This window comes from Ictidomys tridecemlineatus, chromosome 8 (genome assembly GCF_052094955.1).
Source record: "Ictidomys tridecemlineatus isolate mIctTri1 chromosome 8, mIctTri1.hap1, whole genome shotgun sequence".
NCBI classification, from domain to species: Eukaryota; Metazoa; Chordata; class Mammalia; order Rodentia; family Sciuridae; genus Ictidomys; species Ictidomys tridecemlineatus.
The window spans coordinates 128,356,879-128,428,967 of NC_135484.1; the positions used below are offsets into that span (position 1 = coordinate 128,356,879).

At 37.3% G+C, this 72,089-nt stretch overlaps 1 protein-coding gene and 6 non-coding genes across 17 annotated transcripts in view; 5 read left to right on the forward strand and 2 right to left on the reverse strand.

Annotated features, from left to right (window-relative positions):
• Positions 1-8,582: 8,582 nt before the first annotated feature.
• Trnaa-agc (transfer RNA alanine (anticodon AGC)) lies at positions 8,583-8,654 on the forward strand. The gene has a single exon. It is a non-coding gene; the product is annotated as a tRNA-Ala (tRNA).
• Positions 8,655-16,509: 7,855 nt separating this feature from the next.
• On the forward strand, positions 16,510-16,583 carry Trnat-cgu (transfer RNA threonine (anticodon CGU)). Its single transcript has one exon. It is a non-coding gene; the product is annotated as a tRNA-Thr (tRNA).
• A 10,461-nt stretch (positions 16,584-27,044) lies between these two features.
• Positions 27,045-27,116, reverse strand: Trnaa-ugc (transfer RNA alanine (anticodon UGC)). The gene has a single exon. It is a non-coding gene; the product is annotated as a tRNA-Ala (tRNA).
• Positions 27,117-31,596: 4,480 nt separating this feature from the next.
• Positions 31,597-31,668, forward strand: Trnaa-ugc (transfer RNA alanine (anticodon UGC)). The gene has a single exon. It is a non-coding gene; the product is annotated as a tRNA-Ala (tRNA).
• A 4,961-nt stretch (positions 31,669-36,629) lies between these two features.
• On the reverse strand, positions 36,630-36,701 carry Trnaa-agc (transfer RNA alanine (anticodon AGC)). Its single transcript has one exon. It is a non-coding gene; the product is annotated as a tRNA-Ala (tRNA).
• A 14,328-nt stretch (positions 36,702-51,029) lies between these two features.
• Trnas-gcu (transfer RNA serine (anticodon GCU)) lies at positions 51,030-51,111 on the forward strand. Its single transcript has one exon. It is a non-coding gene; the product is annotated as a tRNA-Ser (tRNA).
• Positions 51,112-61,386: 10,275 nt separating this feature from the next.
• Scand3 (SCAN domain containing 3) overlaps positions 61,387-72,089 on the forward strand; it is a 23,651-nt gene continuing 12,948 nt past the window's right edge. The window contains exons 1-3 of one of the 11 annotated variants that reach the window (XM_078020420.1): positions 61,398-61,638; positions 61,774-61,872; positions 61,979-63,160. In XM_078020420.1, coding sequence (XP_077876546.1) covers positions 62,741-63,160 — 420 coding nt within the window. In that variant the 5' untranslated portion in view covers positions 61,398-61,638; positions 61,774-61,872; positions 61,979-62,740. The other 10 variants (XM_078020418.1, XM_078020419.1, XM_040282205.2 and 7 more) reach the window with 10 other exon arrangements.

Sequence of the window (72,089 nt, forward strand, 5' to 3'; positions counted from 1 at the left end):
ACTTATTTTCATTCTTTGATTCAGTTGAGTGCTTTGGAATATTGATAATAAATTACTTTGTTTCTGTTCACATAAAAAAATACACTGAAAATGGAAACAAGTATTTATTTCTCTGCCATTGCTAAGACAAGCAAACTAGACAAGCTGATGCTGATATCCTGCTTCTGTAGCCTGATATATAAAAATCCCTTTTTAGGGACAGGTTAGGAACTGAGGGAGCTGTGGAAAGGATACATGTCATTCATCCAGCCTACCACCACTAGACAAAACACCAGGAGGAGGAACTGCTTGGCAAAGCACTGTGAGGGATGTAAGTGTTGTCATCCTGTTGCCATTAAACTCTTTTTGGAGCAGTTTCTGATCTGATGTAAGCATTACATCAGATCAGAAACTGTATGTAACAATATGTAAACATATTGTTTATTAGGGAATGCAAACTACCTACTGCCCCAGCACAACTGGGCTGTGAATGAGACAGTAATTATGTAATTATGCATTGAAAATTAAAATATTTAGGGCTGGAGATGTGGCTCAGCAGTATCGTGCTCACCTGGCATGCATGCGGCCCAGGTTCAATCCTCAGCACCACATACCAACAAAGATGTTGTGTCCGCCGATAACAAAAAAAAAAAAAATATATTAAAATTTTCTCTCTCTCTCTCTCTCCCTCTCTCTTTAAAAAAAAAGAAAATTAAGATATTTAAATATATAACATACTTATTTCTTTATGTAAATACATGAGAATAACTACTTTAGAAAACTATAATAGTATATAATCAAGTTCATGTATCTTTAAAAGAACCATTATGAATGAAATAAACACAATGAAGACACCAATATGTTTGTGTTGAATGTATAAAGCCAAGAGTCATGCCCATCTTGTCCAGTTGATTTTGCAATGTGGCAAACAAATCTTAGTTAAGTTTTGAAATATAACATTTCTATAATTTACAAAATGGTAATATTCCTGGATTGTTTACTGAATGTGAAAAGCACTAAGGAAAAGTAAACTGTGTTTATACAACAAAGGTTCAAAAAACTAGGACTTAAAATTTTTAAGTTCAACCATACTTACCTTTTAAAATGATTCTTGAATTGACTAAGATAATTCCTACCACAAGGTTTGTTATCTTTTCTGTTCCCTCTCCATGGAATGTTCCATTTCTTTATCTAATTATACAATTGATTCCTTATTATTCAGATTCTACTTTAATCCACTTCTCCTAGTCCCTTTCTCCTTTGCTTTCCAATTCACAGTAGCATTCTTCAGGAGCTGAGAGTATCTTCAAGACATGATGGTGAAAGACCCCCGTCCAATGAAAGACCCCCGTATCCCTGTCCAAGGAGAATCACACGAAATACTGGCTGCAAAAGCAAGAGGTTGGTTTATTGGGACACAGGCGCCTGCGGGTGCCCAGCAGAACCTCAGCCGGAGCTTCGGTGAACTGGCACACCGGACTTGGGGATACAGAGATTTTTATAGGGTTTGGGACAGGTTTTGCGCGTGCGCGCGCGCGCGGGAAGCAACAGGTTTCTTATTGGTTTGTTTAAATCTAGCATATAGGCCACCTAGGGGGTATAGGTCTGCATTCCAAAAACCACAGGTCTGCATTCTATTCTTTCTGTTCCTGCTTATCTGTTCCGGTTTATTCATTCATGCCTCAGGATGCGGGTGCTCTGTTCTTCAACCGGTTGTCCGGAGAGCATGCCTGGTGCCTGGTATCTTGGTTTCATATCTTGGCCTTAGGTAACTGGGCTAACTGGGCTAGGGTCTTTCATTGGCACAACAAGAATCTATTGATGTGGCCCAAACCTTGGTGGCAGCTTTTGGGAAAAACTAAAAATGCCTAGAATATGAAATGATATGAAATGTATCCTCAAAACAGAAACAACAAAAACTGCCCCTCTTACCTCCTAAAACAATTCACATTAAAAGTATTCACAATGTTTTTAAGGTTCTGCTCTTGCTATTCAAGGTAATTGGTTAACCCATACAAATGTTTCAACTCCCTCCATTACCAAAGAATAGTCAATTATTTAGAGACAATGATTTCAATTTACATTCCCACAATCTATGAAGTATGTGAGTTCCTTTTTAAGGAATTTTTAAGGTCTTTCTCTTAAGATTTGTGAGGCAACATACTACATACTACATGGTCAAGAGCATAGATCTCAAGGTAAGTATTCTTAACAGATAAACACACAAATGAGTTGAAAGGAAACTTTGGGAGCTGATGGATATGCTTATTTTTTATTTGTTCTTTTTAGATATACTTGACAATAGAGTGTATTTTGACATACAAACATGGAGTATAACTTCCCATTGTGGTTGTACATTATGTATAGTTACATTGGTCATGGATTCACATATAAACATAGGAAAGTTAAGTCCAATTCATTCTACTGTCCTTCCCATTCCCATCCCCCCTCTCCCCTTCATTTCCTTTTGTCTAATCCATTGAAATTCTACCCACCCCCCCACCCTTATTGTGTGTTAGCATCTGCATGACAGAGAGAACATTTGGCCTTTGGTTTTTTAGGATTGGTATATTTCATTTAGCATGATAGTCTTTAGATTCTTCCATTTACCAGCAAATGCCATAATTTCATTCTTATTTATGGATGAGTAATATTACTGGATATGCTTATTAACTTGATTGTGATGATGATTTGTTACCTAAAGCTTTGTCCTTGTCCCCAGTGCCAATCTAATAATAAGGAGGACACAGTTCCAATCCAATAATGAGGATACAGTTTTGAGAAAAAGGAAAAAGTTTTATTTTTGCTACCAAAGGAGAAACACAGGGGACTCCTGTCCCAGAGCTTGTGATTCTGCCAACATGGGAAAAAGGGGGATTTAAAGAGATTACATTCCAATAGTTCTCTGTTGGAATTGAAATTCACTTGTTAACTTGGGAGCTAGTAATTTCTGAGATCTTCTAGTGCCATCCCCAAAGTCTGAATTACTTCATTCCAGTGGTGGGTGTATGCTCAGGGACAGATAAGTCTAGGATGGGGAAAAAAGGCAACCATTTATCCCCTGAGATTTGGAAAGGGGGAAAAGAAGAGAAAGAAAGGTGTTTGTTTTAAAAATAAGTCTCAGTGACAGAGCATCAAGGGCTATATTCAAAGCATAAAGTAAACCACTGTTAAAATTTCACTGGTATATGTATATGGGCAAATCTATGAAATTAAATATATGTATAGGTTTTTGTATATCAACTTCACCTCAGTAAAGCTGTTTTTTAAAAAAATAGTTAAAAAAAAAGATTTGTTAGATAGGGCAGGTACAATTTCTATGCAAATTTTTCACAAATAAAGCAAGAATTTTCTCAGTACTCAAACTTACGGATCCTTGAATAGTAAGGTTTTACAGTCTAGTTGGGTGAAAACAAACATATTCTTTCCAGCCCTATGTGTTCAGTACTGTTTCCTCTGATTCAGATAGTTCTTTCTCCAGGTTTGAGTAGTTTCCTCACATGCATATTGATTAGAACTCTGCTGAATACTTGGGCAATCCTTTAGATCCGTGGATTTTCTCTGCAACTGTATTGTCTCTGGTAGTTTATTTTATGCCCTAGTCTACCAGAACTTCCATTTTTTTTGTATCCCGAACTTCCAATTTTGTATTCTGAACTATGAGAGTTCACAGAGCTATACCTAGTGATCTATTTGTTGATGTTACTGAAAACTCAATTCTTGCTCCTGATGCTGTAACAGTGGTCCACTTTATGCTTTGAATATAACTCTTGCTGCTCTGTCACTGAGACTTATTTTTAACATGAACATGTTTCTTTTTCTTCCTCTCTCTTTGCTCCTTCCTAATCTCTCCCACTCCCTAATCTCAGAGGAAACCAGATGGCCTTTCTTCCTCATCCTAGATTAGTTTTCTATTCTTGAGAACACAACGATGATTGGAAAGAAGTAATTCAGACTTTGGGGATGGCAACAGAAGATAGTCATTTCTGAGGAAACTACTATCTCCCAAATTAACAAGTGAATTACAACTCTGACAGACATCATGCGTTGAGCCTTTGAACTACCTCTTTAAAAACCTCCTGTTCACCCAGATGGGCAGAATCACAACCTCTAGGACAGAAGTCCTTTGTGTTACTCCTTTGCTAGCAAAGAATAAAATCTTTTTCCTGTTCCTCAAACTGTGGCCTTGTTATTGGATTGGCACTGGGGACAAGGACCAAGTTTTTGGTAAAAATGCCAATCCAATAATGAGAACATGGTTTTGAGAAAAAGGGGAAAAAAGGTTTTATTGTTTTACTACTAGAAATACACAGACCAGAAGCTGTGATTCTGCCAGTCAGGGGGAACAAGAGGCCTTTAAAGAGATGATATTCAAAGGCTACATTCCAGGTGTGCCTTGTCATGGGTGGTAATTCACTTGTAGACTTGGGAGATAGCCCTACTTAGGTCTTCTGGTACCATCCCTGAAGTCTGAATTACTTTATTCCTGTGATATGTGTCTGCTCAAAGACAAATAACTTGGTATAGGATGGGAACAGAGATTCTCCCAAGATTGAGGGAAGTGGGGTGGGGAGAAGAGAAAGGGGTAAAATGTCAGTTTTTAAATAAATCATAATGGGGCTGGGGTTGTGGCTCAGAGGTAGAGTGCTTGCCTAGCATGTATAAGGTACTGAGTTTGATCCTCAGCACCACATAAAAATAAAGATATTGTTTCCACCTATGATTAAAAAAAATTTAAATTTATTTTTTAAAAACCCATAATGACAGAAAAACAAGGATTATGTTCAAAGCATGAGGCAGACTTCTGTTACATTGAGATATTGAGATTTATTTTAAGAAATTGACTCAAGCAGTTACTGTAAAGTGCAAGTTCAGCTCTGGTAGAGTTGCAGGTTAGCAATTCCAGCAAAAGTTGATGTTGCAGTCTAGAGTCTGAAGGCTAACTGGGAGCAGTATTCCTTCCTCCTTTTCCCCCTTTTCTCTTAAGGCCTTTAATGATTGAATGAACTGTACCCACTGCTTTACCCAAACTCTGCTGATATAAATGTTTCCGTTCTTAAAAATAACTCTGGCAGGGCTGGGGTTGTGGTTCAGTGGTAGAGCACTAGCCTAGCATGTCTGAGGCACTGGGTTGGATCCTCAGCACCACAAAATAAATAAATAAATAAATAAAACAATAGCTCATTCCATAGTAGTATATTCAAATATATTCTAATTTCTAATTTTTGTTTGCTAGTTTTTTTTTTTTAATGATTTTGCCTTTATGCTCATTGGTGATGTGATCCTATAATTATTTTTTCTTGTATTATTGCCATTGGGTTTTGGGTTTTGATATTATACTCTGAAATAGCAGTTGTAAATTTTGTGGAATATTTTGTATAAATAGGAGTTATTGTTTTTCATTAAGATATCATAGAACTTGGGGCTGGGGCTGTAGCTCAGTGGTAGAGCGTCCACCTTGCACGTGTGAGGCTCTGGGTTTGATCCTCAGCACCACATGAAAATAAATAAAGATATTTTGTCCAACTACAACTAAAAAAAAAATGTAAAGAAAAAAAAAGATATCATAGAACTTGCCAATAAAATTGTCCCACAATGGAAATTACATTTTATGAAAATTTTGTTTAAATTTCTGATTCTTATTTTTCTTTTTTGATATCAGGGATTGATATCAGAGGTGCTTAACCACTGAGAGCCGTTTTGTTTTGTTTTGTTTTTTGAGACAGGGTCTTACTAAGTTGCTTAGTGACTCACCAAATTGCTGAGGATGACTTTGAACTTGTGATCCTTTTGCCTCAGCATTATCAAGTCACTGGGATTTCAGGCATGTGACACCATGCCCAGCCTGAATTTTTCATTTCTTCTAATGAAATTTAGAAAACTCAAGGCAAATCTCACAATTTCTGACCTTGAGAATCTCCTAAGTGGCCACTGAAAATATTCTCCAGTTTACTCATTTATGTAAGCATCCTTTTTTTTTTTTTGAATGGCTAACCTCCAGTATGGCCCCAATCCTACCCTTGTGTAATTTCCTCCATTTCCACATCCTACATGGGGAGGAACTGAGAACCCTACCCAGATTCTACACACCTAGAAAATCTTCCCAGGACTGAAGCACTGTAGACCATGACTATAAGCTCATGAGACATCAGGGCCCCAGTTATTCAATTAAACCACTCCTGAGTTCCTGACCCACAAAATGTGTAAGATAATAAAATTCTTTTCCCACCAAATAAAATTTAGAGTGTTACTCAGCAATAAATAACATTTATAGCAAGTGTTTTTTTAAAAATTTACATTTTGAAAGAATAATCTGGTGAGATTGTATAATAAAATTGAAGTGAAAGAGGAATCAGAGATGGGTAAGTGAGAAATGAAAGATGGAGATCAGGCCGAGATACATGAGAGTTTAATTGTCAGAGCTGACAAATAAAGAACATCTCTCTATAGGAGAGAGAGGGCCCCAGATGTTCGGGTGTTCAGCTTTTGTAGGGTAGGGGTTTGGAGTAGCAGTTGTGTCACTGTGGGATAGGCTGGGGGTGCTTGGGTCAGAGCTAGGCCGGTGGGGAATAGCATGGAATTGGCTTAGGTTGATGTTACCATGGGGCTTTCCAGAGCAAAGGGGTCCTGTTCTTCTGGGATTGGCTTAGGGTTATGGTACCAGGGGGTAGGTCACTAATAGGGGTTGGAGGAGTTCCTGTGAGAGGAAGTACAGGAAAGCCAAACTTATCTCAAAATGGCCATTAACATTTAAGATGGCTGCTCAAATGTTAAATCAATACCCTATAAAAATACTCTGGCATCTCTGCTTATCAATAATTTTGTGACTTAGAAAAAGCTGTTTATTTTGATCTTCTTGCCTGGGTCTTTCTAGTCGCTGGGATTATAACTATGCACCACCATGCCTGGCAAAGCATGGATTTTAAAGATTGATAAAAATCTGTAAATATAAAGTAAACCATGAGAAGGATATTCATGAGTTCTCAGCAACAGAGATTTCTCTACCATCATTTGCTGACATCTCTGCCCTGACCATCAATGTTTATGTCCTTCCAAATTAATGTGTTTTATTACTCTAAACTCAAAAGAAATAAACAAAGATAACTGAATAAAGGACTCTTCTACTGTAAAAAAAGAAAAAGCTGTTTAATTTCTGTAGCCTGTGTCTCATTATATATATATATATATTTAGTCTATTCCATATATATATTTAGTCTATTCCATATATAGTGCTTGGTATATAGTTAATGTAATTTATCATTGTTTCTTGTTCAAACAACAGCAACTTCATTTACATGTGGCTCTTAGCTAAACAATCATTACTTACACAGAGAAAATTTTAATCTAGTTCTCTCAAGATTCCTGAGTGTTATCACAGATTGCGTTCCTTGAAAAGCAAATAGCAATGCTACAATAAAATGCAAGCCTCTTCACTCACATTTCTTTTTATTCTCGAGGGAAAATGTGAAATCCTATGGGAAATCTGTCCATTACGTCTTATCCACCAGAAGGCCACACCCCGCTTCAAACTGTCACTGGCAAAAACCAAAATGACGACAGCAACAACAACAACAACAACAACAAAACCCACCCATAATTGATTTAGACCACTCATTAGTTAGGCAAACGATCTACTATTAAATTTAGGTCTCCTTAGCAAGGGAAAGGGGGTGAGAAATGCTGGTATCATCTTGTCAAGACAGCTTTTCCAGCCTCATCTTTCCCTTGCTCCTCCTGGTATCCTTAGTGTTGCCACGCCTCCCCTTACACCACCTCCTCACACTACATTCCTCTACCCTGATTTCTACTAGGCATTCCGTGTCCATCCTTCCTGATTGCTCACAGGTCACTGTATCTGAGGTCTTCCTGAACTCTCTAGGCAGAGGTCCGGTAGAATCATCCCCTCAGCAGAAAATCAAACAACACGCAAGTAGAGCTCCTCAATCTCAGAACACGTTTCTGCTTCATTCATGGCTTTTGGTTCCGAAGAATTAGAGCAAGACCGGAGGAGTTTTATGGTCTGGATTTGATTTGTGTTGCGGATCACGAGGCTGCGGGAGGCAATCTAACATCTTTACCCTTTAACCCTCCCAGTTAAGAGAGTGAAACAAGTTTCTATGTATCATCATCATCGTCATCATCATATCATCATTTTAGCGGAAATCTTTCTTCCACTGGCTCCTCTTGTCATAAGAAAAAGTGCAGAGAGATTTCCGGCGTCCGCCCGAGAAAAGGACGCGAAGATGGGGGAAGGAATTGATTGGCTGCAGTTACGTAAAGATAGTCATTGGTAAAACGTTTTCTGTCTTTCCTGGAAGGATCTATTCTTTATCCTGAAGGTCTTTTTTAAAAGAGAAAGTCACTCTGAAAGGGCGGATCAGGGAGAGTGTTTCTTACTGAGATTTCCGATACTGGGCTGTTGGCATTCCTTACAGAACGTCCACAAAATGTGGGGAATCAGGTTTCCTCGGTGGCAAAATTCTATAAAAAAAGGAGATGAAAATTCTAATACTCGCTCACCAAAGAACACATGTAAATATTTAAAGGGAGTAAATGTGTTTTATTTCATGAAAGTGGTTTAAAAAGAAGCAATTTGGCATGTCGGGGATGTAGCTCAGTGGTAGAGCGCATGCTTAGCATGCATGAGGTCCCGGGTTCGATCCCCAGCATCTCCACTTTTTTCTCTCTCGCTATCATTTCTTCTACATTATAATCACAGCCCATCCATGTAGAATTCGAAAATTCTTCTTCTTCTCCCGGTGCTTACATATAGCTCTAGCTATGTGTAGCCTTTTCGACTTTTAAATTTTATTAAATTTCATTATTCTCTGACCTCAGCAGCTTTTACAGGTGGTGATCTACAAGGGAAAACAAGAATAATTTTTGACGGTGTTCCATGGGGGGGAGGGAAGATTGATATTCACTTATATAAATGTTAAATTAGGAAAGTTTGTGAATGAATTAGAGTTTTCACTCGGTTTTGATGCAGGGGTGGGATGGGGGATGGGCGGTTAGGCCGAGCGCTGGTCTCAGGTTTCACATTTCCAGACTCCTGGAGAGATGATGGATTTCACACAACTCGCTGGAAAGAAAATGCTGTATTCCAGGCCTGACTATATGCAGTACTGGGTAAATTGAGCTCAAAAGGCGGCAGTTCTCTCAGAAACCAAACACAAAGAAGTGATATAGAAACTTTTCGACACAGATATTTTTTTTTCTTCTTTCCCAGTTACTGCATTTTGTCAGTAATTTCACATCATTTTGGATGTGACCTCTTTTTTTTTTTTAATTTCTATATTTGCCTCACTGATTCTCAAACTGCTCACTTCAATTCTTCCTCTCAAGAAAAAACAGGTTCAGTTTGTAAAACTGGAGCTTTTACGTTATTCATTGCAAGTATGGCTTTCTCGGGCTAGCTCCTTTGTCTTTTTAGTGGAAGGTCTAGCCCCCTTTGGAAAAGGGGCATATCTTTTTTTTTTTTTTTTTTTTAATCTTGGAGCTTCAACCTCAGCTTCCAGCTAGTGACACCCTGTCGCATTAACAAGTAAAGGACATTGACAGAATTTCCTGTGTTCTCCTTTTTCCCACTTGGCCAAGACTTCAAGCAACTTCAGTTAATAAGCAGTTTCAGCCTGCCTGCAGTGAACTGAAAACGCTTAATGGACATGAGGGTCAGGTATTAAATTCTTAAAAAAGTATTAATAACTACCTACTGTCTTTTTTGTCAGAACTCTAGATGGCTATAGGTGTACCCAGGGCTTGTGCCACCTGCCTCTACAAGGAAAACCAAAATTAAGGTGTAGGCCTTTGACTGGGTGTATGAAACTGTGATGCCCTGAAATTTAGCTTCTATTAGCATCTGTTACCTCCAGATTAAATCACCCTGTGCCGGCAATTATTGAACAATTGCTCTCACCAATAACTATTACAGGCCTATAATTATTACAAGCCTGATGTAGCTTTAAAGACATTAGAACACTCCGAACTAAATAAAAAGTAGCAACCATAGCATCTATCAACAGATGCTATGGCCAATGTGGAAACCAATTACAGAATGTTTCCTTTCTGGTTTCTGGCTTTTTCATTGTGCTATATCACCCACAGCCTAAGCTAGACCTTGTGAAATACCAGTTCCACCTAGTAAACAGTTTCAAATTGTAATTATTCCTTATGCCTTCCTTTTCTTTCTCTCCACCTTTCCTTTTGTTGTCACATCAAGGTCATCGCCAGATTGTGATCAATTGCTCAAAGATTATTTTTTGAAATTTCTGTTTCTGACTACACAGAAAGACTTCTTTTGAAATGTAGCTACAATACAAGAAAAATGTCCAAATTTATTTTGTCCAGTAGGATGTGTGCCCATGTGATGAAAGGACTGGGAGGAGACAGAAATCAATATAGTTTCCCTAGTCTCCAAATTTCATTCAACAAGAGCAGTGATTCTCTAACTTGGCTGTATGTTGGAATCACATGGAGAGTGCTGACTTTTTCTTATACTTGGATCCCTCTTTGAAGGATTCTAGTTTGTCTCTATGTAACCTGGTTATTGGCATTTTTAAAACCCTCTCAAACAGGTGTTTTAAATATGCAGTCAAGGCTGAGAATCACTGGTTTAGAAAGTCTCCCTTAAATTATCTCCAAATATCCAAAAAGGCAGAAGAAAACATTCGAGAGGTATATTTGCAAGTTTATTCCTTCCTCAGGCTGAGTTTATCTAGAGAGACTATTGGCTACTAAAGTAGTCATAGACATACAATGTCCCCAGATAGTTTTTTAAATCAAGGACAGAGGAAGTAATCAAAGGGATGTAAAAATTTCTTCACATTAATCTTGCCTAGTTGAGAGAAGCTTTTATTTATTTATTTATTTTTTAATTCTATCATGATTGTCCTAGGACTATAAACTCAAAATTTCTACTTCCTGAGATCTCTAATTTGCAGAGCTATTCACTGGGAAAAAAAAAATAGTTCATGCAATAATTAAAGGCTTTCTGGCACAGAGGAGATATACCCTAAACCGTGCTTCCCCACATTTAAAATTGAGGCTATCTGTTAATGGGATGATGGTCTTGGTTTAATCATTAAGAAAGAATATAGTAAGTTTCCTGAAATAAATTTATTTCATGGAAGAGTTGACATTCATAACTTGGGACTAAGTCTTCATGTTTTATCACATGACTATGGATCCCTGATAGGAAAATAAAAATACTTTAAACAATATTTCAAGAGGTTATCATTTTAATTAGATAAAGCTTAATCTCATTTTCTGTAGGTTTTTTTCCTGCCCAAAGACTATTAAATAAAAGCAAAAGGTGGGAAAATAGAATGAGACAGACATTATTACACTATATACATGTATGATTAACTACTGATGAGAAGTTGTGCTCCATTGTGTAGAGTGTGTCAAAATACATTCTACTGTCATGTATAACTAATTAAAACAAAATTTTTTAAAAAAGAGAAAATAAGTAAACAAATAGAAGACCAATAGAGTAGAGGAAGGGGAACAGGGGGAGGGAGGAGGGGAAGGAAAGTGGAAGTACTGGGACAAAAATGGAGCAAATTGTATTCCACGGATGTATGATTATGTCAAAATGAACATTATATGTAACTATAAGGCACTAATAAAAACTTTTTTAAAAAAAATTTAAATGCACTTTTTAGTTGTAGATATACACTATACCCTTATTTTATTTATTTATGTGGTGCTGAGGTTCAAACCCAGTGCCTCATACATGTTAGGCAAGCACTCTACCACTGAGCCACAACCCCAACCCCACTAATGAAGACATTTTTTAAAGGGGGAAAAAAATAAAGGTAGGAAGAGCCTGTTTCATAATAACATAGAAATGAACAGAGCTGAAAATCCTTCTAATTGCTGATATTTATTTCTTAGCATTTAAAAGAAAGGCTACAAAGACTCCTATTTACTAGCAATGAAACTCCTGTGAGCCTACCCTGAATTTGACTCCATTTAGTAGTTTTTTAAAATCATTGTGACTAGAGAAAATTAGCTCTGAATTAAGGTCATTTAGTGAAGAATACAATGTATCCTTTCATTACAAGGAGAAATGAGATACAGCAGATCTATATTGTACTGTATGGAAATCGTTGCACTGTTCATTCTTAGGTTGTGGCCAATGAGCTCTCAATAATTTGAAAATAAAATATATATGATATAGTTGTTTTTTTTTTTTAAACTAACCTCTCTTGTTACTTGACTACATTGGACCTCCTTCAAAAGGAGAACTACCCAGGTCTCAGGAAAGAAGCCAATGAGAGCATTTCTCCACACAAGACATTTGTAACCAGAGTGCATTCCAGGAAACCTAACATCAGGAAAATGTGTCAAATACAGAAGAGTTTAAACATCAGCAAAGGAAATCTGGCAGTGCTTGGCAAGAATCTCTGAAATATGAAATAAGTTACCACCTGTGGTCACCTGGAATGAATGTTCCACTGGAAGGAAGACTGGAGACAGAGTGGCCCTGCCCTGTAATAATGTAAAGGGCATAAGAAAGGATTTGGTGGGTGGAAACATTATATGTTATGCATTGAAAATGTTAAAGAAAAAAATCCTAAATACCTCAATTATTTACTCAAGGCATCAGTGGAAGTCTCAGACTGTGACCATTAAAAAAGAAAAAAATCAACAAGGTTGGCAAAACACTAATAAACTAAATAGACAATTCACAAAATAATACAAATGGCCAGCAAGTCTGTGACAAGATATTTAATATCTATAGCAAGGAAGGAAATTAATATCAAACTACACTAAGATTTCATCTCACTCCACTTAGAATGGCAGCCTTCTGCTGAAGTCCAGCTGCAGCAAAATAACTGGGGGGGGGGGGAGGTGACAAACAACTTAAGTACCTTGATACAGCAGGAGTAGGAGTCCTTTATTGTAGGACAGGAGAGGTATTTATACATTCCACACAGCTTATCTTAACATAAACTAGATACAGCAGTCAGCCAATCAGGAATCTCCACACTTAATGGCTTGCTGGCATTACTTCACAAACCACTCCTTCTGGCATTTTGCCAGGCGCCATCCAGACTTGTTTACAGACCTTAACATTAACCACTCCCTCTGGCAAAATGCCAGGCGCCATCCAGACTTGTTTACAGACTCTAACAGCCTTCCAGAAAACGAATAATGAGAAAAGCCAGAAAGGGTATGGGGGAAAATGAACTGTTGATGGGATGGTAACTTAGTACAACCACTATGGAAACCAGTATGGAGTTTCCTCAAAAGACTAGGAATGGAACCATTATCTGGAGCCACTATAGACCCAGCTAACTAGGATAAATATTCCTTGATATTTATTTTAAAGAATTGGAGTAAGAAACTATAGTGATTTATGCCTAACAATATTTGAACCAGCTTTACTGTCTGTCAGTGGATGAAAGGATAAATAAAATGTCATATACCTACACAATGGAGTTTTGTTCAGCCATAAAGAAGAATGCAGTTATGCCATTTGTATGAAGATGAATGGAACTTGAGAGCATTATGCTAAGAGAAATAAGCCAAACTTTTTTGGAGAGTAAAGAGATCCAGGAGAGGGAGGTAAGGAGAATATAATTTAAATGGTATCTTCTCTTGGTTCTCCTTCACTACGCTTGAGGCAAGAATCCAAAATGGTTGGTCTTCTCCATATTCTTTGAAGGCCTTGCCACTGCACAACTTTTTGATACAGGAAATTTGTTCTAGCTTGCATTCTTTCAAACACCTTTCCTCTCCATTCTTATCACAGACAGTTCATCTTATAGCTCTTTCTCCCATTATCCTGTGTTTAGCCATCTTTGGAAAAAAAATAGATATCTTAAGTTAACACATTCTCTTGTGTTCTTATTGCCCACAGAATACTCAGCCTTGTGCCACCTGTAAGAAATAAAAAGCTGTAGGGCTGGGGTTGTGGCTCAGTGGCAGAGCGCTTGCCTAGCATGTGTGAACCACTGGTTGGATTCTCAGCACCATGTATCAATAAATAAAATAAAGGTTGATTGACAACTAAAAAAAGAAAGAAAGAAAGAAAGCTGTAAAGAAATCAAAAGACAGAAGCAAGGTGCAGGAGCAGAATGGCAGAATGGAAGAAGGCTTCTGGCCCAAGCTGCCAGCTTTATTTATCAATAGGTTACATTAGGTCATTGACATTAGTAGTCCATTATTGTTCATTTGTTATTAGGCAGATTACAGAGTTAGCAACATTATGCAGCTTATTCCTCAGGTTCTGCAGTTGCAATATGCAAAGTTAGGAGCTTTGTGTAGCTCTCCAAAAAGTCCATTTTCTGAAGTTACCCTTAGTGGGGCAGCCCAGGAGCATCCAACTTAGTGAAACATTGTAGTTATCTGGTAAGCAAGTTCCTTTACTCCCAGGAGCTATGTGCCTGAGATCAAGATTGAGGCTGATAAGACTCTAGCACAGAGCCTCCTCATGCAGGGCATTGCCACAGCAGCTAGGCATTTCACTAGTAATTATCTTACTAGTTCCTGGGGGAAACTGCAGAATATTCCAAATGTGGAAAACAGGGTGCCTGTTACCCTCCAGGAGTTTGCTCACTAGAGGAATGCTGTCCTGTACATTTTCACAGCCAGAATCCTTACAGCCACCAAACATTGAAATTGTAAACTGATTCTCTATCTCCTCTTTATCCTGCCTTCTCAATAAATTTTATGTTTCCCTCTCCTGGTTCTAATAGATGCAAGAAGACATTAGTCTGGGGAATGAGACACCAGTTTCTTTCATCCATATATTCTCAATCCTCCAAGTGCTTTTCTAGGCTCGCCTTACTTGGCTTGCAGAAAACTGAACAGGGCTAGCATTTTTGCATGGAATTGGTCTGGTGTCTCCTGTGATTTATTTACTCTTTCGGTTTACTCACACATTTATTTTTTTGAGCATAAATCTATTTCTAGGAGGACTCCATTGGGTTAGTTTTCACTGATTTTGCCTTTTTATATTCTCATGATAATTTATTTCAAATGCCTTGCTGAACTTTCTACTTTTGGGGTTTGGTCAGATTTATTTTACTACACCTCAACAGATATTCTTTATGTTGGGTAAATACTTGGGATAAACATAAAAACACTCTAGATATATTCAAGTACTACCTATAAAACATATATACATATATATTTATTTATTAAGCCTGTTTTCAGTAACATTTAAATAAAGTGACATTTAAAAAATTAGTTGAGGGGCTGGGATGGTGGCTCAGCGGTAGAGTGTTCCCCTAGCATGAGTGGGACCCGGGTTCCATTCTCAGCACCACATTAAAAAAATAAAGGACATTGTGTTGTGTCCATCTACCCTGAAAGTAAATATTTAAAAAATAAATTAAATAAATAAATTTGAAAAAAATTAGTTGCAACTGGGCAATGTTAGATTACCTAAAAAGAAGTACCATTATTATGTACTGAACTAGATTACCAGCCGGATAAGTGCTCATCTATGACCTCGCTCTTCTTCTATTATGATATTTATATAATTTATTAACATTTCTTGTTTGATTTTTCTATCCTCTGTGATTATCTTGAACCTGATTGTAGCCACAGAACTAATTTCAATGCCCAATAGAAATTGAAAGACTTTGGAAATCAAAAACCTTATCAGGCCCAGGGTCCTTTGAAATCTTTACTTGAGTAAACAAAATAATTTTTGAATCGTCCTTATTGTATTTTTAAGTGGAAGCTGGATAGGTGTTCAGTGGCATTTGATCGCTTGGTGCACTCCCTCACTCTCTGCCCCGGTTTCTGTTCTAATTAAAGGGGAAAAATTGGGGTTGGGGCCATAGTTCAGTGGTACAGCATTTGCATGGTGTGCTGGAGACCCTGTTTTTGGTCCTCAGCCCTCCATTTAAGAAATAAAGGCAGGGAAGTAGGACAGTTTAAGAATAGTAGCTATAACTTGGAAATGTTTTTCAATTAGTTAATCCTCCTGCAGGGAAGGCTCTTAGGGTTTGAATCCTAAAACGGTTCAGTGAGCTCTGAGCAAGCTGCCTTCTTGCTGCCTCCTACTTTCTCAAGGGGAGTAAGATCTGACAGCTGTTTGGGGAACCAGCGTTTCAGGAATTTTTGCTTTTCAACGCACAAGTGTGCTATCTTCTAACACCCGTGAATATTACTAATTTGAGAAAAGTCCTAATCGATCTATCTTGCTAGAAAAGCCTTTCATTCCACTTTTAGAATATCCAATCACTGGACGGTTCTGAATTACCTTAACCCGGTGGAAGGTAGAAATTCTTCAGGCCTCACAGATGCCTCCATCCTCTGCTGTGAACGCTAGTGTGGGTCTCCACTTTTTCCCATTCCTTGGCTTTATCTGCCCGCAGGGACGTGCTTAGTACATTTTCTATGTAATTGCACGAGCGTGGTTATATGTTTTGTTGAGTTTGAAAGAAATGATTACATCTTTATTATAAAATCAATATATTTGAAAAGCCCTTGCATAATAACCCCTATTGGCAAACAGCTTTTCACCTAATGAAGTACAATTCTCTCAGGAAAGGGGGCTGCCAGCCGCGTGGCTCTGTGGCTTAGTTGGCTAAAGCGCCTGTCTCGTAAACAGGAGATCCTGGGTTCGAATCCCAGCAGGGCCTTGTTAGTAATACTTTTTCTTAAAAAATTGGGCAGATGAGTGAGCACCTTGAAATCTTAATCTGAAATCATTGTCTTTTTTTTTTTTTTTATCACAACATTAAACTTACTGTTTAGAACTTTAACCTCTCAGACTTCTCATTTAGACTACACACTTAAGTACTATAAGTTTCTATGATGATCTATCTCATGATTACTTTGAGATTTAACTGTATTTGGGGGCTCAAGATCAACCACGGGTAGGGAATTTCTACAATACAACTGGAAATTTTAAAATTCAAACCATTTAAAATATATTCTGATGATTTCTCAAACTACAATCTTAAATCATGCATAAATGAAAAATGACCGCAACTCACAGAGTACTTACTCTGGCATTTGTGTCTTTTCTCAAATACTTTTAATGTATAAAAATACTCATTTTACATGCACATTTTACAGAAATTAGGAATGAGAGTGAAGTAACTTACCAAATTATCACTGCCAATAATGAGGCGAGGATGTAACCCCAAATTTCTTATGATCTTAAACATCAAGAAATCTTCCACTGGAAAACAACCCTTGATAAACGAAGAGCTATCACTAGGGATGGAGATGTAGTTCAAAGGTAGACTATGTTCTTTGTATATATAAGGCTCTAGGTTCTATTCTTAGTCCTGTTGTATAAGGCTAAATGATGGATCTTAAGCAAATAGAGGCTATTTTAGAAAAACATTTTATTTTCTGACATTGATTCTTATCAGAATCCCTGTACTATATTGATTTTTTATTTTTTATTTTTTTTAAGCGTTGGGGATGAAACCCAGGGCATTGTACATACTTGGTAAGCACTCTACCATTGAGCTACACCCCCAGTATTCACTTGATTTAAATCAGGCCATTAGAGGCAGACAACTAGTTAAAGGTGTCATGACTCGACCAGCATGCTAATTCCCCAAAGTTATTCTGGATGTGAGATCGCGGAAATATGTTTGGGAAGAAACTCTATGTGGTGCACAAACCCTTCTTAAAGCTGGTCTCAAAAGAGTAGAAAGTAAACCATCTATTTTAGTTGATATAATTATAAAGCTCTACTCATTTCATTATTTGTCCCCCAAATTATTGTGTCTACTCATAAACAAGGTAAAGAAAGGTGAGCTGATACTTTCTACTCCAACGGATAGCTTACCGGGGAGGGGAGAGACAAATTACTTACATAATAACATACATAATAACTTATGTAATAACAGACATAAATACAACATCGAGGCTGCGGTGAAATAATGACTAACATTAAGAGAGATTTGGTTTAATCCGGGAGAACAAAGAAGGACAGGCTTCACTTGCCAAGTAAGAGAACAGTACAGAAAAGACAGGTGGAGCCTAGGCAGAGGGAGTCAGCAAAATGCATGGGACAGGAAGAAAGGAACAAGGGCATGATGAGGATATGAGTCATAAGACTACAGGAGGACAGGACCAAACCACGTGATTTTTTTATTATATATTTTTTTCATTTCTAGATAGACACAATTCCTTTATTTTATTTATTTATTTTTATGTGGTGCAGAGGATTGAACCCAGTGCCTCACACATGCTAGCAAATGCTCTACCAGTGAGCCACAACCTCAAGCCCCCAACGTGGGGCTTTTATAGGCCATGTTAGGAGCTTTAATTTTATATCAAGAGCAACCAAAATCATGTGGAAATGGGCATGAACACATACTTTTTTCAAAAATTGACTAGCCAAGAAAAAAATTGCAATATTTGATATTTATTCTTCTAAAATATTTTTGCTTTCTTTTTGGAAAATAGATTTGAAATTAAGCAAAAAGAGCAGATTTCAAGCAATATAAGCAGAGATGCAGAGAGTTTAAATGCATGGAATACTCAAAAGGATTTGGTATTGAGTTTTAGAAGAAAAAACTCCGCAATATTGAGTCTATTTCTGTAACCTCAAGGGGGACATTTCTCACATGTGACTACTTTTCAAGCCATTGTAAGTGAAAAATTTGGGCAGAAAAATAAGTAGATGCATTCATTATGTTTGCTTAATTATACAACAATAAGAAATAATCCTATCCTGTCTCTCTTTACCTATGTTGATGAATTTGCTGATGTTTTAATGAGTATTTAGTTTTGCTAATTGAGAATTCTGGAATTTTTAGCTTGTTATTCTGTTTATTACCAGAAGTTCCTAGCTGCCAAAATAAGGTAGTCAGAGGATAAGTTGTCTAAAATCTTTTGAAGCCCAAGGCAGTTATCTAAGGAGCTTAAAAGACCTTGGTAGTATCTGCAAACTCAGCAAAGAGCGTCTCCCCACTATGTAAACTAAGCAAAGAATTCCTACAGGTTGTAAAGTGAAGGAGCTCTCAATTTAATCCAAAGTTGTTTTCTCCCTTTGGAAAAAGCAAAACTCAATGGCTCTCATTGTGTCCCGACGATTTCGTCGTGCCCCACCCCCCATCTCTCTCTCTCTCTCTCTCTCTCTCTCTCTCTCTCTCTCTCTCTCTCTCTCTCTCTCACACACACACACACACACACACACACCTGTGTAAATATAAATGCAGAGAAGGCAATAAAGTAACTGACAATGCACAGGAGGGAAAGGAACTCAAAGCTAACTTTTTCCCATGCTGGGTGGGGATGGAACCTAGTGCCTTGTACATGATAGGCAAGTGCTCAATCACCTAGCTACATCTTTAGCCCAAAACATTTTAAAAATCTTTTTATTTACATAATCTCAGGCATAATAGACAAGATTTCAACCACCAGACTAAATCCCTAGCTTCTTAGCATGTTGTTTTTTGAATAATAAAGTCTGTATACATGTTCTGGACCCACCATTAACCAAAAGGGAACCTTTGTTAAATGAAGGCTTGACTATCCTAATGTTTTTCACTCTTTTTCTTTTAACTCCTACTTTTTTCTTTCTTTCTTTCTTTCTTTTTCTTTTTTAATATCGGGGATAGAACTAGGGACACTTTTCCACTGAGCTACAGCCCCAGTCCTGACTCCTACCTACTCTTACCTTTAAAATAATCTTATTTTTACAGAAAAGTATCAAGAATAAGACAAAAATTCCTATGTATCCTTTACCCAATCTTCTCAAATAGAATATTCTCTCTCTAGACACACACACACACACACACACACACACACACACACAGATTTTGAACCATTTGAGAATAACTTGTACACCATGACCCTTCACTCCTAAGTATTTCAGTGTGTTTCCTAGTAAGAAGAGCATTCTCTTGTATAACCAAAATACAATGATCAAAATCAGAAATTAACATTGGTACACTACTGTTATCTAATATACAGGCTTGAGCCACATCCCCAGCCCCTTCTTTTCTTTTTTTGACATTTTTAGAGTCCAGGCTAATTATTTTATGGCTTTTTTTTTTTTTTTTTTTGTACGGGCAATTGAACTCAAGGGCACAGAGCCACATTCCCTGCCTTACTTTGTATTTTCTTTAGAGGCAGGATCTCACTGAATTGCTAAGTGCCTCACCTTTGCTGAGACTGACTTTGAACTTTGATCCTCCTGCCTCAGGCCCCCAAGCCGCTGGAATTACAGGTGTGCACCACCACGCCAGACTGTTTTCTGGAATATTTTTGAATGTGGGTTAATCTACTATTCCCTCATGATTAGATGCACATCATGTATCACCGGCAGGAATACCAGAGAACTGATACTGTTTGCATCTTAACAGGAGACCCATCAGTCATCCCACTACCAGTGGTGTTTCCCTGATTGTTTGGTTATGATGGTATCTGCCAAGTTTCTCATACTGTAAAGGTAAAATTTCCAAGCTGATTCTAAGCCGCAGAGCCTGAGTTAAAGTGTAAAAGACCAGGCATCCTAAAGTTTCCAAAGTGCAGGGATTGGGTTAAAAAGTAAAAGACTAGTATTGTTAGAGTCCCTCTGCTACCCCCAAAACCTGTAATCCCTGTAGCTGTTAGGACAATACTGGAACTGCCCAGTAAATATTTCCACTGACTTTCTGGTTGTTTAATAGCTAAGGGTTCCAAGTTGCTTGGCACGTAGGCATTGCAGGACCTAAACCAATCAGTTTGAATGTGTACCCCACCTAGGAGCACCAATCACTCCTGCCTGATTGTTCCCGCCAATGTATGCACTAATCCTGACTCAGGGTTGTTGTTCAATTTTCCCGCGCCTCATGATGATTTGTTCTGATGTATGCAAAGCCCCCCACTCTCTCCAAAAAGTGTACTTAAGCTCCACTTGAACTCTGCTCTGGGCTCTGGGCTGCTCTCCCTCCTTGAGTGAGCACAGAGTCCCAGCGCACTGGAATGGATCCCCAATAAATATCCCCTTTTGCCAATTGCATGGAGTCAGTCTCTTGGGTGGTCTCTCCCTCCGACGTTTCGCCAGACCCTTACAATACCTTTTCCTTTGCAATAAATATCTTGTGAGGAGATACTTTGAGACTATGTATGTGAATATATTATTATCATTCAACTTTTACCCACTTAATTTGGTACCCATTGAGGATTCTTGCCTGAATCACTTATTGCCAACTGGTGATTTTGTAAATCTGCTATTCATTCAATAATTATGTGTTGATTTCCTACTACAAGAAGAGCATTTTCTTTCCCTCCATTTACTTGTTTATTTGTGGGGAATTGTGGGTTCTTATAACCCATTGCTATTGTTTATTTTGATATTTCTTAATCTGCAAAATAATTCAGGTTTCAGTGTAGGAAATAGGGAGCTTCTAAGAATTTTAAGCAGGAAGGAGATAAGTTCAGGAAATTGGATTAATATAAAATCATCAGAAGAGATGGAGAAGCAACAGATGAGGATGGACCTTTGAGTCTAAAAAAAAATCTACTAAACTAATCTACAAGGGAAGCTATCAATGAAATTATTGAGAACACACCATTGTAGCTGCAATACAGGAAACACAAAGTTAAGATTAGCAGACTACTTCCTCTATAACTGCATCCCAAACTCATGAGGTAGATGACTAGGCTTGGGAACATGGACTGTGGTCACTGCTTCTGCAGTTACTGTCTCTCAAATCTAAAAACCAGAGACCAGACTAAATCAGAAAAAGTATCCAAAAACTTGCTTGCTATTAAATAAAAAATCCAAAATCATCAGGATGATATTCTGCCTTCTACATCTCAGAGGAGTACATCTAATAATTGGTTCAATCTCAAGATCCCAGGCTGCCCAGGTGTCCAGAAATATACTTTTAAGGTTGTCAGATCTTCCTGTATAGACCGTCAACCAAAAGAAAGTGGGAATGGATGCTGAATGCCAAAATATATCCAACAAAGCTAAACTCTTCTATTGTTAGAAAGACAATAGGAAACAAAATTAATGACTTTTTTTTTTGGTAGCAGCAAAAATGTGTGTGTGTGTTTCACTCTAGAAGGAGGCTTTTATTGGCTTGTAGCAAGCAGAGGATAAGAATAGTATGAACATCCTGATAGATGGAAAAGGTGATATATACAATCCAAAATTCATTCATGATATTCATCCATTCTCAGATATTTTAAATATTCATTATTGATGAAAATTAGGATAAGAGGGGGATTTCATAATCTGATAAAGGTTATTCATAAATATATACACAACATTTTACTTACATGTGAAAAAATCTTTCTTGTGTGGTGGAAGAGAAGGATTTCCACTTAGTTCTCTGCTCCTCAACATGATACTGAAAGCAACCACAGTGTAGTATGCCAGGAAAAAGAATTAAAAGATGTGGAAATTGGCAAGGAAGAAATGATACTTCTTATATTTCAAATGTTATGTAGAAAATCTAAAATAATATACAGATTCATGTTCAGAGTGGGTAAGAGAGAAGAGTGTGTTTGCTGAATATGAAACCAACATGCAAATCAGTTGTATTTCTCTATAAACATTGAACAAAATGTGTGTTATTTTAAAAAATGTTTCCTGGATAAGCATTTATGATTATATTACTTTTCCAGGGCTGTCATAACAAAGTAACACAGACTGAGTGGCTTAAACAACAGAAATTTTTTGTCTCACAATTCTGGAGTCTAGAAGTCTGAACTCAGGTAAAAGCAGAGTTGCCTTCTTATTCTTTTTCACACTTTTTTGTTAGTGCATAATAATTGTGCATAATGTTAGGATTTGCTGTTACATATTTGTACATGCACACAATATAACAATATAATTTGGTAATATCACTCCCCAACACTTCCCCTCTCCATTGCTGCTCTCATTCCTTGGTCCCTTTCCTCTACTATTCTCCCTTTGATTTTCATAAGGTTTGTACCAAGCTGGGATTGTGGCTCAGTGGTGGAGTGCTCCTCTAGCATGGGCATGATCCAGGTTTGATACTCAGCACCACATAAAAGAAAAAAAAAAAAGATATCACATTTCCTTGCCACAGCCCGGCTGGCTGGGCAAAATAACCGGGGGGTGACAAACAACTTGTGTACTTGATACAGCAAGAGTGGAAGCCCTTTATTGTAGGACAGGAGTGGTATTTATACATTCCACACAGCTTATCTTAATTAGCATAAACTAGATACAGCAGTCAACCAATAAGGAATCTCCACACTGAATAGCTCACTCAAGTTACTTCACAAACCACAGACTCTAACATTTGCCAGGCGCCATCCTGACTTGTTTACAGACTCTAACATTCTCTCTCTCTAAAAAAAAAAAAAAAAAAAAAAAGATCTGCCCCACTGTTCTTTTCCTTTTTCCTCTTTACCTTCTGAGTTTGACTTACTTCATGTAACATAATAATCTCTAGTTCCATCCATTTTCTTGCAAATAACATAATTTCATTTTTCACATAATTTCATTTTTCTTTAAGACTGAATAAAACTCCACTGTGAATATATACACCATATATATTCATCTGTTGATGGACACCTAGGCAGCTCCATAGTTTGGTTATTTTGAATTGTGCTACTATAAACATGGGGATCACTATAGTATGATAACTTTAATTCTTCAGGATAAATACCAAGGAGTGACATAATTGGGTCATATGATGGTTCCTGCCTAGTGTTTTAAGGAACCTCCATACTGATTTCTATATCCACCCTCAGTGTATTGTGCTTCTTTTTCTTCACAGGATTCCTCTCCAGCATTTATAACAGTCTACCACTGTCCCAACCCCTACTATTTTTTATTTTGTTTTTAGTTGTAGGTGAACATAATACCTTTATTTATTTCATGTGGTGCTGAGGATTGAACCCTGTACCTCACATATGCTAGGCAAGCACTCTACCACTGAGCTACAGCCCCAGACCCCTAGACCCTATTTTTATTCTTGATGACTGTCATTCTGACTGGTATGAGATTAAATCTCAGTGTTGTTTTGATTAGCATTTTTCTAATTGCTAATGATGTTGAACATTTTTTTTTATATTTTTGTTGGCCATTTGCATTTGTTCTTTTGAGAAGTGTCTGTTTAGCTTATTGGAGAAGAGTTTAATTGGGTTATTTGACTTTTGGGTATAGTTTTTTTTGAGTTCTTTATATATTCCAAATATTAGTCCTCTGTCAGAAGCAAAGATTTTCTCCTATTCTCTAGGTTCTCTCTTTATATTCCTAATTGTTTCCTTTGCTGTGCAGAAGCTTTTGAATTTGATACCATCTTATTTATTAAGAGTTGGCTTCTTCTAAGGTCTTTCTCCTTGAATTGTGAATGGCTATCTGCTGGTGTCTTCATAAAATGCTTTCCTTTGTGTGTCTGTCCTAACACACACTTCTCTCAAAGGCTTTAGTCATATTGGGTCAGGACCACCTGAATGACCTTATTTTAACTAAATTCCTCTCTAAAAATTCTATCTCCAAATAGAGTCATATGCTGAGGTGCTGAAGTTAGGATTTCAACATACGAATTTTATGTATGCTTCTGACCCTAACAAAGCTTAAGCACACATGGAATTTTCTTAGAACAAAAGTGATAATTTGTTCATTTACTCAGTATTTTATTTATTTGTTTTCTCTTCCTTTCTGCTTCCCTGTCTCTCCCTTCCTTCTTTCTTTTCTTCATCCTTATTTCTCATTCTCTCCTTCCTTTCTTTTTTCCTTCCTCCCTTCTTTCCTTTTACTTTAAGTATAAATATATAAGTGACAGTATAATTTATCTGATCGAATTCAAAACAAGTGCTACTTGTCAACGGAACAGTTTCAGACAAAATATATTAACTTCTCGTGTTCCCTATTTTAAGTCAAATAAATGTCACTTGCAGCTCATTTAAGATTGAATACTTCCTGCTGCACACACAATTATATACTTCCCTATGGGTTGATGTATTCAACAGATAGCCTTATACAAGTTCCACTTTCATCAAAATTGTTTGCTACATTTTAAAAACACACTTCTTTACTTAATTTCTAATTGTTTTTCTTTTGGAATTGATCTGCAGAAACTTATTTATTTTTAATAATATTTTTATCTTTATATATGCTAGAAAAATCTTTATAGTTTATCCTTGATTTTTTTCAATTTGTCAAAATGATTATATTAAATTTGGTCTATGCAAATAAATCAACATTTTTTTTGTATAGTATTTTTATTTTTTAATTTAATTTTTTTTTATACCAGAGATTGAACCCAGGGGGCTTAAACACTGAGCCACATCACTAGCCCTTTTTATATTTTATTTAAAGACAGGGTCTCACTAAGTTGCTGAGACTGGCTTTGAACTTGCCAGGTTCCTTCTGCTTCAGCCTCCTGAGCTGCTGGGATTACAGGCATGTACCACTGTGCTTGGCTGCTTTTTTTTTTTTTTTTTTTTTTTTTTAATATTTAGAAGGCTTTCCCTGTACTAAGTTCAATGACTGAATTTATTTTAACCAAAAGGCCAGTTTCTATTTCTTAATCTTTCACTTCACAACATCCATTTTTAGCTTCTGTATGCAAAATATTTTTAAAAGCCTCAACTGTTCAGTCTTAATATATAAAAGATTAATTCAGTCTTTGCTCAGGCAAAGCATAAATGCAAAAAGAAATGCAGGTTTTCATACACACATACACACATACACACGCAAAGCAGCAAGAGACAGAGTTATTATAGAATTTAGGAGGGAGAAGAGTTTAATTTGAAAGAAGTTTTTTGACAGAATCAAAGCAAAGCAAGGTTGAGTAAAGTAATTAGCATCAGGCCTTACCTGAGAAGTAGAGTCAGACCCTGTTTTATTGAAGCTACAAAGTGGAGATAAATATTAAATACATGGTGTTTTTGTGTATTTTTGCAGTCATGTTGGGATGAACCCAACAGGGACTGTACATGCTAAGCAAGCCTCCTTCCATTGAGCTACATTAACATCCCATAATAATAAATATTAAGAGACACTTTCACTGAAACCCTGGACTTTTTTGGTAATCAAGTCTGAGTTGTTTTTGTTTTGTTTTGGTGCTGGAAATTGAATCCAGCTCCTTGAAGGGCAAGTACAGTCTCTACACTGAACTACATTGTTGGTCTCAGTTTCTAAAACCTAGGTAAAGTCATCTGAGTCTCATGACTCAGATACTCTAGACAATAGTGAAATGTCCTATTACTGATACAATTTCCAAGAATGAATTTTCTGAGTTACTGCTTTAGAGAACACCATTTCTTGGCCTATGTTAATTGCTCTTCTGGAAAAATGCAAATAGCAGGGTTTTTTTTTTTTTCTGGTTTAAAAAAGTACTAATGGGCAGCTAATAAAAACCATTTTCTTCCCCATCTTTACAAACATTTTTATCAACTCTCTTCCTAGTCAAAGGCTGTTCTTTGCCTAAAACTTCTCTTAGTTATTTTCTTAGGTCCAGGCAGCCAACTAAGTAGAAATTATAGTAATCATATTTTTGACCAATTATATAACCAGTGTATTTTAATTAATTTTTTAAGAGAGAGAGGGAAGATAGAGAGAATTTTTTAATATTTATTTTTCAGGGTTTTTTTTTTTTTTTTTTTTGGTGGACACAACATCTTTATTTTATTTTTATGTGGTGCTGAGGATTGAACCCAGCACCCTGCGCATGCTGGGCGAGCACGTTACCACTTGAGCCACATCCCCAGCCCAACCAGTAGTATTTTATATACAAAAATTAAATATGATTTTTCTAAAGTAGAAGGAATGAGATATAAAATAGTTATTTATTTGGAAACTTAGGAACCTTTGTGACAAAGGTAAAAGTATTATTGAAAAAAAACAAAGAACAGGGGTAGAAAAATATCGATACATTGGTTTGACCTAATCCCCTCTTTTATCTCTCCCAATTTTCTGCCTCTTCCAAAAAAGTTATATAGCACCAGAGTTTGAGTGACCTTGGCAGAGATAGAAAGCTAAATTTTTTTCTGTAGCATTTTTTTCTTTCAAAATAGGATGCAGGAAGATGAAATCTGATTTAATATTTAAAGTTTAAATTGATAGAAATATTAAGAGTGCTAAAATCCAAGTACCTGTTTATTAAGATTTAGCCTTGAAAAATGGTTGTGGGTGGAGACTTTATTAAAGAGTAAGAAAGTGGAGATGCTGGGGATTGAACCCAGGACCTCATGCATGCAAAGCATGTGCTCTACCACTGAGCTACATCCCCAACTTCATGTCATTTGCATAGCACAAAAATACTGTTCTTTGTATACATTTGACCAAACTTTCTCTAAAATATGTTTTGTGTAGTCTGTTATGCATGAATTGTGTGTATACAGGTCTTGAATATCAGAAAGAGGATTTATGCAAATTGTGCCCCTAAAGGCTTTAGATTCATCTGAAACAAAAACTCTGTTCAGAAAGAGTGGTTACAAAATTGACTTTTATTTGTACAGGAGTATCAACAGCCATTTGGAAAAACTAGCATCAGGAAAAGTAAATGGTAACAGCAAACTTCTAGGAAATCTAATGTATAACACAAAGTCTAACAATTAACAGGGGCCAATCAAGCTAGGTAAAGAACTGGGATAGATCATCGTATTGTAGCATGGGGGCATGGGTCTGGGTTCTTTGTCTCATGAATTTGAAGAATAAAATCCATGGACACAAGGGTGAAAGCAAAGTAACAGGATTTGTTAGAATAATAGAAAGAAAGCTGCGCTCCCAAAGAGGGAGGGGTCCCAGGAGAGGGATACCAAAAGATGGCTATTGTCTAGGGGTTTATATAGATCTATGAATTTAAGGAAGTCAACCCTGTGCCCAATCCTGGGTAAGGCATTCAATATCCATGAGATGTTCACGCAGCCTGTCCAATCAAAATATCAATCAGACATTTTCCCTTCTTTGGAGAAGCATGGAATCATGTACGTCATGATTTTAAAATAGCCTTTTTAGAAGTTTTTCAGCAAATATCTGTACTATTTGTGTTCCACTGTGGAAGTTACTTAAGAACCCATCTACCTATTGCCCAGCCTTATTTCTTCTTCCTAACATCATTATGAGGTCACCCAATCTCATTTTATGGGCCTAGTCAATGTATGTTTAACTGTGGAGAGCAGGTGGTGCCGTGCTGTGAGTTATTCCTGAAGTGAAGAGTAGTAGTTCTCAGACTATGCCTAAACTTGTGTTACTCCATATTATAAAGTAATAGTTTGTCTTAAGCTACTCCATTTTGAGTTTAAGTACTGAGGTGGAAGACTCTATACTTTCTTTGTTCAAGTAAACAATTATCATCTGCCTAGCACAACCATAGGTACAAACTGCTAAATAAATTAATCGTGCTAATAAAAATGACCACCTATGAACTTACCAAATTAAGCAGAAGCACATGGATGCATGAATATATCAAACTCATATTGGAAAAAACAGATTCATGAGTTTATTGAACACACCACTGAATGAAGCAACTCTCTCACTCAAGACCCATAAAAGAAGGAACACCCCAAGTCCAGAAACAAAAGCACTCTGACCTTGTCACCTGGTCATTCATCTCAAGCCTAGCCCAGGAAAATCTCCATAACAATGAACTCCCTAATTTCATTCCTTCATCTGGTTTCTCCAAGCTGACATCTCAAGTTGATATTCCAAGCTGACACATGAAAACTGCTATTAGACCTTGAACTAGAATAAGAAACTGGGCTTTGAAAGTTCTGCACTCCGAACAAGTTCATAATCTTATCTGACCACTTACAGTGTGACTCTTTGCCTTCATTCATATCTGCTGTCTGCCTTTGCTCTTAGTTTAGATGCCTGAACCTGGTGGTTGCCTTAAACATTTACTAGGCTTTCCATAACATACACACATGCATATGCACCACACATATTTGTTAAGTATGATGTGTGAATTCAGTGTTATAAATATTTGAAATTAAGGTTGGAATAAAAGAACTTGCTTTTGCCCAGCTTATGACTATCAGGTGACTCACAAGTATTTGGTGAACCGCCACCAATGAAAGTGGTGTAGGGAGTGAACTTGTTATTCAGTAAATTCTGATAATGTGGAAAGACACAAACATGTTTGTTCTATGTTAATAACATAGTTCACTAATGACACTAACTCTTAACCTGGTCTAAGAAGAAAACAGACTAAGTAGAGCAAGTAAACCTGTATCCTATGGAATAAAAAGTATAATCAAGATGCTGAAGATTCAAATATAAATCCAGATAATACAATTTGAAACGGTCTTAGCATAATAGTATGAACAATAGCATCACATCAGCATCATCTAGATTCTTGCTAAAAATATAGTCTCTGGACCTCTCCAGATCTATGACAGGAATTCTGAGGGTAAGCTCCAATAATTTGTTTTAATAAGCCCTGGCGGTGATTACGATAAGCGCTAAAGTTTGAGAATCCCTGGTGTAAGGTACTGATGAATATGACAGCGTACCATTTTCTAACAATAATCCAGCACTAAGGTGTTTCCAGCGTGCAAAAAGAAAACGATTTGATATAGTTAGTCTGCATTTTTATAGCTCTATATTAAAATAAATATTTAAATGTGTGCCGGGACTTCACAAGCACACATGGGTACGCGGCTGCCTGGAAACGACATCCAGAGAGCTTGCTGACCACGAATCGGTTACCAGAGCGTCCTGCGGCAATGCTAGGGGTCCACACGTGCCAGTCGCGCTCGGCACCGAAGCCTTGCAGCCACGAGAATTGCTGGTTAGTAGGCAAGGTCTGGGATGGAAAGACGCAAGGAAAGAACTAGAGTGCCAAGTCGCTTTGCGGTAGGGAGAGAGGGAAGGGCCACCCTGCGTAGTAGGTGTGTGGTGGCTGGAGTTTTGCATCGCTTTAGGCTCTGTCCATGCTCTCGATGAGTAGTAGCCTTTCAGTACACAACGTTCATACTCGCGAAGGGTCTTGTGCCTTGCTAAGGGATACAACCACTCACTTTATTGATTTATTTTCCGGAACTGGCATTGAATTCAAAGGCTTTATTCCACTGAGCTACATCCCCGCCTCCCTTTCAAACAGCAGGCTGGCTAATTTGCCGAGACTGGCCTCAATCTTGCAATCCTCTTGTCTCAGCCTCCGTAGTAGCTGGAATGAGAGGCGCGTATCACCACGCCCAGCTTTCAGTCGCTTTATTTCTTGAGATGTATATTTTTAATCTTTTCAATCGATTTCAAACGTTTCTCCTTAGATTTGCCTCTAGCTTCCATTGTTTTTCTCCTCTCCTTCTCCTCTCCACAACCGCAGATGGTTTGGGGAAGAGGCAGGACACCCATGGCAACTCCTGGACATTTCCTGGTAAATTTCAAGTACTGCGGAGTGCCTTGGAACATTCAGACTGGTGACCGCGCAAGACTTGTTCCAAGCATAAAGAGGTGGTCTCCCGAGGGACTGAAACCCCATGAGGCCAAGGAAGAAAGGGCAGGATAGAAGGCAAGGAATTCTATTCCTGTCTTCCACGTTTGCCAGGGCAGGAAGGAGAGGAGGAATGGGAGGCAGTGCGGGTCACACGCTGGGAATATGCAGCTGCCCCAAATGCTAGAAGCTGCACGGGAGAGTCAACTGATACTCAAGCTGAATCCTAAGGCAGAGACCAGGCTTGGCCTACGAGGAAAGTTAGACTGCCCAAACCATCGTCTACAGGCTGAAAGTATAACGCCCAAGAGCGGGGAGCTAAACCACGTTTTGTAGTAGGACAGATGTAGATAGTTGGGACTGAACTGTTGAAAATAACAGTCGCAGTGATAGTTCGCACGCGGGAGAGGCCCTTCTGGAGCTTCCGTGTCAGTGTCTGCAGCCACCAGAATTATCAGAGGAACCACGCCAGCCTCATGTCCATTTCACAGTGTCACCGGGAGACCAGAGCAGTCCCACCAGCAGCGAAGTGGATCACATTTTTCTGTAGATCTCTGCCAAGTGTAAATTCTGAAAAAAAATCAACTAACATACTTCAAGCCCACTGCTTCAGTCTTACGTCTACCTACTAATCAGCCTGAACAATTTGCTGCCGGGTACTTACCCTGGGAGGTGATGCTCCCCTGGTGCCAGAATTTGTATGAAATTCAAGAAGCTCAACCTCAATTTGGTTCTCGTGCACAACTCTGAATTTCTATTTATTTGGCCAAGTTTCATCTTTCAAGACTCGTCATCAATTTCTGATCAATAATGTGGTATAGTTTCTGTCTACTATTGTAGGTACATATTTTTATCTTTGCCAGAGCACATATACTGTACTAAAGTTATATATATATATATATATATATATATATATATATATATATATATATACCCATACAGTTAATTGCAAGACACTGTACTCTTATATCTTGAATAGAGTACACTTGTAATTTATTTCTCTCTGCTCTTCCAATGGTTGCTGTGTGCCAGGCCCTATGCTGTGGTCTTAGGATATAATGACGGGAAAACCTAGTCACAGCCTCTGACGTCCTGAAGGTATCTTTAATTAGAGAAGGAAGCAACCTTAAATAACAACAAAAATCTATATAAACTGTGCAAATGATATTAATGAAAAATGCAAATGATGAATGCTATTATTTAGCAAAGAATGTATTAAACCTACCTATGTTTCTATAAATTTAACTCTAAAAAGTCACAAAACTATGTACTACACTAGTTACAGAAAACTGGTAACCATCAATTAAAAGAAAGAAGAAGTTTTCACATGTATGGGGATGTAGCTCAGTGGTAGAGCGCATGCTTTGCATGCATGAGGCCCCGGGTTCGATCCCCGGCATCTCCACTTTATAAAGAAAGCAACAACCGCTTTCTTCTGTTTGAAAGAGGTTGAATTTGTTTACTTACCCCAAAGATTGACGGGTTTTAAGATTAGATTGAACGCCCTACTGGTCACATTTAAATGTTCAAAAACTGGTCTAATTTGTTATAAAGGAAAATGGCAGTTTCTAACCACAGATAGAATTCTTTACTAAAGTCCGCTTTGGAGAGAACTCTGTCCTGATTTCTTGTCCCTTGGTCTCCTCCCATCCTAAGGGTTAGACTTTGTTTTGTATTAGGGACTGCTCGAGATATTTACTATAAGATACCTTCTCTTTTCACCAATGTGCTACATTTTTTCACAGTAGTACATGCAACCTATTGTAAGCTTACGTGCACGCAAGCGTGTTCAAGCGCGCGCGCACTCACACACACACACACACACACACACACACACACACACACACACACTAGCTAGACCTTATTCTGTTGAATAAGGTCTAGCTAGTCTGGCTCAACTGAATCTGAGGTTACTTGGGGATCCAAAGAGTAGCTTTTGCTTCTAATCAGTACCTGATTTATTGAGATAATCTTGAAAAGGAGCTACATAAATTGCATTACATTTTTGAAAGATATAATAGATGTAATAGATATAATTTGCATGGATTGTGGTCCTTATTCTATTTTTAGCATCTCCACTGTATGTCTTCACCAAGAGGAATTATGATGAGATGAATTTGGTGATATATAAATATTTGTTTGCACTTATTTTCTTCCATTCTGTAGGTTGCCTTTTTATTCTGTTGATTGTTTCCTTTGCTGTGACATTACTCAGATTTCTAACTTTTGCTTGTTTCAGTATGTAACTTGAAATTTCATCATTATTTAATTTTATAATTCTATGATTGCTAACGACTTTGAGCATCACTTCACGTCTTTGTTAGCTCCCCTACACCTCCTTTTGTAAATTCCTGTTTATATCATTTCCCCATTTCATTATTTGACTTTTTATCTTTGTTTTTTGGTTTGAGCTGCTGGATAAAACTCTGGAGCATAAATCATTCTGCAGAGAAATGTGCCAGGACTTATGCAGTTATGTAAAAACTATATCAGTTCCATCTTTTTCTTTTTTCCCATGCCATTTATTTTTTGAGGTTCAGTTTGTCCAAGAGAATTTTCCATATTCTGGATTTGGCTGATTGTATCCTGATGGTGTTATTATCCATGACCAACTGCAGTGAACAAAAAGTGCCCACTCAGATTCACCTTCAAGGAAGGACTTGTTGCCTCAGCAACCTGCAGCTGTCAGGGCCTTCAGGGGTTGCCTTAGCTTTCAAGGCAACCCACATCAAATGACTGAAGGAGCAGTGAGAAGGCCCCAAAGAGACTCAGATGGGTGGTTTTAGCTTCAGAAATCCCCAAGGTGTTTGTTGAGGCTGCCAGGCTTGCACCCTAGCTTGACATCTCTTCCTCTTCTCAGTTTGTGTCTGCTCCCTGCTTTCCATAGATGTGGATCCTGAAGTTACTTCTTGATAAACAACCTGCACATTCAAGTCCACCTCCAGGTCTGCTTTCCAGAGAATCTAATCTGTGACACCAAGCCACTATCCTCCTATGAATATGGGAATTCTAAGAAAATTCTTACACATATCTGATTTTTTTGCAACTTTCATCATATTTAAAGGGAATTGGAGGCACTCTAGTGCCTATCCCTGAAGGTACAATGTGATTGAGATGTAGGGAAAAAGTAACTTCTTTCTCTAACCGTCAATACAACACAGAAGGCTACACCTTTCGTAGCCTAGATGTGTGTGGGTTTTCCCTACTGATGAGAACACTGATCACTTCTCCAGCTGGGTGTCCTATATTTCTATCCAATTCTGACATTATTTGCCTGGAGTTAACTACATTCATATGTTCCTTTTTTTAATCCCACTTTCCCTTTCTTGTCTCAGACTCCTACCACCATATGCAATAATTTGAATGTTTTTAATACATCATTTTATGTATATGTTTTCTTGTGACATATTACTTTGTGAATATATTTTAATTTTATATACTTCCAGCCACTTATATGAATCAATGTATTTCTTTCCCTTTAAACATGGTGTTTTGCCATGTGTATATCTTATTCATTGTTTCTAATGAATGCATGGTATGTTAAGGATCTACCACTATGATATTGTGATATAATAAAATACAATAGCAAAATAAGATATATATCCCCAGTAGAGCTGATGAAACCTCTGTAGATGGGTTGCTAGGAGAATCTTTCTCAGGATGGAGGCTGGTTGCCAAGGGAACCAATCATCTGATTAGAATCTTGGAAATTTCAGGCTCACTTCCTAGCTTCTGGGGAGTTCAGCAAGGGTCTGAATGTTGAATTGATCATAAATAGCTAATGATTTAATCAATGATGCCTACAAAATAAAGCCTTAAAAATCCAAAAGGACAGAATTCAGAGGCTTCTGGATTATTGAACATGTGGAGATGCAGAGGGTGAATAGCAGGAGAGGGCATGGAAATTCTGTGCCCCTTCCCATCCCTAGCTCTATCCATTTCTTATTCTGACTATTCATCTCTATCCCTTATAACATCCTTTCTATAATAAATAGATAAATGTAAGGAAAGTATTTCCCTGTGCTCTGTGACCCACTCTAGCAAATTAATCCAACCTGAGCAGTGGGTCATGGGAACACACAATTTATAGCTGATTGGCCAGAAGCACCCGTCACAACTTGAGACTGGAAAATGACATCTGAAGTGGGAAGCAGTCTTATGGGACCAGGCCTTATCCTGTGGCTACTCGAACCCACTCTTAAGTTAATATAAATTTCATCCATAAATTAATGTTAACTTATAATCATAAACATTTTTAATACTATCACATTAATATCATAACACATGAACAAAACTTCCTCAATCTAATGCTCAGTTCCTGTTCAATTGTTCCTTTCCCTATTTTATTTAAATCAAGACTTAATCATGGGCTAGGGAAATAACTTGCTCCACATTTATAAGGCCCTGGGTTCAATCCTCAGCACCACAAAAAAAAAAAAAAAAAATCAACCATGTCATATTTGTCTGTCATTCTCCTTATATGTCACTTAAACTATATCAGTTCCACCTTTTTCTTTTTTCCCATGCCATTTAGTTTTTGAGGTTCAGCTTGTCCAAGAGAATTTTCCATGGATTTGGCTGATTGCATCCTGATGCTGTTAATAAATATATTCCTGTATTTCCAACATATGTCATAAACAAATGGTTTCATGTTTTTTATTATGTAAGTTTCTCTCTCTCTCTCTCTCTCTCTCTCTCTCTCTCTCTCTCTCTCTCTCATTTTTATGTGGTGCTGAGGATCAAACCTAGAGCCTCTCATGTGCTAGGCAAGCACTCTACTGCTGAGCCACAACCCCAGCCCTAAAGTTACTCTTTTAACACAAATATTTCATTGGTGATCCTGGATTTGTTCTATTTTACTTCATCAAGGAACACATGATATGTGGCTGCCTCGCTTTTTAACCATGTGAAATTTTACCTAAAGGAAATGGTCTTTTTCATGTTTAAATGCTTTGGCTAAAACCTCCAATACAACACAAAGAAGTAGTGAAGATAACAGATATCCTTATCTTGTTATGAAAATTATTTTAATCTATTTGGCCATAAAATACCTTAAGGAGACTTAAATAGGTAGAGCACACAATAAAAATCTATGAACAGCCAGATGCAGTAGCACATACTATAATCCCAGCTTAGTTCTACCCAGGAAGCTGAAGTGGGTTCCAGGTTCCAGACCATCCTGGGCAATTTAGTAATATGTAGTTTCAAAATAAAAATTTTAAAAAGGACTGGGAATATACAGCTTAGTGGTAGAGTGATTTTGTTTACCAGGCTCTGGGCTGGAACCCTAGTACCACAAAGTAGAAACAACCTCTGAGCAATATATATTACAAAGAATTTATTTTAAAAAAACCATAAAACTCACAAAAACTCTGGTACAGTAGTACGACACCTGTAATCCCCGCTCAGATACTGGGGAGGCCAGAACAGAATGATCACAAGTTCAAGGACAGCATTTAGCAAGATCTCTAGCAACTTAAGATATATCCTGTCTCAAAATAAAAAGTATGAAGAAAAAAAATTTAAAAAGGGGACTGGGGACATAGCTCCATGGGCTCAATTCCCAGTACCAAAATTTTACAATAATTTAGATTAGCTCTGTCCTAGAGAAATCAGCTTTGATTTTTGGATTGGTTAACACATAAAAATGTTGTGGGATACTTGTTTGTTTGGGGGAGCAGTAGTACTTAGTCAAGTTATTTCTAAAATGAGCCCCAAATAAATGTCATTTATTTTGATTGAAATGTTCTTGAATGAGAAATTTAAAAATAAAAAAAGAAAGCTATTCAGATGCTTTGGTCTATCACACTTCCACTGTTATTTCAGCAAAGTGACTATGGTTCTGAATTCATTCACCCAGTCTTATCTGTATCATTCATTTTAGGCTTGGCACGCACTGCTTGTTATGACTGGCAACACTGTATTGTCTTTCTTATGTTTTCTACTCCATAGTAATAACAGGACCATTGCTTACACATCCATCCATTTGAGAAAATGTAACCTATGAAGTGGTCAAGAGCTCAAAAGAAATAAATAGTAAGGTTTTAGTTTTTGTTCATTTTTTCTTGTACACTTACAAGGTGTTCTTTGCTCCAAGAATGCTTCAGAATAAAATTAAAAAGTAAATGACACTATGGATCTGTTATTTTATCTTTTTCCCTTTCTACTGTCCAGCGTTATCTCTAGTATGGAAACCAAAGAAACCAGGCCAATTAACTAATTTTCAAAAGTATGTGACATAGGGTCCAGGACATTACTGAATACCACCAAAAAGAACATAGGCAGTTATGAAAGAACGCGAGATACTGTTTAACAGAAGTGAAGTGGTAAGCGCTCTGACCAGAAACCTAAGCGCTTTAAAGATAGTGGAGGTGCTGGGGATTGAACCCAGGACCTCGTGCATGCTAAGCACGCGCTCTACCACTGAGCTACACCCCCAGCCGGCAAGACTCTTTTAGTCCTTTTATTATTTATAATCATCATATCTTTACCTCTAAAAGATTTTGATAAATTGCGAGGGAAACGTGAAAAAAACTATCCCATTTATGAAAAGTGGAGCTGGTTTCTATACAGCAGCAACTGAAGAAAACAACAAAATGAGATTCCAAAGGAAGGAGTCTGAAAAGAAACAATGTTGTTACTTCCTCGGGTCCAACTTTAAGGCCCCTAGAGGCCAAAACAGGTAGCTGTGCTGGGGTGACTGCGAAGGAGTCCTAGTTTACCACGCTCCAATCCTGGCACCGAGCACTGTCCATCTCGGAACAAAGACCTTCAAATCGTCGCAGTATTCAGAAGCCACCATGTATACTGAACGTTCCATGGTGACAGCAGGGGATGTCCCTATAAACTCAAGATGTCCCGAATCAATCATTGGACCAACTGGAAACTTGCAGCCCAGTGAGGGACATTACGTCCGGAGCTGCCTTTACTTCCTGCAAAAACCTGGTTGGTTGGTTGCTAAACTGAGCTAGCGTGGGCGGGTTGGGAAGCGGATGTTAAAAGTGAGCATTTGATGATCAGATTAGGGCAGGGTTGACCTCTATTTCCAGGCAACTAGTCCTTAGAAAACCCGGGAGCTATGAAGAATTACTGGCTCCTTAGATTTTCTGTGGAAAACGTTTTCTGTATTTTGAAGAGCAGGCTTGGCCCGCCTAAATTCACAGCCGTTGGCTTTTGGGGCACTTGGAGCAAAATTTCTCATTCTCTCTCTTTGAAACAATTTCAGATTTACTAAAAAGTTTTTAAAAAATAGCATAAATGTATGAATATGCTTTTTACTCATATTTAGCTATTGTTGGTATTTTACCCCATTTGCTTTATCATTTAGTTGCTCTCTGTCCCCACGCAATACTATTATGAAGTTTTGTAAATGTAACTTTGGTACAATAACTGTATTTAATCTGTAGTCAGCATTCCAAGTTCACCAATTAACTTGATTTCCCCCTCAAGTGCTGGATCTAGTGTAGGACTTCGTATCGCAATTAATTGTCCAGTCTTTTTAGTTGTCCTTAATCTAGAACATATCTTTGTCTTTAATGACATTGAGATGTCATTGGAAAATATTATTTTTATTTCCTGTTTTTAATATATTATCTTTCATTTTAAGTTTGATATATTTTTTTTTAAATTAGGCTCAGGTTATGCATCCCCCACTGGAATACTCTGTAAATAATTTTGTGTACTTTTTGCAGTATAATAGCTGAAAGCAGGGGAAATCTGTCTGTCCCTCATAGGTGGAGTTAATTTTGATCACTGCTATATGAGGAGACAATTTAAGATTGCAAATATCCTACTCCCCATCAAAATTTTTCCTTAGATTTAATATCACTGTTCAAACCAATGATGGTTCATCTTCCAATTCCACCTCTCTTGCTAGGTTGGTTTGTTGTTCTAAGCATGAGTTCCAGTTTCTTTTTCATATATTTCTTCATTTATCAATTTATCATTTGTATGGATTCCTATTTTTGTTTATTTATTTTTTTTAAATATTTATTTTTTAGTTTTCGGTGGACACAACATCTTTATTTTGTATGTGATGCTGAGGATCGAACCCAGCGCCCAGCTCATGCCAGGCGAGTGCGCTACCGCTTGAGCCACATCCCCGGCCCTAGATTCCTATTTTTAATAGTTTATGATTGATTTCTATACACAAATATTTTGGTGCTTAAGTAGTCTTATATTTGACTAATGTCCCTTCAAAGCAGTTTTGGTATTTGAAATGCCCCCATTATTTCTTGTGTACTTTTTAACTTTACTTTCTCCTAGGCTGTGTCTGTTGTCATGTCCAGTAAGTACACAACTAACATGGGGCCTCCTACAAGCACATATAGATGAGAGTAATCACGGTGAGAATTTGGGCTGGGAATTATTTTTCTCCAACTGATTTTTTTCCCCCTGGCCTGGTACATCCTTTTCAAAACAAGTAGGAGTAAGGGCAAGTCCTTTTTCCTCCACAAACATAAATATAGCCAGCTTTCCATATCCATGGGTTCTGTATCCAAGGACTCAACAGTGTATTGAATATATATTAGAGGAAAATTGTGTCTGTATATGGGAGAAAAAAAAATATGGGAGGATGTGCATCTTGGGCTTTATGCAAAAAGTTTTTTAATAAAAGGACTTGGATATCAATGGATTTTACTCTTGATAGTGCTCCTGGAGCTAATATCCCTCAGAGACCAAGGAACAGATGTATGTCTAAAGAAGTTAGTACTTTCAAATAGTAGAAAATTGTGATCTGAACTCATTGTAGTGCTTTTACATTAGTGCATATTTTTCTTTTCTCCCTTTCTTTTCTTTCTGTTCTGCCCTTCAGGAAAAGACAAAGTAATGAAGAATGATATCTGGTTCCTTTTTATTTTAATTGCCTCCTCCTAAAATGCTCTCAAAACCCAATGCTAGGGCTAGGGTTGTAGCTCAGTGGTAGAGTTCTTGCCTAACATGTGTGAAGCACTGGGTTCAATCCTCAGCACCAAATAAAAATAAATAAATAAAATAAAGGTATTTTGTCCATCTACAACTAAAAGAAGAAGAAAAAAATGCTACCTTCTCATCTTGAAGATGCTCAATACCACCATCAGAACCACTATTGATAGGCCTAATTTCTATTCCACACTCTGCACTGAGTAATATTCTATAGATATGCTTATTCCCCTTTGCAATTTCTACTCATTTTAAATTCTGTACTCAGTAAGTTTTTAAGGACACACAAAAGAGAACTCAGGAGCAAAAGGGATCTCTTTTTCCTGCCTAAAGCTGTGCTGAGCAATTTTACTTTATGGTAAAGAAACTTTATGGTAAAACCCAGTGTTAAATATTTCTTTGGGGCAAACACCATTTGGGTTTTGGAATAGAGAACATTAGTCTAGGACAAAAGGGAGGCAATGTTTTAAACTTGTTTATACATACTGAAGTTTGCCACATTTGGGGTTATAATGGCCTTGGAGACTTCTTAGCTTTCTAGATTGGACAAATTATTTAATTTCTTAAAATCTCAATGTCTTCACATTGAACTGTAAACAATAATACCTATTTTCAGGATTGTTGTGAGGTTTATAGAAGAAATGTACACAAGTTGCTTTGCTTGGGGCCTGATATGAAGTGTCTTTATTATTCAGTGGCTATTTTTACTTTTATTGTTTGTATTAAATTGGGGCTTCTTAACTTGGAAGAAGCCATAAATATCCTTTTGATTGGCACGTCTTTTCCAGCTCAGAAACTGAAATATCTGCCCACAGGGATCTCTGACAATGGAAGGAGAACCATATGGAAATAAATGGTCCCTTTTTAAAATGAGTTCTCTCACAGAAAAAAAAAATGTTCTCTAAACACTTTTCCTTTACAAGTGCTATTAGGGCAACAAGCTCACTGCTCTTGAATAACTAAGATATGATAAATTCCTTGTGAAAAAAAATAAACAAAAGCATCTTTTAGCCTATAAAAGCAGGTAAAACTTGCTCTTTACTGATAAGCAAAAGTAGGAAGGAAAAAGATACGAGAATGGAAAAACAATGCTCAGAAAGGATTGAAAATCAAAATTAGTGGTAATGCTTAGCCTAGATATTCTGGGATTTTGTTTTTGTTTTTCAATACAAATGAGTAATATTTAAAATAGAAAGAGATAAGAGAAAAAGAAGAAGGCTTCTAGAATAGTTTGGATCTTGATTGTACTCCAAAGGCTCATGTGCTAAATGCTTGATCTTCAGTTTGTGGTGATACTGGGAGATAGTGGAACCTTTGAAAAGTGAGTGGCAGTAGGAGCTCCTTAGGAAATTGGCATGTGTCCTTGAAGGGGATTATGGAACAGTAGGCTCTTCCTCTTCTTCTTTTTATTTCCTGGCTATTAGTTGAGCAGTTCTATGTGTCTTGTGCTCCAGTCTTGCGCTCTTGCCTTGCTACAGACCTGAAACAATGTCAATTGATTATGGACTGGACCTCCCAAACATTGAGCCAAAATAAATCTTAACTCTTTATAAGTTGATCATCTCAGGTATTGTGTTCTAATGACAGAAAATTGACTGATAATAAGGCTAAGGACCAGATTTAAGACTTTAAAAATATACATTGTGCCTTTTTACAGTAAGCATCAAAGTAAAGTTTCCCCTAAAAATCTGAGGGAGAATTTCAATGAGAGGTATACCTAGGACTTATATTACTGGGTCCAAAAATTTACATACTTTGATAAGTGAAATAATGGCCCCCAAAGATATCCAGGTGCTAATCCCTGGAACATGTGGTAAAAGAAAGCATAGATGTGATTAAGTCAATGATTTTGAGATAGGAAAATTATACTGACTAGATGTGCCTTAAACATATTCACACATGTCTTCATAAGAGAGAAGTAGAGCAAAAGGCGACCTGTGGTGTTGGGTGTGTGGGAGACTTCCTCTTCTCAGGAGAACATCATGAAATCCCTTACCCCTCCCTCTCCTCTCCAAAGGGCTCCAAGCCAAGAGCGCCAAATTCAAAGGTTTCCTCCCAATCCCCACAGGACACAGTGTCTGCTCCCTGTTTCTGAGTCACTCAGCCAATCAGCACCCGCCACATCCCCTATGCAACCCTTCTTAAATCAAGCTTGTAAGCACACACTCTCTTCTATCTCTCTGCCCTCTTCCTCTTCTTTCTCTCCTCTCTCTCCTCTCTCTACCCTTTCTCTCTCTCTCTCTCTCTCTGCCCCCTCCTCTCTCTGCTTTCTGCCTCTCCTTTGGGCAGACCCCCAATAAAATCTCTTGGTTGAATCTCTGTCTCTGGTGAGTCACTTGCCTTTCATGTGGACTGAAGCAAGATGCTGCACTGCTGACTTTGAAGATGGAGAAAACAACCACTAACCAGGGATGCAATCAACACAGCTCTCAGAACTGGAAAAGCAAAAGAAGCAGATTCTTCACTATACTTCTGGAGGGAGTGTGGCCCCAGCAAAACCTAGATTTTTGCTTTCATGAGATTGTTTTTGGATTTCTGACCTTTAAAACTGTAAAAGAATAAATATGCATAGTTTTAAGTATCCAAGCTTATGTTAATTTGTTACAGCAATCATATGAAACTAGTATACATACTTCATTGCACAAAGTATGGCAACATTAATTGTTGTACAGCCACAATAATTTCTCTATTGCCAGCAGTGCAGCCAAGTTAAATTTCCCAACATCTTTAATTTTCTTTTTTCTTACTTCTAGTGAGATTCAACATGCCTTCATATTGAAACTATTTAGGCATACCTTTTATGAGTTTTCCTTGGCTCATTTTCTTTTGTGTTTCTTTATTTTTCTGATGGTATTTTTAGATTATTGTTTGCTATTTTTTTTGTAAGAGGTCTTTTTATGTAGCATTTATTAATTTCTTGTAAGTTTTAGTTGTTACAAAAATCTTCTCTAAGCCTATTATTGTTCTAATTTCATTTCTGATACTTTTTGTTTAGTGAAAACTATTAAGATTGAAATGTGTCCTTCCCAAAGTTCCTGTGTTGGAAACTTAATCCTCTAATTCATATGTTAATGGAATTTGAATGTGGGGCTTTTGACAGGTAATTAGTACTAAAGGAAGGCATGAGAGTGGGACTTCCATGATACATTAATGATTTTATGCCAAGGTCTCGGCTTAGCACAGAATCACGAGCCACCACACACCTCGTAGATTCAAACAGCAATCCTTTATTCCCGAACTCACACCGGCCTCTACACAAACAGGTTCTGCTGAAATCCAAAATCTGCCCGCACAATTCAGGTCCTAAATACTTTTTCTCCACGAGAACTCAGCGGGAACTCAGGCAGCAGGCACGCCCTACTCCCAGCAGCAATAATCTTCAACCTCCAACTTCCCTAAAACTCCTATTGTCTTAAACCAGGAACGCCCTAAACCCAAGGACCGGGATACTTCCTCAAACCTGCAGGATACACCCTAATCCTGGATCCACCCTGGTCATTGAGCAGGGTCACCTTTCTCAAACACACATGCAAGGTCACAGCAAATTTCTAAGGCAAGTCCATTTAACATGGGGTACACTGGCAAGGATTTCGATGCGTCATTCCTACTTGGCAATGGCCCTCAGCAATTTTATAAGAGAAAGAGAGATCTGAGCTAGCTCGCTCAGTTTCTTCTTGTGATATCCTCTACCATATTATAATATAGCCAGAAGGCCCTCATTAGATACCAAACAGATGGCACCAAGAAGCCCTTTGATTTCCTGGTCTCCAGATCTATGGGTCAAATAAATTTATTTTCTTTATAAATTATCCAGTCTAAGGTATTAGAAATGAACTAAGACAAAATCCATCACTTTTCATGACAAGAGTATGCATTTTCAGTCATTTGTTCTTTTGGCTCTTGTTTTTAAAAATTTTTTTTTACCAGTTATGACTGTCTAGAAAATCTAGTGGACCTTCCTACTCCCCAGCAATTAGTTTCTATATAGAACACATTTCTAGTCTCATAAGGGGTAAGAGAATTCTTTAGATGTCACTGAAATCAAAACAATGTCCAGGCCTCTATAGTGATTTAGGAGATCCTGAAGCTAAGGTCAGAGTGATCAAGAGTCAAAATTATCGATGTGGCAACACTGCTGAAAATTCCTTGGAACTGGAGCAATTGGGAGCAAGAAATGCAGGAGGTCAACTTTGGCTAGCAGAGGAGCAGACCCTGAATCCAGATGCTAACAGAAATGCCACAATGAGCACAAACATTTAATATCATACTAGCAGATGAGGCCTAGGAGCTGAGCCTGACACTCTTATATAGCCCCACACCTGTAGTGAGACAGAAATGGTTCATGGTCAACTTTGTCCTAGAGTTTTCAGCAGGGGCTAAAATAAATCCTGTTTGGAAAAAAAAAAAAATACCACTTCCCCAAGTTAGGCCTGCAAGATTCCCTCATATTAAGATCACAAATAAAGTCCAATAAAGACCAATTCGGACACAAGAAAATAAACTACTACATTTGAGAAATAGCAGATACACAAAAAAGTCATGCTTAGACCTACAGATATTTAAGATTCAAAATATAAGGTTGAGTTTGTGGCTCAGTGGTAGAGAGTTTACCTAGCTAGTATGAGGCACTGGGTTCAATCCCTGCCACCACATAAAAATAAACAAAATATGGATACAAAATATAGAAGAGCTAAGTAGGAAATATGTCAGTAAATTAAGGATATGATTACAAAGTACACAAAAAGAGTGAGTAGAATTATGTAAAAATTTAGTCTCAAGAAATAAACCTCAAAAGTAAAGATAAAAATCATTAATTTAAAAAATTCTTAATATTAGCTACATATTAGCTATTAGCTACAGCTGAAAAAAATTACTAAACTGAAAGCTGAAACTAAAACATTAATCTAGAATACAACAAACATTTTTAATAAATTTAGATGAATATGACTATAAATTATTTGTATATCCTCCCATATGGATTGTTCTGCTAATCCTGGAATTTGAACTGCCCTTGCAACCTGTTTTGACCAATGGGAGGGAAGTGATATTGTGCTACTTCCAAGCACAGATCTCAAGTGGCTTCAACTCTTGCCTTCTTGGTACAGCATCACTATGTAAGAAAGTCAGCAATTCTGCTGGGGATATCACATGGAGGAAAAAGTCATGAACCTTAGGAAATAGTCTCTATCGACTGTGAGATATATGACTGAGGCCCAGGAGTAGTCAGTCCCAGCCAACCTCCAACTCACTACAAATCAATCAGTAAACCCAGTTAACTTCACAAAGAGAAGAGGATGATATATTTCAGCTGATCTCTTCCCACGTTGCCAATCCCATAGACTTCTGAGCAAATAAATGATTGTTGCTTTAATCTACTGAATTTTAAGATACTTTGTTACACAGCCACAAAAAACTGATAAAAAAAATAATAGAAATAGAGGATCAGTTGAGAAATTCTGACGTATATGTAATTAGAACCCAGGAATAAAAGAAGAGTAAAAAATGTCAGTGAGGAAATACTTTAAGACATAATAGCTAGGAATTTATCAGAAATTGATAAAAAATTTCATCCATAGATTCAAAAAGTAGTGAAATTCACTAGCAAGTGAAAAAACAACTATAAGCCTGGTGTTGTGGTACATGCCTGTAATCCTAGTGGATTGGGATTCTTAGGCAGTATGATTTTGAGTTCAAAGCCAGCCTCTGCAATTTAGCAAGGCCCTAGGCAACTCAGTGAGACCCTGCCTCTAAATAAAATATAAAAAAGAGCTGGGGATGTGGTTCAGTGGTCAAGTGTCCCTAGGTTCAATCCCAGGTACCAAACAAGCAAACAAAAAAACTATAATTACATACTTCACCCAGAAACTGTTACAGCAAACATAAGAGGACTAAAATCAGCCACAGATATGTCTTCAAAAAAAGAGCAATTAGAATGTTAGCCACCATATTAATTAACATTAATTTCATGATAAAATCCAGGAAAGAATAAAATATATTTTTGATGTATTGGAAGAAAACAATCAATTTTTGTTTACAATATTATTTAATAGGTTTTATTTTTTAGAGCAGTTTTAGGTTCACAGCAATATTGTACAGAAAGTAAAGGGAGCTCCCCTGTACGCCCTGCCTGCCCACATGCACAACATTCAACATTATAATGTCCCACCAAATTATACATTGGAAGAATCAATGAACTTACATTGACATATGATTGTTATTTACAGTTTACATTATGGTTTGTTCTGAGAGTAGTGCATTACATGGGTATTTATTGACAAATGAAATGTACACACCATTATAGCAACAAAAAGACTAATTTATCCATTCCCCAAATCCTTTTTGCTCTGTCCATTGCCAACTCTGGCAAGTACTGATATTTTCAGCTTCTACAGTTTTGCCTTTTCTAGGCTCATCTATTTGGAATCACACAATAACATTTTCACACTGGCATATTTCTCTACATAATTTATGTTTAGGTTTCCTTCATGACTTTTCATGGCTTGATAGGTCATTTCTTTATAGCACTGAATAATATTCTGCATCTAGTTGTTTGACAATTGATTTAATCTATTCACCTACCAAAGAACATCTTTTTTGCTTCCATTTTTTTTGCTGTTATGAATAAAGTTGCCATAAATATACATGTGCAGGTTTTTGTGTAAACATATTTTCAACTCATTTGGGTAAATGCCAAGGATTGAAATTGTCAAATTGTTTGGTGAAAATGTTTAATGTTATTTTTTTTAAAACTGCCAAACTATCTTGAAAAATAGCTGCACCATTTTTCTTTCTGAGCAGAAAAAAAAAGTTCATTTTGTCACTGTATTGAATTTTGGTTATTCTAATAGGTGTGTAGTGGTAGCATATTATTGTTTTAATTTTCATTTCCCTAGTGTTATATGATGCTTAGCATCTTTTTCAAAGTTTAGTTGCCATCTGTACATCATTGGGGAAGGGTCCAAATCTTTTGCTTAGATTGTCATGTCATTAGGTTGTTCATTTCTTATTGTTGAAGTTTTAACAATTCTTTATATATTTGGGATAACATTCTTTTATCAGAAAAGTATTTTGAAAATATTTCCTTCTGGAATGTGTTTTTTCTTTCTATTCCTTTAACACATTCCCTGCTACTTTCCCTTGCTTTGAAATTGTAAAGGTAAATTTCCAAGCTGATTCTAAGGCGCAGAGCCTGAGTTAAAGTGTAAAAGACCAGGCATCCTAAAGTTTCCAAAGTGCAGAGATTGGGTTAAAAAATAAAAGACTAGGTATTGTTAGAGTCCCTCTGCTACCCCCAAAACCTGTAATCCCTGTAGCTGTTAGGACAATACTGGAACTGCCCAGTAAATATTTCCACTGACTTTCTGGTTGTTTAATAGCTAAGGGTTCCAAGTTGCTTGGCACGTAGGCATTGCAGGACCTAAACCAATCAGTTTGAATGTGTACCCCACCTAGGAGCACCAATCACTCCTGCCTGATTGTTCCCGCCAATGTATGCACTAATCCTGACTCAGGGTTGTTGTTCAATTTTCCCGCGCCTCATGATGATTTGTTCTGATGTATGCAAAGCCCCCCACCCTCTCCAAAAAGTGTACTTAAGCTCCACTTGAACTCTGCTCTGGGCTCTGGGCTGCTCTCCCTCCTTGAGTGAGCACAGAGTCCCAGCGCACTGGAATGGATCCCCAATAAATATCCCCTTTTGCCAATTGCATGGAGTCAGTCTCTTGGGTGGTCTCTCCCTCCGACGTTTCTCCAGACCTTTACAAAATTTGCTTTGTCTAAAATTAATATAGCAATTCAAAATTTCTTTGGATTGGCATTATCATGATTAATCTTTTTCATTCCTTACTGTTTATCTATTTGTCTATATATTTAATGTGATTTTCGTATAGACAACATATAAACAAGTCTTTTAAATCACTTTGACAATCTTGTGTTAATTACTTGGTATATTTAGACTGTCCTCACTTAAAGTGATAATTAGTAGAATCAAATTAAAATCACACGTATTTGTAACTGTTTTCTGTTTGCTGAACTTGGTTCTTTGTTGCTTTTATCTTCATCTCTTTTTCTGGCTTTCACTGAGCATTTTATGTGATTGCATTTTTTTTTTTTTTTAGTTGTGTAGATAGACACAATACCCTTATTTTATTTGTTTATTTTTATGTGGTGTCAGGAATCGAACTCAGTGCTTCATGCATACTGGGCAAGCACTCTACCACTGAACCACAATCCCAGCCCCAATTGCAAAAAAAAAAGTGTTGTTCTGTTTTAATATATTAAAAACTTTTAGTGGCTTCGATAGTGTTTGGAAGGTACACTTAAAATTCTGATTGAATTTCATTTTCAGATAGTACAAGAATGTTATAACAAAGTATTCCCAATTTCTTGTTCCCATCCCTTATAACTTTGCTGTCATTCACTTCTATCCATAAGCAATAATCACCAAGTACACTCTTGTTACTGCTGTTATAACTTTGAACAAAGTATTATTTGTGAGATTAATTGAGATTAAGAAAAATATAAGATTTTATTTTACTTTCATTTATTCCTTTTTTATTTTCTTGAAATTGGTAATTGAACCCAGAGCCTCATAAACTGAGTTACTTCCCCAGCTCTTTTTATTTTCTGAGACCTCTAGGGTCTCATTTAGTTGCTCAGGCTGGTCTCAGACTTGTAGTCTTCTTGCCTTTGTCTCCTAAGTAGCAAGATTGCAGGCATGAGTCACTGTGCCCAGTTTATTTATTCCTTTTCTAAATCTTTTCATGTCTTTATGTAGATCTGTTTCTGAACTATGTAATTTTCCTCCTCTCTGAAGAATTTCTATTTAACATTTTTTTGCAAAGTAGGCCTACTAGTGAAAAATTCTCTCAATGTTTGCCTGAGAAAGTATGCATTTCTTGTCAGTTCTGAAGAAAAATTTTATTAGACACATTTTTTCTCTCACTAGTTTAAATATTTCACTCCACTGTTATTCCTTGCATGATTTCTGAAGAGAAGTAAGTCCAATGTGATTCTTATCCTAATTATTCTGCAAGTAAGATATTTTTATTCTCATGTTTCTTTCAAGATTTTTGTCTTTTATTTTCTGCAGTTTGAACATGCTGTGTTGGTGTCAATATGTTTGTTGGTATTGATCTTGCTGATTCTTGTGTTTCTTTATTCTCCTTCTTGTATTCCATTATATGTATGTTTGTTGTGATTGATCCAGTTTTTATTACAGTCATGTTACGTGCTTAGGGATGGAGATACATTCCAAGAAATGTGTAATTAGGTAATTTCATTGTTGTGTGAACATCATAGAGTCTGCTTATACAAATGTAGATGGTATAGCCCAGTACACATATAGGCTGTATGATATACATACTTCTCCTAGGCTACTGCTATGGTTTGGAAATGACTTGTTCTTCAAGGGTTCATGTGTTGGAGCCTTGGTCCTCAGTGTTGTGGTGTTGAGGTGGTGTAACATTTCAGAGGTGGAATGTGAAAACATGGGATAATTTTTCTCTAATGGACACAATGAGAATTTGGTAGAGCTCTTAAGACATAAAACTCAGGAATAAATGGAATTTTTAACTCTCAAGCTACTCGTTGCTGAGTCTCCTGCAACTAGATAATTACAGCTTAACTTTCCTCCCCCAGGTATTCATTGTCTACTTCTGCAGACTGTCAGATTAGGTTCCTTAGTCTCTCCCCAACTCCACTGATTGTCTTTTCTTATGGATGATGAAGATAACTCGAAAGACATAAGTAGTGACTGAAAAGTGCCAGGCATTTATGTATTTATGTATTTATTTATTTTTGGTGGTGCTAGGGTTTGAACTCCAGGGCCTTGTGCATGTCAGGCAAGCACTCTATCACCTCAGCTATATCTCCACCCTATGTCAGGAGTCTTAAAAGTACTTTACACATTCACTTAACTCAATCAATAACCTAATAAATATTACTAGTTCAAGAAATTTAACGGTTGAAAATAGTCTTTCTGAGTACATTTTTTGGTGGTTCTTTTATTTAAAAAATCTAGACTTTTATTCAGTATTTATGCTTTTATTCAACAATAGTTGTATACCTATTATGTGCTGATGTACTGGGTGTACTACAATGAGTAAAGAAATATCACCATTGCCCTCTAATTGGAGAATAAGTTGTTTAAATAAAATCTTGTTTAGCAAGTCTATCAAGTTTGTATTGAGAAATAATTCAGATGTCATTGGTATAAAATTATGATTCTTTGAAATCCTGAAAGAGGGACAAAAGAAATGAAGCATTAAGTGATTTAAATAGCAGATTGGTAGTACTAATTCAAGCGTTGAGGAAAATCGTAACAATTGACCTCATTCAAAGGAAAATATGATTGTTTACTTGCTAAGTGAGCAAATCCTTAGTCCTCTATCCTAGGGATTGAAGGTGGGTTTCCCATGCTGGATAATTGTATGCTGACAAGGAGTATTTGACATTCAATAGAGGAAGTTGAAGGGGAGAGAAGATAAGCTGTCCTTGTCAAAGCTGAGAACAAAATAGGAAGGACAAAGCAACCCCATGTTGGCAAGATTCTCTCCAAAGATTTCACCAAATACAGAAAATCAAACAGTGAGTGGAAAGGGTTTCTCAGTTCTCAAGCTAAATTGTCAAGTTTAAGCTTCCTCCTGGAAAGACAAAAAGTGTGGAGCAGAAGTGCCTGGGGATGGAGTTTGTGAAGTGACCTGCCCTAGGACACACGGCGAATGGGACAGTCACAATTATGACTCCCGCCCTTCTCAGTGTTGGTGGTTGTCAGATCAGGCTAGGCGGGCAGCGACCAAAGGAGGCAGATTTAAAAGGGTCGCTGAAGGAAGCTTCATTGAGATACCACTCCCGGCTGATACTAGATCAGACCCACAGAGGGGTCAGGGGAAGGGTCTGAGGAGAAACCGGGAGGAAGCTCCGCCGGACTGGACTTTTATGGGGCTTACAGCAGGAAAGGAAGGGCTTGGGACAGGAAAAAGTGTTTTTAGGGTCCCTTGTCCCTTTGGAGTTGGTCAGGGGAGTTGGCTGAACTCCAGGATTGGCTAGGGGGTCCTGCTGATTGACAGGTGTTAGTCAGGAGATCTGGCAGATTGACAGGCGTTTCCGCCGGCACCTGATTGATGTTCCTTTCCTGCACGGGCTCCTTTTCTAAGTCGCCACCACCGACCTAACAGTGGTAGCCCACACTAAATCATTTTACGCCCTAAGATTCCAACCTACTTTAGAACTAAAAGGGCGCCATCAGGGCTCTGCGTTTTTCTTTTTTTCCCAATCACGATTTCACCCTATTGATGTACGCGCGCGTGGCAGACGGATCCATCCCAAGACAAGAAACAAGAGAGACAAGAAGGCGTCTCCTAACTGGGTCAGCAAATTTCAGAAGCAATTTAGAAAGATCACAGAACCGGGTTTTTGTTGTCGTCGTTATTCCCAGCCGGCTACCCAGAAAACAAGAATCGTAGGAGGCAGGGAAACTTGTCCCCCCCGCAGAGTGCCGCAACCGAGGGAGTCCTGGCTCTGGGAGACTTCTGGGCGGCTGGCTGAAGTGGGGTCAGCAAACCGGGACGGAAATCCTGCGTTCCTTCATTCGTGTATTCAACAAGGATCTAGGTTTGAACATCGAGTTAGGCAGACCTGTTTTACCTGTTCGTTTGATGTGTGCCGAGTAAGTGAACCGCTCTAAGTGTCATTCATCCGTCTTGTGCGTGCGGTGAAGGATGCCTCGATTCTGGGTGTGGTGTGAGGCTCGAGTCAGAATTAAACCCGAGAAAGAGTGACTGAAGGTATTTCTACAGAACGAGCTGTGAGGAGGAATAAAATGATGCTGGCAGCAAGACATGTGACGAGGTGGCCGAGTGGTTAAGGCGATGGACTGCTAATCCATTGTGCTCTGCACGCGTGGGTTCGAATCCCATCCTCGTCGGCAGATAAGGATTTTCTTTAATCTTTGGAGTAATTCTACTCAGTGTAGCCTTTATATTTGGTAGATTCAGCCCGCATTCACCACCAAACCGTTGTATCTTCGCTGACCTATGCCTTAGTTCAGATCTCAGTACTGAGTCTTTCAACATCTTAAGAATCCTGTTCTTCCTCCGAAACGCTCTCAACTAGTCATAACTGAAACTGTTCCTTTCATTCTCCCCAGCAAGGTATTTGGGTCACTTCAGGATCTCTACTAATCTAGTAGGTAATAAGTGGCATTGGTGTTTACTTTTTATTTTCCTTATTACAACAGAATATTTGTAATATTGATAAAAAATAGAATCAGTTTTTCTTTTAGTCATTTTAACTTAAATTCTTTTTTAAGCTGAAAGCAATATTTAAAGCACGGTCTCTGGGCAGGTTCATCAGAAATGACCCAAGTATTTGTAACGGATGAAGAGTCCTGGGCTTCAATCTTAACCTATTGCATCATAAAGGATAAGATGTATCTTATATGTAAGATGTATTTAGTTACAATAATGGAAAATGGACTAAACACCATACATCTAGTAAGGAGTTAATAACCAAAACTTACACTTACCCTTTTTTTAAAAAAAATATATTTTTCAGTTGTAGACGAACACAATATCTTTACTTATTTATTCATTTTTATGTGGTGCTGAGGATTGAACCCAGGGCCTTGCACATGAGAGGCAAGCACTTTACCACTGAGCCACAACTCCAGTGCTCTAAATGTGACATCTAATAGTACAGAATCCTATTTCTATAAATATCCATCATGGGAAAATCCCCTGCCTTCAATCTTCCCAGACATACCTCTGATGTCTTAGATTTCATTTTATCAATATTTTTATTGGTGTATTACAATTATACAGAATAGTGGATTTCATTGGTACATTTGTATATGCATACAACATGATTTGATCAGTTTTGCTCCCCAGTACTTCCCTTCTCTTTCTTCTACCCTAGTGGCTTGCTTCCCTTCTACTTTCATGACTTCCTTTTTTTTTTTTTCTTTTCCTTCTAGCTTTCACATATGGGAGAAGACCTTGTACACTTACGTTTCTGAATTTGGCTTATTTATTTTCCTATAAATGACACAAATTTATTCCTCTTTATGACTAAATACAACTCTATTGTTATACATAAATACCACATTTTCTTTATCTGTTTCTCTGTTGATGGACACTTAAGTTGATTCCCAGATTTTTTTTATCATTTCATTTCATTTTCTATTATTGACTACAGTCACCTTGATGGGTAGTATATCTCAAAACTTATTTCCTCTATCTGAAACTTGTATTATTTGACTATTCTCTATTCCCTCCCCCAACTCCCACCTTCTGGTAACCATTATGTCTCTGAATTTTAACTTTTTAAAAGTTTCCATATAATGGAGATCACGTGGTACTTGATTTTCTGTGCCTGGTTAATATTGCTCATCAAAATCTCTTCCATGTTCATCTCTGCTGTTTCAAATAACCGAATTCCCTTCATTTTTATAGCTGAAGAGTATTTCATTGTTTATATACACACCAAATTTTCTCTTTCTATTTATCCCTTGATGGACATTCAGTTGATTCTTTATCTTGGCTATTATGAACAATGCTGAAATAAGCACGGAAGTACAAATATCCCTATAACAGATTAATTTCAATGCCTTTGTATATGTACTCGGAAGTGTGAGTGCTGGTTCATATGACAGTTCTATTTTCAGTTCTTTGAGGAACCACCTTATCATTTTCCATTATAGCTGTAGTATTTTACATTTCTACTAGTAACTCACAGGAGTTTCTTTTTATCCATATCTGGCTAGCCCTCATCCCTTTTATCTTTTTGATAAAAGTCATTCTAATAAGTGTCAGGTGATATTTTATTGGGGTTTTAATTTGTGTTTTCTGATGATTAGTGATGCTGAGCATTTTTTTTCCTGTATCTGTTGGCCATTTTTATGACATCTTTTGAGAAATGTCTCTTCAGGTCTTGACTATCAGGTTATTTGTTTTCTTGCTACTGAGTTATATAAACTTCTTATATATTTTGGTTTTTAACTCTTTTCTAGATGTATGGTGTTTTGTCTATTTTCCATTACTGTAACTAAATACCTGAGACTTGGTAATTTATAAAGAAAAGAGGTTTATTTAGTTCACTATTTTGGAGGCTACAAGTTCAAAGAGCATGGCACAGGTTGTAATGAGTTCCCCTCTGGTTATGTCACTTCATGGTAGATGGCATCATGGTGAAAATGTGTGCAAGAGGAAGAACAAACATGGTCAGATACGAAGCCAAAGAGACAGATGTGGGACTAACTGGGGTCCCATTAGAACTATATTAATCTATTCTGAGGGCATGCCACCTATGACTTAAGAACCTCCCTCTAGGCTCCATCTCTTAAAAATCACTTCCTATGCTGCCACACTGGGGCTCACACTTCACACACATAAACCCTGGGGGAACAAACTACATAGCAGATAGTTTGAAAATACTTCCCTCATTTTGTGGATTGACTCTTTACTTTCTTAGTTGTTTCATTGCTGTGCAGAAGCTTTCTATTTAATCATATGTATCTATTTCTGGTTTTATTGCCTGTGCTTTGAAATCATATTCAAAAAATCATTGCCTAAACCAAATGTCATGAAAAATTTCCTCTAGTTTAATAGTTTTGGGTCTTAAACTTTTAATTCATTTTGAGTCAAGTTTTGTAAATGATGTGAGAAAATAATTCAATTTTATTCTTCTGAAAGTAGATTAAACCAGTTTTCCTATTACTGTTTATTGAAGAGACTGCCCTACCCCTACTGTGTGTTCTTGGTAATTTTATTGAAAAATCAATGGACCATATATGTAGGAGTTTATTTCTGAGCATTTTATCCTGTTTCACTGGTCAATATGTCTATCTTTATCATATTCACTTTATAACATATTTTGAAATCAGATAATGTGATGCCTCTACCTTTGTTTTTTGTTTGTTGTTGGTTTTTTTTTTTCTTAAGATTTCTTTCGCTATTTGGGGTCTTTGTGGTTCCAAACAAATTTGAGATTTATTCCATTTCTGGGGAAAATGGCTTTGGAAGTTTGATAAGGATTGCATTGAATTTATAGATCACTTTGGGTCATATGAACATTTTAACAATGTTAGTTTTTCCATTTATTTGTGTTTTATTAAATTTTTCATCAGTGTTTACTAGTTTTCAATGTATAGGTCTTACACTTCTTAGCTTAAATTTATGCTAAAAATCTTTTTTTCGGTTGTTTAAAAAAAAAAATTGTGTGGTCAGCAGAAATGCCAGCTCTGGAAACAAACCAAAACACACAAACAAACAAACAAACAAAAAACCCCACCATCAACAAAACAAAACGAATTGTTTTTTAAATTATATTTTCAGAGACACATTATTATTACATGGAAATATCAGTGATTTTAAAAATATTGATTCCTGAATTCATCAGTTCTAATAGTTTTGATTACACGATTTTATATCTAGAAATTTTATTGTCTTTTAAATAAAGACAATTTACTATTTTGTAGTGCTGTCAGGGTCCCCCATAAAAAACAGGATCCTTCAGGATTAATGGAAGAAAACCTTCAGGGAAACTAAGACAGCCAAGCTGTCTCTCAGCCTTATGAGGTTAACAGCTATACCAGATATAGCAGTTAAATTGCAGTTTTCAAGGCTATGGGAGTGAGATAGCAGGCTGAGAGATGGGAGACTGGAAGAGTCAGCTCAGCCTTCTGAGATTCTGTAGTCAGCAGAAATGCCAGCTCTGAAAATAAAAATATCAAAGACTTTTCCAAATCATAAGGGCAACTCCAGGTGATGAAGGACAAATGTGTACTAGAATAATCACCAGAGTAATTCACAATTACTTTTACTTATTTAAATAGTAAAACACATACCTTAACTTTTGGGAAGGAAGATTACCAGAATCTCATTGGGGGTTCTTCTGCCAAGAGGAGTTCAAGCCACCCTAAATCTTAATATCTCAAATAACTAACAAATAACAAATAAATAAATAAATACTCAGAACTATATTTACATGATAGATCTAGTCCATGTCGATTCTTGAACTAGACTAAAAGAAAATGGCTCTGGTGGTTTATTTAAGGGGATACATCAAAGGCAGGGATAAGGTTTCAAGGGCGGAGTCTTGCTTCTGGATATCTTGCAGTCAGCAGGTTGATTGACATCTGGGCAAGTCACACCCATCTCAGGTGCTGTGTGGGATCTTAGGCAGAACTTGAAGGGGAAGTTAACTGGTAGCAGGGAGTCAATCCTTGTGGGGGATGTCCCAAGGAGTTCCCAGTGCCAGACTTATCCCCTCAGGAGGCTACTATGTATAACATACCCCACAGACGACTTGTGACACCTACCAACACTTAAGATGATACTTAGATGGTGTGGTATGTGTTTAAGATACTTAAGATGGTAATGGGACATGCAACACATTAATAAGCATGAGGAAGAGCATAGGTGCTGCTGTCATCCTATCTCTACATGTAATGAAATTAAAAGACCAAGGACCAGCCTACCCTGTAGACATCATAAAAAGCTACTCCTTTTGTTCTTTGCTTGAATCTTCACCTCCCATTCCCACCATGTGCTATCTCCTTTCTGGCTCCAGCAGAAGTCTATAATAAAGCTTTGACAATTTAAATTCTTCCTAAGTCTATTGTTTGGGTCTTCAACTCTGGATCCAAGCACCCAAGGTTGGTAACAAGTGTTAGGAATCTAAGAGATGATTTCTTTTCCTGTTAGGATGCTTTTTACTTCTTCTCTTGCCAATTGCTATTATCTAGGGCTACTTTCATGTTGAAAATAAATGGTAAGAGTGGACATGTTTGTCTTGTCCCTGATCTTAGAGGAAAAGCTTTAATTTTCACCTCTGAGTAGGATGTTAGCTAAGGGTTTATTATATATGCCTTTCATTATGCTGAAGTATACTCCCACTACATCTGATCTGTTGAGAGTTTTTATCATGAAAGGGTGTTGAATTTTGTCTGATGCTTTTTCTCTATCTGTTAAGATTATTGTAGTTTTTATCCTTAATTTTATTGATGTGATATATTTATTGACAGATATTAAAATCTGTTTTCATTTCCTCAGGAAACTGGTTTCATTAATTTTCTTAGTCCTCTACTCTAGATACATCTTCAGGCAGCTGGTCATATCCTCACTCCTGAGTTGGATATCTTCTTTGAAGGAGCTATCAAAAAAAATTGTATTGAATAGAGTTAAACAGGCAAGAAGACTTTAATCAAGACTATTGCAGGGGCCAGGATTGTGGCTCAGTGGTAGAGCGCTTGCCTAGCATGGTTGGGACCAGGGTTTGATCCTCAGCACCACATAAAAATAAAGGCATTGTGTTGTGTCCATCTACATCTAAAAATATAATAAATGTTTTTTTAAAAAGACTATTGCAGGGCTGGGGATGTGGCTCAAGCGGTAGCGCGCTCGCCTGGCATGCGTGCGGCCCAGGTTCGGTCCTCAACACCACATACCAACAAAGATGTTGTGTCCGCCAAGAACTAAAAAATAAATATTAAGAATTCTCTCTCTCTCTCTCTCTCTCTCTCTCTCTCCTCTCTCTTTAAAAAAAAAAAAAAAAAAAAAGCACTCCTGGGTTTAATTCCTGGTTAAAAAAAATTAAAAAAAAAAAAAAAAGACTATTGCAATAGGAGAGAGATTTATCTCACATTCAAATCCCACAGGAGCACCTGGTAATTTTAGACAATGGGTAAAAAAGTCATTGAATAGAAAATTACTAAGAGGAAGTAAATTTTGTATCAAAGGTAGAGAAAGAAAAAGTTGATTGAACAACCAAGAGTGAAGGATTCAGAGTGACCTGACTTAGGAGGATTCTTGCTAAAATTAAACTGGATGGGCTATATACAAGAATTAGTCCAGAAGATAGCTCAGAGAAGCTCAAAGTTTGGTTGAAGATGAAGTCCTTATAACCCTCCCCAGAGACTCTCTCAGCTTCCTAAGGAAACAGGAACATATAAGTCACAAACATATAAGTCACCAGGGAACACATCTGCATGTATTCCCGGACTCTCCCAGGAGAGAGTCTGATTCTTTCTCTCTGTTGCAGCTTCCTCTTGGCTTCTCTCCAGTCCTAAGTCACTTGGGTTCAGGATCCATATACAGTTAGGTCTTTTCTATTACCTTAATTTAGAGACTTTGGGATAAAGTCTGAATTACTGGATTTGAGCTAGGACACATAGATGCCTAATAATAAATGTGATCGTAATCACTACATCATTATCTTTCAATTTTTGAGAACTGGTCCTTGCTGGAGCCCTCTCAACTCTCAGATGCAACCATTAATTCAGGGAAAGATACCAGACGGGGGATGAAGAAAAGACAGACACACGTAGAGAGACAAAGGTGGGGCCAGGTGGGCAAACTCTGATGGAGTTTGACTGACCCAGAGCTAGCTCAGCACTTTTATTATATAGGTTTCATCAAAAGATTATCTGTGGGAAAGTTTTAGTAAAGCAGACAATCTGAAGGATGCAGGACTGGCGAGACATTAGGATTACCTTTTTATATTCAGAATTCTCTATTCCTGGGAGTTGGTGACTGAGCTTAAGATTCTGACTAATACAGCTGTGTGTCTTCCCAAGTAGCTTTCTCTGGCTGGCATCACCATAGAAACTGAGCCATCTTGACCTGCACCTCGGCACAGGCAGTTCCCAGAGCACAAACACAGCTATGAGGAAGTCAGGCCACGATTTAAATCATCACTCTGCACAAGAACTCTCTCTTGTTACTATTATTTTATACAGTTCCAGGAGGGTGTTTGGGACTCAGGTCTTTTTGAAGAGTTGACTGTTTGGAGTAAGAAGATAGTGCTGGGGACCCCTGAGAAAAATGCATACTGAATATGGTGGTTGGAGAACGGCTGGAGTTATAAGAATCCCACACAGTAAGGGAGGATGTTGGGCCATTCAGAAAAGGGACAATAACTTGTATGACACTTCATCACAGTGGCATCAACAAAATGAAAAGAAGGCAGGATCACTTCTACTAAGACAACAGCACATTTTAAAAAATGTTATTTACCTTTGCAATTAAATTAGTACCATCAGAAACCACATTTATGAACAGTGCTCATAATGGGAACCAAAGGAACTGTTTTCATAAGCTTAGTAAACTTAATTTGTTACAGAATCTTTATGTAACCAACAGTGATTCATAATATGAGCTAATGAAATGTTTATGATTTAATGGGCTACTTACCTGGAGAAAGTAGGACTCAGCTTGCTTTTGGTTATGTATGTGAAAATTAAAATATTGAAATGAGAAGAAAATCTGAATATGGGTCACTAGATTTTTTTTTTTAATATTTAGTTTTTAGTTTTGTTTGTATGTGGTGCTGAGGATCGAAACCGAGCCGCACGCATGCCAGGCGAGATGCCAGGCGAGCACTTTACCGCTTGAGCCATATCCCCAGCCCGGGTCACTAGATTTAAAGATTGTCTCATAATACAAATATGTTCATTATACAAAACATGGATATTTGTTTCTTCCTACATTAGTTTCTATCCTGCTGGAGGAAATCTTTTCTTGTCCACATTGTCCTTATTGTAACTACGAAATATGTCCTCAACTTCCTGGCCTTTCCAGTTTTGATCAGCTCTATCTCCAACTCATTCCTAGTCTACACACTGAGAGTTCAGGGTTACATTTCCTCTCTCAGCTCTGGGGAACTCTCTTCCTGGTGCTTTGGATGAGGATGTCAAGCAGTGTCTGAGAAAGATGAGATCAGAGGTTCCTTCCATTTCACCTTGATACTTGAGGCATTGAAACCATAAGATGTTCTATCCTCACCACCCATCTCTCCAGTGGATTCTGTAGAGTCGCTCCCTGGGGTGTTCTGCCCAGTGTAGTCTTGTATTAGAAATGGCAGCTCCCAGAACCGAGAGGTCCAGATCCTGTCTCTGAATTCTGGAGCCAAGATCTGGAGGAGTTTCCAGATCCACGTTGCAGTGGGTTGTGAGAGAACAGGAGAAAGCAGACGAGTTGGAAGTGGGAAAAGAGTATGGTTTGGGGTGAGAAATAACCCGGGATGTGAGGTCATATCTGGCAAACTGGTTCTTCCAACTGAACATGGGGTTTAGGTTTAACCTGACAACCTTGGAGGTTAGGTGGTTGTCTAGCCCCTAAGAAGTTGGTAAGGTTGGTCGGTAGAAGGGGGTCTTTTTCCAAGTTCCCTGGGGGTGAACTTTGTGCACAATTACATTGTAACAAAAGTGCTTGGTTCTTAAATATGTATTTATTTATTTATTTTTAGTTTTCGGCAGGCACAACATCTTTGTTGGTATGTGGTGCTGAGGATCGAACCCGGGCCGCACGCATGCCAGGCGAGCGCGCTACCGCTTGAGCCACATCCCCAGCCCCTGGTTCTTAAATATGAATAGTGAGTTTCCACATCCATATGACAGTTCAGGAACTAGTCCCACCGAGATTTGGACTCAGATTGCTGGATTCAAAGTCCATTACACCATGAGACCGACAGTAAAAATGCAACACATATTTGTAGGGGTGGCTAAATATACCCTTGATAATAAACTTTATAGTAGATCTAATGCCCAAGAATTAGGTCAGGCTTCAATGAGTTTAGGCTGATCAAAAAAAAAAAAAAAAAAAAAAAGTTGAGGCAACGCTCTAAATAAAATTCAGAGCTATTGCAGCACTTTCTCCCAACTTCTGTTTGGAGCATAAATTAACTTGTGGGTGGTGGGGGCAGATCTAGATTTTGTGAGGTCCGAAGCTTATACAATGTAGGGAACTCTCTTTAGGAATAGACATTATCAACAAAAAATTAGAAATGGCCACTTTAAGGCCTATATGATGTATCTGAAGATAAAATGGAATGGAGAGACGCAGCTGTCTTAACTAATTCATATTAAAATGGCATACTTTTGCAAATTAAAAAAAATGTTTTATACAGAGTAATCCCTCTCAAGGCCATTGAAAGGGTTGTACAAGTGAGGGATTTTAACATATGTAGTCAGACTCATCATAAATACCACTCAAGGTGAGATTTGGTAATATCTATCAAAATAATCTCTATGAGTTAGACTGCTAAGAGCAGTACCCCTCCCCCACAAAGCCATCATGCAGAAAAAACAAAAACATCAAAATATCTATATGCCTGAGAATATTCATTGCAATACTTTGTATTGTAACACTAGAAATTTGGAAATGTGCCATTCTATTTAATTGAAGTAATATATAGCCACTAAAAGAACAGGATAGAAGTATGTTATGTACCCACAAATTGGCTTCGTAGTTTTTGTGGAGGACTTAAGTTAAAGTTTAAAACAAACAAAAACCCAGTCATTTGCTGAATTCAATGTGTAATATTACAAATTTTTGTAAGTCATAACTTGTGAGTTTATACATTCGTTTAAAAATAGGCTGGAGGAATATGCACCAAACTCTTGGAATAAAATTTTCTGAAAAATTGAATTGGGGATGAAGGAAGTTTTCACTTTTTCAAAAGTTGTGTTCACCTTCATGATATATGACTAATTTTTTACAGGTGTATGTGGATTTATAATTTAAAATACAAATCTACAAAAAGTAAATCAATTATCCTTCAGAAGAGGCCTTTCTCAGAAGTCTCATTTACTCCATGTTGATTGTCTGTTGTGTGCAGCATCCTGGCGATTATACCATGCAGAATATTAAAGAGAGAGGCAGTAGAAGCCCTAGAGGCAGAGGATTAAGAGCTGGTTAGGGAAAAACACAAAAGATTAGGGAAAAACACAAAAGATGTAAGTGCAGCAAGTTATTAGTGGCTCAGACAACAAATGGGACTCAACAGCACACCATTCACAGTTTTTTAAAAAATTAGCTGTTAATTTTTTTTATTGAGTTTTTTGTTTGTTTTAGAGATTTCCGAAATGTTCTGATTATTCACAGCCTTTCAAATTAGAAATGTCAAAATGTGGGTGTAATCAATATAGAAACCAAAGAAGAAAATGGAGAATGGGAAGAGGATCCACTCAACAATATTCTTTAGTCATCTTTAAAAAAAAATTTTTATACCTTTATTTATTTTTCTTATGAGGTGCTGAGGATCAAACCCAGTACCCCACACATGCTAGGCAAGTACTTTGTCACTGAGCTACAACCCCAGCCGGTCAACTGATTTTTATTGAGGACTCTTCAAGAAGGTCATGGGGCAGGCTGGGTGAGGAGGGGAAAGACGAATCCAAGGCCAGTGTGTGGGAGGATTTCTGTGCTCCCACACTCCTGGCTGAATAAGATGGCCTCAGCCTTTCCCTCTTGTAACGGAGTCATCGCTTTAGTTAAATGTATTCATTCCAGTACCACCAGCCTAGTGCACCTTCAAATTTCTTTCCTGGCAGCACACACTGCTAGAAGCAGGAGCCGGGTGAAAATATTCCAGTACCTGCACACTAGTGATTTCTTGGGCTCTGAAAACCCATCCAGATTTCGTTCGTTTTCTGGAACCAGTTTCCCCACAATTGGTTAGTCCGGTCTCATACAGACAGAAGTGGCAGAAATGACTGGTGCTACTCATCAAGGGAAAGCTCATTCTCCATGGACCTCGGTTTTCCCATCCGCAAAAGGAAAGAATGAACTACATCTCAGTTCTTTTTCAGGTCCGACTTACAGTGACTGGGAAAGGAGAGAGTGGGCCGAAATCAATGAGAAAAGGCAGGTGAGGAAGCGCTCTTCGACTTTCGTTTTAGGACCCAGAAGTGAGTACCGCTCGGTTGCATACCGACGACGCTTTATTAGGACGACGGGAAAACCCGGGGCAGTCTCTATAACAGCACCACTCACGCGTGGAATTCTTTTCACTAGGATTACAGATAACGGGGTGGCTCCAGAGGTAATTCTCTGTAGCTTCCCGAATACTACCCTCCTCGACCAGAACTAGCTACTATAACCACTGAGATGACCGCACCACCTGGCATCCTAGAGCGCACCGGAAGTGAGTCCGGCTCACCTCCCCTGCCCCGCGGAGACACGCTGGCCCCGAGGCTGCAGCGTTGGTAGACCATCCGCCTCCGCCCTGCCCCCCGCCCCCCACGTCCTCGAATTTCAGTGTGAGCGCCTCAGAGGTGGAAGCTGTGTAAGGGAGAAACGGGCTTGTGCGTGGCGGCAATCGAGCTTCCTCCTCAGGCAGCTCGTGGTGTGGGAGGAGACCCTGTCCTCTCTGGGCCAGGCTTCTGGGAGCTCCGGTCTTTCTCGCGACGTTCTCTCTGATTTCCTTTTCGTAGGCTTTATTTAGGGCCAAAGTGTCCGAGAAAAAAATCAGTTTTCTATTTCGCAAGTATCCCGTCGCGCTCAGTTTGTGATCCTGCAGCTTTAGTGAGTAGTTGTACGCTCATCATTTACGGTTTTGTCAGAGAATGACTTCACTTTCAATGGAATTGTTTTAGTAACTGTCCTGTGTTGCGACGTAAACAAATCCTTTAAAACTGCCTCTGTGATTGCTCTTTCTTAAGTGTTTTCTTATATCGAACGTTTTCGTGACCAAAGAAAAAAGAGCTCAGGTAAAATCCCCCCCTCTGCTTAGACCACTTTTGTAAATAGCCTTTCCCTGAGCCGTCTAAGCTCAGGATGGAGACATCCTCTAGGATCCTCCCAGCCTTGGCTGGCCAGGTTTTAGAGGAACCAGGGGAGATTATCAAAGTAAAGGTTAAAGAAGAAGACCATATTTGGGATAAGGAGTCCTGCCAACAGAGGGATTTGTCTTATACCAGGGAACGCTCTCGGCAGCGCTTCAGGCAGTTCTGCTATCAGGAGACCCCTGGGCCCAGGGAAGCTCTGAGCCAACTGCGGGAACTTTGCTGCCAATGGCTGAGCCCAGAAATACATACCAAGGAACAGATCCTGGAATTGTTGGTGCTGGAGCAGTTCCTGACCATTCTGCCTGAAGAGCTCCAGGCGTGGGTACATGAGCATAATCCTGAGAGTGGAGAGGAGGTGGTAACTATGCTGGAAGATTTGGAGCGGGAACTTGATGAACCTAGACAGCAGGTGAGAAATTGGAGGTGCCATCTTAAACAGAGAATTTGGGTGCAGAGGTCCAGAATATAGTAAGTGGACTTAACACCACACTGGTGGCTGCAAATTCTGGTTTTGGGTATTATTTCTTATTTGGTCACCAGCTGGATGTTATGTTTATAACAGCCTTTGTGTAAATGAGAACCAAATGTGAATCCTTGATCTATTGCTTACCAGTGGAAAATTTAACGACTGTGAGATTAAACAAATACATTAGGAAAAATTGTAAAATAAGCATTAATATCTTGTGTAGCCATTTCTTCTTATGAAGTCCACTATTTTTATCACATATGAAAATAAATCAGCATAAGAGTATGAGGAATATCTTCTAGGAGAGACAAATTGAGAAGTAGCCTCTCGTAGTGGAAATATGAGGAAACAGTGAATCACAAGATCTGGCTGTGTTCTATGATAGGCTTTATGACTAATTAGCTCTATAACCTTTGGCATTTCCCATTGCCTCTGGGAATTTAATGCCTTCATTTATATAATCAAAAGATAAGTTGCTTCACTAATTAGCTGTGTAGCCTTGGGCATATTACACCTTCTCTGGGACTTTAATATCTTCATCTGCACAATGAAAAGATTAGTTGCCTTTCCTAGGGTTTTTTTTTCCCCCCAGTACCTAATATTGGTATGTGAAGTGTTTTGAAGAATTTTAGAAGACTGTTACCATTACACTAGTGTTATTTTTTTAACAGAATTTGCCTGCTATGAAGGTGATTTTAGAACATTATAGCTATTGCCAGGCATCTTTACATTTTTATAATGATGACATCCATACATTTATCTGAACTCTTTGAATATGTTCATATTTTTCTATATACAGTCTAATGTATTGAAAAATGTGTTTCTGGAATGTAGAATCTTTCATATGAGATTAATATAATGCTGTAAATGAGTATTATGCTGAAATTATGCTGGTTCATTCATTACTTTTCTCAGCAAGTTGGTGTTTTGGGCCATCAAATAAGAACAGCTGAATTCAAACAAACTATCTGATTGTAGCTGAATACATAAAGATACAATATTGTACATAATGCCTCATCCCCCTACCCTTCTACCCCCATTCTTCCTTTTGGAGCTCTTGGCCACACTGTCTTGTCTTGGAAGTGGTTGTTTGCATGGTTCCCATCTTTGTGCGTTTTTTGTTAAAAATTTTTTGTATTCCAGAAAATGAGCAAGCATTAGGGTTTGCAAGTGCCTCAGAAGCATGCTGGTGATAAATTTCTGCTAGTGAGTATAAAAGAAGAAAAAAATTTAACTGAAGAAAAGCTTGAAATTATAACATTTTGAAAGAAACTGTGATGTGTCCTGTGTCATAAGGAGGTAAAGTGTATAATTAGAATCAATGCTTGGAAAATAAAAGAAAGTTATTTAGCTAGTTATCTAGCTGGAAAAACTGCCAGTGCTACAAAATCTGCTAGAACAAGGCATAAAGAAATGGAAAAAATGGAACATTGGCTACACATGTGGGTTGAATATCAAACAAGAAGCAATCGGGTACATCCTTTCTCAAAATTAGAGAGTTTTAACAATATATGAAGGTCTTAAGATAACACCTGAATATCCTGCAGAAGTATCTTCATTTACCATAAGTAGTGGCTGATTTAGTGATAGTTATGTTTTCAACAATGATAAGTTGTCTAGTGAAGCTGTGAGTGCAGACGAAGAAGCTGCAAAGAAATTTCCCCTAGTGTTAGGAAATTTTATTGCTGAAGGGGGCTACAGCCTGGACTAGATTTTCAATTTTAATGAACTAGTCTCTACTGGAAGCAAATACCTTCAAGGGTCTTTCTTTGGGAGAAATGGGGATTCCAGGGTTTAAGATTACAAAAATTCAACTGACTATAATGCTATGAAGCCACTGGAGATGTAAAGCTAAAGCCTGTTTTTTTTTTTTTTTTTTTAATTCCTTTGCCAACCCACAAGCTGTCTAGCAAGAGAAGCTAGATGACAGGGCAGATATTTACTGATTTTCTGGGTGATGTTTCTATAAAATATTTAAGAGTAGCTGGATGTGGTGGTGCATATCTGTATTCCCAGTGACTCTGGAGGCGGAGGCAGAAGGATTGCAAGTTGGAGGCCAGCTTTAGCAATTTAGTGAGACCCCTGTCTCAAAAGGGGGTGGGGGTGGGGCGGGGAAGACTGGGATATAGCTCAGTGGTAAATGTCCCTAAGTTCAATCCATGTATCAAAAAATAAGATATTTAAGAGGAAAGTTTTGTCTTGAAATTTTTAGCCAGGTTTGGTGGTACATGCCTGTAATTCCAGAAGCTTGAGAGTCTGAGGCAGGAGGATCATAAGTTGAAAGCCACCCTCAGCAATTTAGTGAGGTCTTAAGCAATTTAGTAAGAGCCTGTCTCAAAAAATAAAAAGGGCTGGGGATGTGGCTCATTGGTAAAGCACCCCTGGGTTTAATCCAAAAAATAAATAAGTAAATAAAAATGAAGTAAAATAAAATTCTTAGAATTGTCAATCATACACCATGCCACCCTCTAGCAGTTGCTGAGCTTTTTCTTCAAATACCAAAATTCTCTTTTCACCTCCTAATGCAAATTATTTACTCCAGTCCCTTGATCAGGGTGTGATTGCAGAATTTAAAGCGTGTTATTTGAGGTGAACATTCAAGATGTTAAATGTATCTGTAAAGGGGATAATACCCAAACAATTTCTGAATTCTGGGATTGAGTCAATATTAAACTTGTGACTGGTATTATTGGAGAGGTCTAGAACAATCTCACAAAATCTTGATTGCATGGGATATGACATAGAATTCTTCCTGATTTAATACATGATTCCAAGGCGTTTAGCCTTCCAAAAATTGTCTCCCAAATCAAATCAAATTGTATTGCTGCTGCAAACGAGGTTAAATTTAAAGAAGTTGAGACTGAAGATATTGAGGAACTACTGCCAAGGATCTTTCTGTACAAGAGCTACAAGTTATTTGCTGAGGCACACATGAAAGGTGTGGAGAAGAAGAAGATGCAATTCATCAAGCTGCTCCTCAAGCCCTTTCCACTTCTAAGTTATGATAGAAAAATGGTTGCAGTGGATGGAAGATAATGACCACAGTGCAGAACACAGCAGGTTTGTACTTCATAGCATAGGGTCTTATTTGGAGCCATAGAAAGAGCTTCTTTATGAAGGAAAGAAAATATTTTAAAAACTGGATATCTTTTTATAAGTCAGTGCTAAAGAAATAAAAAGAAGAGGATGAGCCAAAATAATTACTGTGTATCATGGAAAGTGTGCAAATGCTTCTTCAACTTCTAAAGATAGTATCTCTCTACTCTTGCCCTTTCCTTACACCTATTTCTAACAAGATACCATCACCTTTCTAAGATGAAATGCTATGTAATATTTCTTCATTTAATATATTTTTGAGCAAACTGTATTTTTACTGAAGTTGCTATAGTTTGATTCATGTTTCAGTAACAATTTAGTTTTTAGACAGTCCATCCTTTACCTTATTTTCCTCATGAATCCTGTTATTTTTGTGCAGTTTTGCAGAAAGCATGTTCTTTTTGGAGAGTCATACATTATAACACTAATGCCTCTAAGGCAGTTTTTCACCTCTAGCAGCACCTCTTTTTCTTTTGTTTCAAATAAACTTTTTTTCTGTTAGTATGTGCCTATTACTTTATAATTTCTTCTAGCTTTGTTGAAAAAATGCAGCCACTGGTAGGAGTTGGTGTTTGGTCAGTTCCCCAAGTAACATTTGCAGGTGTATTCTGATCATATTTGATAGTTTTTATATGGCTTAGGATTTATGAATATCTCTTAGTCTTGTTGAAGACCAAGTTTGCTTAAGTGTTTCTCATTTTTCTTGTTTTTGTGTAATTTCTGAGAGGGGGAAATAACCACTAATGGATAGTTTTAGCTGCCAACCCAGTATGTATTCTCCCCATCATGTTGTCCTAACAAAATGTTGGGTTTGTTCATGCTGGTAATATACCTATATAAATTCTCTTCCTGCCTTTCTTGTACTAGAGTTAGCCATACAGCATAGTTATGGACAGGAAGAGCTAAATATGTTTTCTGGGGAAGCTTTTACTTTCCTGATAAAATGTAACAGATGTATTTAGTTTCACTTTATCTGACTTCCTATGGTAGCCATCTTGTGACCATTAAGTTGATGATGAATATGAGAATGAGTACCAATATGTTAAAAATGGCAAAGCAGAAATATAAAGACGGGGTTCCTGTCAAAACTGTTAGGTAAGTGATGCAGTGCCACCAACTACTTCTGAATGTTATGTGACAAAAATCAAACTCTATTGGCCAGGTGCAATGGTGCACACCTGTAGTCGTAGCGAATTGGAAGGTTGAGACGGAATCCCAAGTTTGAGGCTAGCCTCAGTAATTTAGCAAGGTCCTAAGCAATTTAGACCCTGTCTCAGATTAGGAAAAAAAAAAAAAAAAAAAAAAGGTTGGGGATTTAGATCAATGGTAGAGTGCCCCTGGGTTCAATACCCAGTACCAAAAAAAAAATTAAAAATTAAAAATTTTTAAATTTTAAAACTGTATTTGAGCTGCTATAAGTTAGTTCTAACTTAATGGAAATATGTACATTTCTAATGAGTATAACAATATTTACTCCACTGTCTTACAACCAGAAGTTTCTTTATTCAACAATTAACATATGCAATTTTGGATCCAGTATGCAATTTTGGATCCAGTATCTATTTTTCTAACCATATAGCAGAGTAAGTTCTATCATAGGCACACATTTAATCCTTTTAAGTATCTTGTTCCACCTGGTGAGTACACCTGTGTTATTTGTTTTCCACTGATCTGTAGAATTCAAATAAACAAAAAAAAAACAACTTATTATATAATCTAAGATATGATACTTTAATGTTAGGTAGGCCAAGAAAATTTTCTCTGTGTACTGTTTTTTATACTAATCCCTATGCATACCAAAATCATTTCAGAAACTTCTTTATTCAGTTGAGGGTACATTTTGGAAGACTAGCATGACAATATTAGCATGACAATACTGTTGATGAGTATAAAGTTATTAATCTTTGATCTACTATACATTTTATTTTTATTTTTAAATTTTGTTTTTAATTGTGGTTGGACACAATACCTTTATTTATTTATTTATTTATTTTATGTGATGCTGAGGATCGAACCCAGGACCTCGAATGTGCTCTGCGAGTGCTCTACCACTGTGCTCCAGCCCCAGCCCCAGCCCCAGCCCTCTACTATACATTTTAAAGCAGTACAATTTTCACTAATTAACCTGAATTACTGGTATGGACTGTTTTCCTTTTTTTTTTCTTCTTCCTTTTTTCTTTTTAAAGAGAAACCCCATTTCAGTATTTAGCATAGGAAATAATATGTCACTGATATACAAGTTAACCATCTAAATTATTATCTTTCCTAATTCATAAAAATTAAATGAATACATTTTATTGTCAAATATAGGATAACATGTTTTTTTCTTTTTTAAAAAAGGAAGAAACTTTTTTTTTAATAACTTTATTCTATTTATTCATTTGTATGTGGTGCTGAGGATCGAACCCAGGGCCTCATATGTGCTAGGCAAGCACTTTACCACTGAGCTATTGCCCCAGCCCCACATTTGATTTTTTTTAAATATGCCATTTCTTTTCAATGTTGCACAAATAAGGAGTTGATAAACTTTAGCTAGACAGCTTAAATAAATCAGTACATGTAGGTCAGCAATATTTTATTGGTAATTTGGGATGTATCACAACCTCATTCCAAGAATTGTAATTTAAATTGATCAATGAATAATATTTCTAAGGCAAGGTTAAGAATTTACCTGTGCATTATAATTGATATTTGTACTCATGGTAACTTCTTTTGCATTATAACTATGGACTTAAAGTTACATATTTTTTTAAACAGATTTGATTTGTTTGAATTTGCCATGGAATTATTTTCTGTTGCTTAATTTATCACTTCTTAATATTGAAAATCTCAACACCAGTCCAGACATTAATGAAGGCAAAACTGCCAAACAATAAGGTGTTACAAACTTATTTCATTTTTCCCTATGCCAGATCCAAATTATGTACAAAAAGCTCATATCTGAATTTATAAAGTACAGCAAATTAATAGGATAAAAGACATACTCCAATAGAAAAATAAACAAAGGACTTGAATATCTATATTTTTAAAAATAATAACCAATTGGCCAACAAAATTATAAACAATCATATTAGTAATTAGAAAAATGCAAATTCAGACATACTATTTTATTCCAACCAGAAAAGATTTAATAAATTAAGAGTGTCAATATGACTAAATTTTGATGAAGATGTTTAGCTGCTGGAATGCTTATTACTAGGAGTAAACTGTTATGATTACTTTGGTAATATCTGACATACTTAATCATACTCCATGAGCTAATATAACTCACATTTAAAGACATGTAAGAGAATATATAACAGCATTATCATAATTGCCAAAAATTTACATGTCCATTAGAAATAAAATGGATGAATATATTGCAGTAAATTTATACAACTGAATACAACAATGGAAATGAATGAACAATTGCTACATTCAACAGTGGGGATGAATTTTACAAACATAATGTTAACCAAAGAAAGCAGACAAAATATTGCATTATTCTGTTTATGTAAATTTCAAAAAGCAAATGAATCTGTGGTGATAGATGTCAATATAATAGTTACTTTTGCAGAAGACGTTAGGCAACAAGACACCTTTCTGAGACGTTGGTAATGTTCCTTTTCTTGACCTGTGTGGTTCACTTTGTGGTAAGTCATTGAGTTCTGCATTTGTGAGTTGTGTATTTTTTTTTTCCTCTAAGCCTATAATATTTCAACAAAATTAAATTCAAAAAGGTAATTTATATCCTATTACAATGTTTCCTGCATGATAGCTATGGTACTTGACATATATGCACATTATTAGAATTCTGTGTCATATGAATGGGAAATCATTTTTTAAAGCCAAGGCTAGTGAGGGAAAATTTCAGAATTAACCAAATTTAAAAACTAAATTCAGAAAGTGATTCATAAGCCACCAGAGGATATGTTGTTTTCACTTGGATTTTGCAAGTTATGTGCAGAGCATAGGTTGGTTAGTTTTCAACACTACATCTTTTTTTTTTTCCTAAACTTTTTTTTTTTTCATTTTTTTTTATTGATTGTTCAAAACATTACAGAGCTCATGATATATCATCTTTCATACATTTGACTCAATTGGGTTTTGAACTCTCCAAATACATATTGCAGACTCACTTCTGTTACATACTCACAATTTTACATAATGGCATATTAACACTACATCTTATATACTGGTATAACAAATTATTTTCCTTTACTTGACTTCAATAACATTTGTCAAGGCAGACCAAAATGCAATGTTTCTCTAAGGCTATTTGCAAGAAGTCAAGATTGTTAGGAGTGTATGATGGCCAGGCTACTTCCATTTTAAGTGGTACACTCAGAGGTAGAAGCAGGGACATCATATTCAAACTGAAGTGTCCAGGCCTATTTTCTTTTCACTGTACAGTTTACCAAATGAATATAAAGCCAAATTTATGTTCTTGGGAAGTTAATAGCTTTTCTTCTTGAGAAACTTCATCTCTTGCTTATAATATTAGAATTAATCATGAAGATGTGATTAATCCTAGAGACTGCTCTTAAGAAGTCTTTAGGAAGTTATTGGTTATTGGACATGCTTTTTTCATGAAGTGTTCACCAGATTTCACAATGGAAGAGATTCTGAATAGATTTTGCCTACTACTTTCAGTTTACTTATTGCTTAATTGATCAACAAAGATTCACAACTATGCCAGTGTGCTGTTAGTAATCCTTCCCAGATTACTATAAGATTCCCTGTTGTACACTGACTTTCATTTCTTCACTTGGCACAAACAATGGATGGTATAACACCTGAATTTACAGGCCTATATTTTACAAAGGTTTAGTAAATCAATTACACAAAATGCTGAGAAGGAATAGAGTAAAGATTTAAGCAGGTTCTTCTGATTTCTGAAGAAAGTGAAACCTAACCAAATACTAGGATAACAATGTCATGTGGATAATTTAAAGGTTAACATGCTTTTGTATTAAAGACAACATTTATTTTAGGTATTCACTAACCTACTAATCAGTTGGTTTAAGTTCCAGTTCTTCTATCTGACTCAAATGTTTATCATTTGGAATAGACAGTTCAGCCAGACATGTGGCACATCTTGTAATGCCACAGATTTGGGAGTGTAAGGCAGAAGTTTTGCAAGTTAAAGGCCTATCTGGGAAACTTAGACCCTGACTCAAAATAAAAAACAAAAAGGACTGGGCATGCAGCTCATTGAGTATCCTGGGTTCAATCTCTACTATTAAAAAAAAAATAAGGGATTTAATATTTTAATAATAATACTTTTCAAAGTCAGCTATAATATCATTTTTCCCCTTAATATTATGGTCAGATAAACTTATTTGTGACCAGTGATATCCTTTCCTTTTGACTCTTTTCTTATTTATCCATACCATTAGTGTAATAGGTGAAATAACAATCCAGGAGAAATCATCTTCTAAAGTAAGTCAGCAGAACCCAAGGAAACTAAGAAACAATCAACTATTGCCTACTGACATGAATTCTGAAGGGATTACTGGATTAGCTAATAACTTAATGGGATACAGCCAGTGCAGAAATCTGTGCTGTCTAGAATTCAAAATTTAAAGACTATAGAAAATGATTTTCTGTCTACTATCTTAGAAAAAACAATTGATTGCTTAGTTATGGAAGGAAAATGGTTAAAACACATGAATTTTATTTAAATGTGCAAATAAATGTGAAAGAATTGCTAGGAAAACTTACAATCTGGGAAATAGTGTTATCTAGATAGTAATGGTACTATAAAGCCTCTTTAGATAAAGCTGATTTGACACAC